The sequence below is a fragment of the Dryobates pubescens genome, chromosome 3, assembly GCF_014839835.1.
Source record: "Dryobates pubescens isolate bDryPub1 chromosome 3, bDryPub1.pri, whole genome shotgun sequence".
NCBI classification, from domain to species: domain Eukaryota; kingdom Metazoa; phylum Chordata; class Aves; order Piciformes; family Picidae; genus Dryobates; species Dryobates pubescens.
The window spans coordinates 18720673-18792220 of record NC_071614.1 but is presented as its reverse complement, the minus strand read 5'-3'; the positions used below and the strand labels follow the sequence as shown (position 1 = coordinate 18792220).

Genomic DNA, 71548 nt, shown 5'->3' with positions numbered 1-71548 from the left:
GGAAATGAAAAACTGCCCTAACCTTCCCTCCTGCTCATAAAGTCCTGGAAGAGGTGGATAAGACCACAGAATCTCTTGACTTAGGGTACAATTTCTTCTCCATTTGCATAAATCCCCCAGGCAGGCAGGAAGAGACAATATTTCAAACCCAATCCCAAATATTTCATTTGGAGCGGTTATCTCATAATTACAGAGCTGCTGCCAATTAGCAAAAAGAGAAACCTGTAGCATAATTTTGTGCTGTTAGACATGGAGGGAGGGATGGGGCTGATGGGTTTTAAAGTGTATTGTATGTAGATGTACAGTCCTGACCTAAAACAGGCAGTCCCACAGAACGAGTGACCAGTGATTTCTTTGCCTGGAGGGTGCACATACCCTGTATGCATCACTTGAAACATCTTTTCCTTGTGAAGATGTTTGCTGTTGTGGGACAGCCATTGCTGCCACAGTGATTTATTAGAACAATGCAATATTGTAGGCAATCTGAGGCAGAGATTCACCCACCGAAAATGAACAGAGAATTTAGAGGGAATATAATTGTCTTTGGCAGGGGATTAGTGCTCACATGCAGAGCTTCTCTGGAAGCCTGAAGATTGGGGGGGGGGAGGAAAGCTTTTCCTTTAATATCACCTGAAACAATGTCATATGGGTTCAGAATACAATTAGATGAATCACAGAATGTTAGGGGTTGGAAGGGACCTCAAAGGGTCATCTAGTCCATTATCTCTGCCAGAGCAGGACCTCCCAGAGCAGGTCATGCAGGAATGCATCCAGGCAGGTTTTCAAAGTCTCCGGTGAAGGAGACTTCACAACCCCTCTGGGCAGCCTGTTCCAGGGCTCTGTCACCCTCACAGTGAATAAGTTTTTCCTTATGTTCACATGGAACCTCCTATGCTCCAGCTTGCACCTGTTGCTCTTTGTCCTGTCACTGGACATCACTAAGAAGAGCCTGGACTCCATCAGGGTCATCTGTACCTCTCATGGAGAAACTTCCTCTTAAAACCCCTCAGACTCCCCATTTCCTCAGCAGCAGCCCAAATTTCATGATTTATCATCACTGCTACTTCCTGTTTTATTCTTGAAGGTTCCTAAAGCACAAGTTTGCTTGTCTGCACATATGCAACTTAGGTTTGTAGAAGTGATACAAACACACTCTGCTCAAGTCTTTTACAGATGAATGTGAAATTAAGAAGAGGATGGGACAGAAGAACACTTCTGCCTTCATAATGTATTTGCCACTTATGAACCAGACAGTCTCAGAATCATAGAATTGTTAGGGTTGGAAGAGACCTTAAGGATCATCTAGTTCCAACCCCCCTGCCATGGCCAGGGACACCTCACACTACAGCAGGTTCCTCACAGCCACATCCAGCCTGGCATAAAAAAACCTCCAGGGATGAAGCTTCTACCACCTCCCTGGGCAACCTGTGCCAGTGTCTCACCACCCTCATGGGGAAGAACTTCTTCCTAACATCCAATCTGAATCTACCCATTTCTAGTTTTGTTCCATTCCCCCTAGTCCTGTCACTACCTGACATCCTAAAAAGTCTATCCCCAGCTTTCTTGTAGGCTCCCTTCAGATACTGGAAGGCCAAAATGAGGTCTCTTTGGAGCCTTCTCTTCTCAGTCCTATGAATGCTCTCAAAATCAAGAACCTCTATAACACCTTTTACAAGTGAAAAATGGAGTATGTTTTTCTTCACTCAGATCCTGTCCATGAATATGAAGTCAGAGTTCCTTTGAAAAGAATGATTAATGACCTCTTGGCCAAGCAAAGGTGTAAAGGTTTATCTCACCCAGTATAAAAGTTCCACTCATCACTTCTCAGGCTCAGGGATGAGGAAAACACCTCTCAAAGCATGGCTATGTCTACAGCAGGTCACAGATGGAACTGCCATAAGCACAAGATGCCTCCTGTCCTCTGTGCCTCACTAATGGCGCCATTGCAGACTCCTTACAGACCACTTACATGTTCCCATGTTTACATTAAGCATTTGGGATCTAGATTTTCATGGAGATTCAGTCTCAGAAGGATGAGCAAATGTAACCCTTAGTGTCACCCCAACGTCAGGCCAAATGAGCAATATAAATTATCAACTGTTCCCGCAGAAGGCCCCTGGTGTAGAAGAACTATCAGGTCACCACTGCTTGACAGTCAAACCAGTTGTGTTCCAGTCCCAGAGTGCTTGAAATGAGCTGCATCTCTGGATGTAGTTGGATAAGACATGGGGAAAATCTGTAGTTTCCTGGCTCCTGCACAGGGTATAAATAAGTAAGTAGGATCATCCCTGCAATGAGTTGAGGATGTTGAAGATCACATCCAGTACAAACCTGATGTCTGCAATTACGTCAAAGCAGGTAGGATAAGACTCCTGCCTGCTAGCCTTCCCTCACTGAAGAAAGCACACACAGGTTTTCCTGCCCCTGCCTACAGTGATGGGGTTTCTACCTACTAATTTACTGGCCATAAGTGTTTATAATCATAATTTGACCTGGTTAATTCTTTCCCCATATATATTCTACATGGAAAATTGTTTACACATGACAGCAATAAAATCATATCCTGGCTAGAGATCCTATGGGACACTGATTCTCCTACATCCCAAATGGAGTTCTCCAGACACTTTGTCCCCAGCCTGTATAACCCCACATAGTGCTACAGGCTGAGGTCAGAGTGGCTGGAGAGCAGCCAGGCAGAAAGGGACATGGGGATGCTCATTGATAGTAGGCTGAACATGAGCCAGTAGTGTGCCCAGGTGGCCAAGAAGGCAAATGCCATCCTGGCTTGGATCAGGAACAGTGTGGCCAGCAGGAGCAGGGAAGTTATTCTGCCCCTGTACTCTGCACTGGTTAGACCACACCTTGAGTCCTGTGTCCAGTTCTGGGACCCTCAGTTTAGGAAAATGTTGACTTCCTGGAATGTGTCCAGAGAAGGGCAACAAAGCTGGGGAGGGGTTTGGAGCACAGCCCTGTGAGGAGAGGCTGAGGGAGCTGGGGTTGCTTAGCCTGGAGTAGAGGAGGCTCAGGGGAGACCTTATTCCTGTCTACAACTACAGGGAGGGAGGGAGGCTGTAGCCAGGTGGGGGTTAGTCTCTTCTCCCAGGCAACCAGCACCAGAACAAGAGGACACAGTCTCAAGCTGTGCCAGGGGAAGTTTAGGCTGGATGTTAGGAAGAAGTTCTTCCCATAAAGAGAGATTGGCCATTGGAATGTGCTGCTTGGGGAGGTGGTGGAGTCACCATCAATGGAGGTGTTTAGGAAGAGACTGGATGAGGCACTTGGTGCCATGGTTTAGTTGATTAGATGGCGTTGGATGATAGATTGGACTTGATGATCTTGAAGGTCTTTTCCAACCTGGTTAATTCTATTCTATTCTGTTCTGTTCTATTCTATTCTATTCTATTCTATTCTATTCTATTCTATTCTATTCGAATGACAAGGATGGATCCTCCATGATGAAAATTTAAGGAGCATACTGTGTTGCTTTAAGAGGGCAGCACTGGAAATCAATTACTTAACAGTGGACAGCACTGAAGAAATTAAGGCCATGGCCTGCTCCTACTGAAATCAATTAGAATTTTGCTACTGATTGAAATGAAAGCTGAATCAGACCTCATAGCTACTTCTCTGAGTACTTTAATAGCCAACCCTGTGTTTTTATAATGTCTGTATTTAAGTGTTTTGTTCATTTAACAACATCCTTTCTCCTCCGTTTATGTCACACATAAACAGAAATTGTTGAGGTGATGCCTAAAAAGGAACAAACAAACAAAAAATAAAAAGTAAATATTTGCTACAGTAACAACTGAAAAATAGGATTCACCTCTGGCCCTGTGTTTGTTAAGGATAAATTGGGGCCAATAATTTTTATTGCACTCACTATAAAACAGACCACACACTAGTTTCTCTTAGAAATGTTTAATCAGGGCTTTAAAGACATTTCCATGGCTCCTAGGACCTGTAGCACCTTAAGATGTGTAGAGGTTGTCTTCTGAAGAGGCTTGTCCATTTCCCTTCTGGTACAAGCACGGAGAGTTTGGTACCAGAGACTTTTGTCTGCTGCTGGCCTGACACCAGAAGGTGTGATATTGTCTGCTCTTGCATCAAAGTCACCCAAATGAAGAATAATCTGCCCCATATGGATGCCGATATGACTGGATTGTGCCATTCGGGCCTGGTGCCAAGTAAGTGGGGCCTGATAGCTCCAAGCTGTCTGCTGTGGAGGATGGACTTATAACTCCTTATGTCAGAAATATCATTGGAGTTTCTTACTGTTTGGTTCATTTTTAGGTTTTTGTTTCGTTTTGTTTTGTTTTGTTTTGTTTTTCATGTCCAGCAAGTTTCACCAGAATGGACACAACCTGGCATATTTTTTAACTTTCTTGTGGAGAGTTATTCCAATGCCTTTTCCACATCTCCAGGTAAAAAGATGGTTGGCTAAATGCCATCCTGCTTTTTTTTTTTTTTTTTTTAAGCAGAATGTGAATGGAAAGATAAAAATTAAGTGGGGAAGGGGTGGGAGAGGAAAGACAGCAGAGCAATGAAAATTATAACATTAAAATACAGACAAATAAATTAAGCAAACAAGGAGAAGATTAGGAAATTATTAGTATGACCTGATGGATGAAAAGCTGCATATGAGCTGGTAATGGGTGCTAGCAGCACCGGTCTACCATACCCTGGGCTGCATGGCAGTGCAGCCAGAAGATTGAAGGAGGGGACTGGAATGGAATGGAATGGAATGGAATGGAATGGAATGGAATGGAATGGAATGGAATGGAATGGAATGGAATGGAATGGAATGGAATAAACCAGGTTGGAAGAGACCTTCAAGATCATCGCAAGATTCTGCCCCTCTGCTCTATTCTGGTGAGACCCCACCTGGAGTACTTAGCACATGGACCTGTTGAAGGAAGCCTAGAAAAGGGCCACAAAGATTATCAGAGTGCTTGAGCACCTCTACTATGAGGAAAGGTTGAAAGAGTGGAAGTTGTCCAGCCTGGGTAAAAAAGGCTTCAGGGAGACCTTAGTGAGGTCTTTCAGTACTTAAAGGGAGCCTATCAGAAAGATAGGGACAGCCCTTTTAGCAGGGTCTGGTGTGACAGGACAAGAGGTGATCATTTTAAAATAAAAGAGGAGAGATATAGACTAGGTATAAGGAAGATTTTTATCTGTTTTTACAGTGAGAGTGGTGAGGCACTGGCACAGGTTTCCCAGAGAGATGGTGGATGCCTCATCCCCAGAAACATTCCAGGCTGGACAAGGCTCTGAGCAACCTGATTTAGAATCATAGACTCATAGAATCAATAAGGTTGGAAAAGACCTCAGAAATCAAGTCCAACCTGTCACCCAACACCTCATGACTAGCTAAACCATGGCTTCAAGTGCCACATCCAATCCTTTTTGGAACGCCTCCAGGGATGGTGACTCTACCACCTCCCTGGGCAGCACATTCCAATGGCCAATTACTCTTTCTGGGAAGAACTTTCTCCTCACCTCAAGCCTAAACTTCCCCTGGCACAGCTTGAGACATTTAGTTGCAGATGTCCCCATTCACTGCAGGAGAGTTGGACTACATAACCTTTAAAGGTCTCTTCCAACCCAAACCATTCTATGATCCTGGATTTTATGTCCTGTAAGTTTTTTTAACATTTATTTCAAGAAGGAATGGAAGAACCAAGATGGAAAAGCCAAGACATTCTCACAGATGACCTTGCTACTACTTTTTGCTCAGATCCAGGCCACACTTCACCTCTTCCTTGCACAATGATTCATACAGTTCTGCCACTTGACAGAGCAATGAGTTAGTTAATGTCAAAAAGCAAGCCAAGTACCTCTTATTCCGTACAAACGCTAAATGCTGTTGTTGCCATGTGAAAACTGGTGCTTTTATAAGATCAAAAGACAGCCAGGCACGGCTCTGACTGGGGACATAGCCTGAGTGGTCAGGCTGCAGTCACACGCATGCTTTTGGGTACAAGCTTAAGGACTCCACCCAAGCAGGGTCTATAAATGTAACATATGGTTTCCAATCATGGGTCATGACTGTTTTGCAGAAAACTTCTGTTTCAGCCTGCAGGTTAACCAGGGAGATTTGAGGGAAGAAAGGAATCCTGTCCCTGTTTCTAGCACAGCTGCCAAAGCTTCTGCTACAGTTTACACCTTCAAGTAACTGTGGGGGGAAAAAAACACCTCACAAATTTTCAGCTGGTGAGTGCATCAGGAAGGCCTCTCCCTGTCTCGCTGCCACCATTCACACCCAGAGTTATGGTGCCTAATAACCTTTCACATGGCCTGAGAAGGGCCTGGCCGGCTCCTCTCTTTTCCCCATAACGAGAAAGAGCAGAAGAAACTTTGCGGTTTATGGACACAATAATCTCATTAAAGCTCCACCGTGGCTTCCAGAAGTTTTAATAAACCAGCTGGTTAATCACAATAATATCCCTCCCCCTTTCACTTTATGGAAAGATCCTGCGGTCAGGAAACATAAAACTCTCAACACGTTGACCACAGCGAGGATTACAGCCTCATGCAGTGACACTTTTCCAACTGTAGATCTTGTGTGCTGCACAAACCTCAAACAACCTCATAAACAAGTTTGAAGCAGACCTAACGCCAGGCTTGCCAAGGAGAACATCAAGAGTAATTCTGTTAATGAGGTCTGGCTGGAGCTGAAACACCTCTCCTAAGTGTGTTATTTTTAATCAAGTCATTTCCAGCAGGAACCTTTATGGAAGTGTGCAGTGATTCATTCCTTAAAGTTTACACCTGAAGGTTCCAGTCTTGGGCCACTGATGTCACTGGAAGCTTTAGTGTGGATGGATAGGTGTTGAATCAGACACCATGGCCTTGGCCCTTGATGACTTAATATCCACAGATCCATGTCCTCAAAGAGAAGCATGACCCAAGAACTCTCTTCTATAAGGGGTAAAGAATTTGATAACAAACCAGAGCCCTATTTCTGCATAGCACCACCACTGTCCTGAGCTGAGAAAACGTGCCACTTGCCTGAGGTTCACATGAGGGTGCTCCTGGGCACCCCAAGGGGCCCAGCTTAGCAAGGTGGATGAATAACAAGTGGTGTCACTCCTAGTTCATAACCATTTTTATTCAAAGTGCAGATGAAGTGAGAGCTGTTTTTGCCCAGGAAAAAGGAGGCTCTAGGCTGGTGTTCTGCTCCTCATGGAAGATTTTAGTTGCTTGTCTCCCAGTAAAGTCCCTTAAACCACTGGGCTACTTTAGGGGGGAAAAAAAAAGAGTCTCACTCATTCATGCTGTGATTAAGGTACTGTGAAACCAGGAATAAGGAAAGAGGAGAGTATTCTTTCTGTTCAGATCTCTGGTTTGCATCCCAAACCTGCCTCTGCATTACAAACTATGGCAAGTAGAGGCTGGTTTCAAAGATTCTCTGCTATTAGTAGACATTATCTGTTCCTCTTACCTAAGTCTGCAAATAAGCAATGCTAAACAGCTGAAAAGACATCAGAGCAAAGTGGATGTGGTGAGTGCATCTGTGACTCTAAATATACTCTGAAAGTTGAACTTGTGTCTTATCCACTACATCACAAATTCTTTATCCTCCTAAACCAAAGGGGCCTCCCCTACCTTTTGCAAGTTCAGAGAAGCGTAGCACAAAGGAGGAGAAAAGTGTAAAATAGCAATGAGACTGCTGAGAAAATGTAGTTCTTTATATCTGACAAACACAAAGGGCTTCTTAGCATAAGATGAGCAGCAATGGTCATCTTTATACCACTTGCCTGTGTTTTTCTGCAACAACTGTTTCAGATGTGGCCTCTTAGTTCATTAAGTATATCATAACGCCTAAAAGGCAACTTGTAACATCGCCTTTGAGTCCTCTGGGTCTCTGTCTAGTTTCATTGAGAAACAAAGATGTATAGATAATGTTCATCAAGTGTATCTACATATTCATGCCAGATGGCCCAACCCAGCCACTGGAAGAAACTCTCCCTGCCCTGATAGACACATAAAACCTAGTGAGATTAACTTCAGTCCCTTAATAAATAGAATATGTCTCTCTCTCTATATATATATATATATGTGTGTGTGTGCATTTATGTACACATATATATATAAATCCAGGGATAAAACAGCTGTTTCAGCAGAGCTGAGAAAAGACTGCTTTTTCTTGCTCTCATGACATATATCTGCTCACTGAGCCACGGTGTTTCTCTGAAGGTTTTCTGCTCCTAGAAATCTACTATTTCTGGATAATGGTTCCCAAGTAGTTGTTTAATTAAAGCCCCCATGTAGTCAGTTTTATTCCAGAATTCTGGAATAGCTTTTCTGTAAATTTTGAAGTGTCAAGACACCCTGGGGCATGTGAAGAGAAGTGTGTGCCTGTGTCAATGAGTAGCTGTTAAGAGGAAGGTGAAAATAATGGGAAACTTGCTTATATTGGTAAATGGCAATAAGAGTGTTGCTGGTAGCATCATTTTAAATCATTCTGGCATGCAAACAACTAGAGCTGCACAACTAGTTTGGAGAGGAAAAGAAATACTAGAGTAATTCAACTACTTTTTAGTTCCACACAGAACCACCAAGGTTGGAAGAGACCTCAAAGATCATCAAGTCCAACCACACATAGTCTTCAGGGTTACAATTTAGACATTCAGATTCACCTTCCAAATAATTTCTTTGAGGCATCTTTGTCTCAAGTCTGTCAGCTGTTCGTTGTATATGTTTGATATATGAAAATCAAGCTGGGCTAATTACTTTTGATTAGATGCATAGTTTATGATATGTTAGCTCTTTGCCTTGATTAGGTTAATTTAATTCTTAGAAACACATATTGTATGTGAAAATGGTATTTTCAAACACCTCTACCATAAATACCTTCTAACAGTCATTGGAAATCCCTTCTTTGTACAAAATTTCCTGCAGCAAACTTACAGGCCAAACTATATGTAAAAAAAGATTTATTCACTGGGAGCATGAACACAACAAGGAAAAAAAAAATATGTATAGCATTTTATTTGAGCAAGTAGTCAATATTTTGTGGACTAGTCCAGTACTGTTCATTACCGGGTTCATTAATTGCATCCACTCGTTTTGTAGTCCTTGTTCCTGGTAGTGAGTATTTATTCATGCATGTTCAGCTAAAGCCAAGTCAATTAAATTGCTTGTGACTTTGAGCACACCAGCAGAAGGGCTGTCCCAGCTAACACTGCAGTTTAGAAAACCCATGCAACCTTTTGATTACGAGCCCTGCGCTCGCTTCTTCCACCCCTCACTCCAGTAAAAACGGACTTTCAGCTGATCTCTTGCAGCCCTCCCGCTGTCACCCTAGTTTCTGAGAGTCCTCTGATCACCCACTGGCTCCAACGCAAGACACACTCAGCCACACTCACCTTCAGCTTCAATCATGCCCTCTTCCCTCCGCTAACATGTAGTCACTCAGACACTTTCACATTTGGTTACATACCCAACTCCTGGCACTCACATTCGGTTATTTTCAGAGTGTTACACCCACACTTAATTACAATCACACCCTCACACTCCCCATTCAGTTACACCACCAGTGCTGCCCACCTCCCCCCCACACTCAATTATAATCACATGTGATTAAACCTGCAATTCTGCACCTAGGGTATAATCCTTCACTGGCATTCGCATCCACTTATGCTCAACAGCCTCCACTGGGCTGCACGTCTGCTCATCACATTCATGCATGCATGGCAACACCAGATTTCTTCTTTCATCCTGACAGCAGAGTGGTTTTGAGTTTGCTTTGCAGATACACAAAGAGCACCCGCTTTCTACCAAGGAGGAGAAAGATTTGCTGTTCCCATGGAATGTTGCCTTCCCAGAAAAATCACCTTAAATCCTTATTTCATACCTCTTGAAGAATACATGCTCTGCCTGCTTTTATTTTAGCAGCTAGTGGGAATGAAAATCAAGGTGCTGCTTCACAAAATGCTGAGCACTTGAAGCAAAAGGCAATCCCTTCCCTAAAGAGACTAAGGGTGTATCTGTCCTCCAGATGGAGAAAGTGTTGGGGTTTCTTATGGAGGAATATGAAGGTCATCTACTCAATCTTCTATTGCATCTGTGAAAATGCTATGAAAGCACATTACTGATGTCCCTTAACACACATCCATCCATTCACCACTGTAATGGCTCACTGTCCAAGCAGTCTGCAGTCTCCTCTGCATGACTGTGTGACCATCTTTTGCAGTTTGGTAATAGTGATATAAAGTATCACAGAATTGTTTTAGTTGGAAAAGACCTCTAAGATCATCCAATCTAACCAAAGGTCTCTCTTTGCTGGAGAGCACCAGAACAAGAGGACACGGTCTCAAGCTGCACCAGGGGAAGTTTAGGTTGGAGGTGAGGAGAAAGTTCTTCCCAGAAAAAGTAATTGGCCATTGGAATGTGCTGCCCAGGGAGGTGGTGGAGTCACCATCCCTGGAGGTGCTCAAGAGGGGACTGGATGTGGCACTTGAAGCCGTGGTTTAGTTAGTCATGAGGTGTTGGGTGATAGGTTGGACTTGATCTCTGAGGTCTTTTCCAACCTTATTGATTCTATGATTCTGTATTAATACAGGCTGTGGGGTGTTGGGGTTGAGAGCAGCCCTGTAGCAAAAGACTTGGGGTCAAAAAGCTGGGTGTGAGCCAGCACTGTGTGCTCACAGTCTAAAAGGTCAAACATATCCTTGCTGCATCCAAAGCAGTGTGACCAAAAGATCAAGGGATGTGATTCTGCCGCTCTTGTCCACCTAGGTGAGAATCCACCTGCAGTGCTGTGTCCGGCTCTGGAGACCTCAACACAGGAAAAACATGGAATTTTTGGAAGGCCACAAAAATTATCAGAGGATTGAGCACCTCTGCTATGAAGAAAGATGGGACAGTTGGGGTTGTTCAGCCTGGAGAAGGATCCAAGAAGACTTTATTGTAGCCTTTCAATACTTAAAAGTGGGCCTATCTGGGCCTGCTGTGACAGGACAAGAGGTGGAGGTTTTAAACCAAAAGAGGAGAGATTTAGACTAGATGGAAGGAAAAAAATGTCGACACTGAGGGTGGTGAAACATTGTCACAGGTTACCCAGAAAAGTGGTGGATGCCTCATCCCTGGAAATATTCCAGGTCAGGCTGGACAAGGTTCTGAGCAACCCGATCTAGCAGAAAATGTTTCTGCCCATTACAGGGAAGTTGGACTCGATGACCTTTAAAAGTCCCTTCCTTTCCAAACTATTCTACAATTGTATGAGTCTATGGTTCTATGTGCCAATGAAATCCTTCTTCTCCTGAAGTCAGAAAAACGTCTTTCTGGTGACCATGGACCTATGGTCTTCCTGATGAAAAGACGACAAGACCCACATCAGAGGTATGTAAAACCCACGCACATGCTAACAAGAAATGTGGGCTGCTGTGGGACTGTTTCAATCAGATGCATCCAATTCCAATAACACTAACCATAGGTATGAATATTAATAGAGGGTCAAAAGTAAAGAGGATAAAAAAGATGGTGTTTAGACACCATTAAAGGCATAAACAGAGCAAGCATCATCTATATCAACTCATGTGCACCCACATGCCCAGAGAGCTTAATATTTTTTCCAGTATTTAAAATCCACAGTCAGACTTAAGAGGAAGCTCTCATAATCTGAAGTGATTTCTAAAGCAAGTTTTGATTTAGAAAGACAAGATAAAGCTCTGTCTAAGGAAGCCACATTTCCAATCGCATGTTCTTGACAGAGACTTGGACTCAGCTTTTATTAATCAAGACATAAAATCCCAATGAAATTCACACCAGTTCTGGAAGTAATGGCAGGGGTGAGAGAGGAGTGGGAGGAGAGAGAAAGAAGGAAAAAGGGGGGGAGCAGAATAAAACTAAAAGCAAAACAACTCAAGCCTAAAAAGAGCCCTGGAAGATGAGACAGGGCCATGGATAAGTGCCTGCTGCCGCAATAGGATACACATGGCCTGTTCAAAGATGCCTTTGCAGGGAGCCAGACCACAAATAAAACAAGACATGTGGTATGGGGTTGAATTGGCTACTTTTTTTATTAAATAAACAATTGATCCAAATCAACTAACTCTAAATCATTTAGGAGGTCTTTGTTGATTCTTACCAGAACTAATATGTGCAGATAACTTGCACTCGGTCTTATAATTATTGTTCCCTGCATGGCTACCAGCCATCAGAAATCCCACTTCTGTGTATCTTGAGGAAGCAGGAGGAAGGATGAGAGAGAAAACAGGAAAGGACACAAAAAGGAAGAACAATCTCTTTTCATCATCCAAGCATCTTAAGCAGTGTCTGAGTCTGAACAGATACAGATGATAAATGGGAAAGAGTAGTCTCAATGCTATGGGGATGGCACCCCCCATTCTGTTCCTACCACCATGCATTGTGCCAGTGTTGCATGCAGGGAGGACTAAAATATCATGGCTGCTACTACCATAACTTTTGGCAAAGTCAACAGAAGAGGCTTAGAGAAGTAAGAAGGGCAAAACTCATCCTGCCATTTCCCTTCGGAAAGATTAAAAACCAGACCTTCGCTGCAAAGAAAATTGGAAGGTATTCCACCACAGCAGTTGTCATACCAGCAAAGATCAAAAGGGCAACAGAGAAAAAATATTTTTCCCAAAAGTCTTGAGAAACTCAGCTTGAAACCCAAGCATCCTGCAAATTCAGCTTGAAGAAGGTGAGATTAGAGCCAGGCTACTGTGAATACTCCAGGATCACTAATGTGGTTTTTGTGGCCAGAGGTGAGTTATTTTCCTCCACTACTCTTGGATGACTTTTGCAAGTCAAAGAGCTTTTGGTCAAAATTTTTCAAGGCTGCTGCATACTGCTTGCTCCTCATTATTTTTCTGGACCACATATTTTAGCCACCTCAGAGAAGAAAGCCTTCTTTTAAAGGACCTGTTAAATGTCATCACAACACAGGACAGCCTTATGCATCCCAATAAATGGGAGCATTTTGGAAAATGCAGTCTGATCCTGATGTAAATGAGATAACACCTGTAAGTTAATGCCATACATAAGAGGGCCAAAAAAGCAAAGATCTGGGTTTGGAGGAGTGAAAAACATAATAATGACAATAAGGATTACTATTAGATCCTTTGCTACTAACATGGGGGGGTGGGTAATTTTTTTTTAATGGTGTCACTGTCTAGGAGAGGTATTCATAGAATCATAGAATTGTTAGGGTTGGAAGGGACCTCAAGGCTCACCTAGTTCCAACACCCCAGCCATGGCCAGGGACACCTCACACTACAGCAGGTTGCTCACAGCCACATCCAGCCTGGCCTTCAAAATCTCCAGGGATGAGGCTTCTATCACCTCCCAGGGCAACCTGTGCCAGTCTCTCACCACCATCATGGGGAAGAACTTCTTCCTAACATCCAATCTGAATCTACCCATTTCTACTTTTGTTCCATTCCTCCTAGTCCTATCACTACTTGACACCCTAAAAAGTCCCTTCCCAGTTTTCTTGTATGCCCCCTTCAGATACTGGAAGGCCACAATAAGGTCTCCTTGCAGCCTATTCTTTTCAGCTGTGGATTGGGCAGCGCCTGGAGAGGAAGATGGTGTACAAATATGAAAAAACTGCCTTCAGAGTAGTCATCCTGATGAACTACTCCTAGCCATGAAGCTCTTTCAGGATCTCAGCAGAGTTTCTGTGTCACTGTTGGTGCCCCAGCACTCACTCAACTTTCTCTTGTGAGTGTTTTTATGATTTACATCCAAAGTGACCCAGATCTTATGATCTTATGACTGCCCCTTTCCTATGGAGTACAGGAAGGGGGGGAAATCAAGCAGCACACCCTGTGCCATTATGGAAACCAGAATTATAATCAAGATAGAGCAGAGAGAAACTTTGCAATAAAAAAGAAGAAGCCATTTAAGATTTTGGAGTCACATCTCTCAGATGGCTTGTGGGAAAATGGTAATAACAGCTGCAATAAACACAGGAGCAACAAAAAAATGTGGGATCCCAATGCCTGTGCCCACAGTGAGAATAAAAAATGCAAAGCCTGGGCCACCTCGCCTTTAATTTCCTAACTGCTGTTTTGTAAGGCTGTGTCATGCTTCTCAGTTCAAACACGCTTTGGCTCTTTATTATTCATGGGCCTTTTTCTCAGTCAGTGGTGTTGAATAATAAAACAGCCCAGGATCAAATGGGCCAATTCTCCACGCCTGACACCAACTGCTACTGTTCGCTGGGCTCTGCCAAGCGTTGCCTCTGATAATGAGTGGGATTTGGTTAAACAGTAAATTAATGAATAATGAAATATCCAGGTTGATCAGTTAGAGAGCACGCTTGCTTTGCCCCCGGCCAAACGCTCGGGGCAGAAATTACTCTCAAACGGCACTTGCCTGCGTGCTGGGCTGGATAACTATTTTACAGCCTATTGCTTGACAGGATGTTAGGAAGGGCGCAAGGGGAAAGGGGGGGAGGTCGGGAAAGCAAAGCAGGCGGGGCAGTCTCCTTATCATCCCTCACCGAGGAAAGAAGGGGCCGGTTTGGGGCCTTGCAGACCCCATGATGAAGGAGAGGGCTGCAGAGCTCGAAGGAGATGGGTGTAAGGTTGCAGGAAGAACGAACTCTTCCAAAGAGGTCTTCGTCTTTGCTCTCCCAACTTTAGCAGTGTATTACCTTGACCTTAGCTATCATTGTGGTTAACCCAACTTTTCTTTCCCCTCCCCCGCATCAGCTGTCAATTCTCGCTTTGCATTAGCTTTGTCCGAGCGTGTTTCTAAGCAGGGGACATCCCTCCTGGTAGGGCTTATAGCCCACACTGCAGAAAGAGCCTCTCGAAGCCGTGTGTCAGGTGTTTTTGGCAAATAAAAGAGCCTGTGAAAGGCTGCTCGCACGGGCTGGGGTAGCCACACACAAACTGATAGACGGAGAAAGCAATGCAGCAAAGAGAAAACAATCCTGTAGCCTTCTTTTTCTGCACCGGGAGAGATAAGTAGCTGTAAAATATTTCCCGCAGGTCAGTAACACAAGTACATAGATGTACACAAACACAGACGCGTTTCTACAGCTGGAGGAGGGGGAAAATCCCTTCTTGACTTCTCACACCCATCCTCCAGAGCTGCACAACGCCCCAGCCCAGGGTATGTATTTTGGATGGGGGTGGGGATATTGGCGAGAAAGCCGCTATAATTACCACCTCTTATCCAGAAAGGGAAACACTCTGCAACCAGATCACCCACTTTGGGTTTTTTATTCTTTCCGAACTTTCCAAACGAGCCCAACTTTCCAAGACGGAGCAAAGGGAGAAAGGGGGTGGGAGGGGAGAAATGAGGTGAGGAGGAAATCCCTCTGTTTCCAAAACGCGAGTTTAAAGGTCTGAGCTGAATTACTCTTGCTCCTCTCATGTCACTCCTAAGTTAAAGTTTAAAGAAACCTTTGAAGCGTACGAGAGAAGAAGGTTCCTGCTACTTCTCGGCCATCGTTTCCGTCCTCCTCCGGCAGCTGCCGTGCGCGGTGGAAAAGCTCCAGGCTCCGACGGCCATGGCAAAGCCCCAGGAAAGCAAGACTGGAAAGGTTTTAACTATAGTGTCTTTTACTTTTGCAGTCTTCTTCAATCGTCTGCTTTGCACAGTGTGTTGTGAGTGTGAGGAAGAGCAGCAGATGACCAGGCAGCTCTGTGGGGCAGGTTAAAGGCGATATTTATTTTACCCCTCAGACAAAGCCATCTCCCACGTTCGCCGCCAAATGATCATATTAAAATCCAGAACTTTTCGTTTTGACATCTCACCTCATTCCTTCGTGCTCGCTTTGTACCTGTTTGAAACCGATTTTAAAATTCAGCCTATCTCCGTGAAAACTCTTGGTGCAAAAATGCTTCCTAGCCCCATTTTCACTTCTCCCACCACTCTCTTTCCCATTGTTAGCAGTTATTGTAGTGTGACTTTCTGTACGGAGCTGGAAACAGGCTCGCCAAAACAGGAACCACCCTGCACTGAAATAAAACAGTGTAAGAGAGATCGGGGTTTACTCTCGTCCCGGTCGTTGCTCACAGCATTTGAGAAGAACTCCTCGTGGAGATTTGGGGAGTTTATTTTTTGCTTTGAAGGCAAAAGCAGCTTTCGATTAACTTACTGGGATATTTTTTTAGGAGCGAAGACTGTCAGGTGATGCTCTGTGCACCAAGGGCGAGATTAACTATTGTTAGTGCTGGTTTCTTAACGCAAAAGACCCCTCCTTGGTACTTTGATGGATTTTTACAAGGTAGGGAAATGTCCACCACGCGTTTCACTCACCTTGTCGTTTTAAGTGAGTAAAACTATGGATATAATTGCAACTGTACCAAATGCACTTTGTAAATCTTAACATGCACTGATTTCGTTTTGGTTTTTTTCACCTGGAAATAGACCCAAAGGTTTCTGGTTTGAAGGAAATATTCCTGTGGATTTAAGGAAAGCATCCTCCTCGCGTGTTGTTAGAAGGTGAAGGCTATTCCGCGCACGCCTCTGTTTATTTAAGAGCACTAATAATCACTGGCACAGCACCTCCCCATGCTGGGGAACTGACTAGGGCACACTGCACCTGGAAGAACTCAGCATGATCCTTTGCCTTCGCTTTAAAAACAAATACAACCCAAACACCTTGTCAAGTGTTTAACTTACTTCTTTTTCTGGTTTTGTGTGGGTTTTTTTTCGGGTTGGGGTGGGAGGCGGTTTCTTTTTTCTTTTGCTTTGGGATTTTGTTGTCGTTATAGGGATCCCTGGAGGTGTTTAAGACCAGGCTGGATGAGGCTCTGGCCAGCCTGATCTAGTGTGAGGTGTCTCTGCCCATGGCAGTGGGGTTGGAACTAGATGATCCTTGTGGTCCCTTCCAACCCTGACTAATTCTATGATTCTATTCATCTGCCCCATCCAGGGCTGATCCACGGCAGGGGGAGGGTAAAAGTATTGTCTGTGGATATTCAGGTGAGAAACACACAGGCAAATCAACACGTATTCCTTTAATTTTAGTGTTGTTTCGAGGAAGCTCCAAAGTAATTGAGGTGGTTTCGTAACTGTGTGAGACTCTGTTGTTTGGAGGCTTGGGTTTTTCTTTTTGGTTTGGGTTTTTTTGGTTGTTTGTTTTTTGGTTTTGGTTGGTTGGTTAGGTTTGGTTGGGTTCGGGTTTTTTGGTTGATTGGGTTGGGCGCTGGTTTGTTTGTTTTTCTTTTGTCTTCGTATAAGCAGAGAATATAGAATATAGAATATAGAAACCTGATCTAGTGTGAGGGGTACCTGCCCACGGCATGGGGGTTGGAACTAGATGATCCTTGAAGTCCCTTCCAGCCCACACAATTCTGTGATTCTAATATAGAATATAGAACTCGTAAATCCCCATAGGTTTGCTCCACCACCCTCCCCCCACACCCCACCCGCCCCCACGCTGCCACCTAAGAAAGCATTCCCAGCCAGAAGGAAGTCTTGCTGGAAGGCAAACCAGGGGAGCCCTTCCTCCGCTGCCCCGGGGAGCCGGATCAGGCCCCGAGCTTGAAGCTTCGGGGTCGGCGGGATGTGGAGATAGAGAGCTGGGGCTGGGGCGGAGCGAGATGCATCAGGAAGGACTGGCGCTTTGCACCGGCTGGATTCTGTTGCAAGGGCGGAACTCCGAAGGCAAAATGAGAAGCTCTTTTAATAAATAAATAAATAAATAATTTCTCCTAACTCCTAAAAGTCAGCAGTGATGTGCGAGTGGGACCGACCCTGCACAACGCAGGGGAGCTGCTCACAGTTGTGACACTGCTTGTAACGCAGTGTCCTGGCGCAGCTGTGCACGCACACAGACACACGGCCAGCTAGGGGGGACAAAATGTGTGTGGATGCCTGTTTACGCGAGGCACAGAGAAAACAAAGGAATTCAGTGAATATATTGGTACTGGGGATTATTTAAGATATTTGACTAGTTCCATCATGGAGACACCAGATGTTATTTATGAGGTCTTTTACAAATGTGGGCTATACCACGCAGGTAGGGAGGGAAAAGGAGGGGAGGAAGCAAAAGGAAGAAAGAAAAGGAAGGAGTTCACCCCAAAGGGATGAAAGACAAAAATTATGTTTATGACTATATAAATCAAGGTGAAGTTTTGTAATGGAAACTTAGAACTACCTGGAGTTTAAAAAAGAGACCGGGGCAAGGCAAAGGGAAGGTCCCCGCAGGTCATCAGTGGGAAAGCAGATTGTAACACCAGAGTCCTGTGGAGAGGGGAAGTTTTGATGAGCTGGCTGGGTTACTGCTGCTATTCATTTATTTTTAACCTTAGCTGGTGGAGAAACTAGAAAACGAGAAAGACCAGGAGATTAGATGAGAGAGAGAAGGAGAGAGATGAAAGACAAGAAAGAAAGAAAGGACAGAAAGAAAGGGAGGGAGGGAGGGAGGCAAAGGAAGAGAAAGAAAGAAAAGAGAGGAAAGAGACAAAAGGTGATCTTGGTTTGTTGAAGACCTTTGGGGAAATGCAATGGAGCAGAGATCAACAGGAATATTTCTCCCTGACACTGCGTTTCCAGAGCCGCTGTGTACAAGCCCACCCCAAAAGTACTGGTCACAAGCCGGGGGGAGCAGGCGGAGCCCCTAGCCCCGGAGGAGGCAGGGCACACCGGCAACCCCCCAGAGCAGCCAAGTGTGTATTTTACTATAAATATATACATATAGATGTGCTTTGAATTTGCAACCTTGGCACTGTCGCTGGGAGCCTGGGAAACTCGGAGTGACCCTTACTCATCTCGCCGGGCCACACTTCAAGGCAGCCCTTCTGTTTCCACATGTGGGTGCTTCTGCTGAGTTATGAAAGAGCTTTTTCCTGATGCCTTTTTTTTTTCCCTTTATATATATGTATATATATATAACTGTTGGATGGTGGTTGGACAGCAGAGAAACTTCCTAATTGCCCCCTCGTCCCCGACACAACCCTCTCAGACTCCGCTGGGAACTACGAGAGCTGTTTTGCAAGGTTTCATGCAAAACATGTGCTCTACTAAAAATAATATCATCGGTGCAATTGAAACAAAAGAAAACAAAACAAACTAAAAAGCACGGCAAGCAGCCTGGCTTTTGGAAATGAGCTCCAGGGTCGCTGCTCTTCCCATCACTCCTTGCCCGCAGGCAGCCTTCACCCCATACCTGGGTCAAAAGGGCTGGAAGTGGGGGTCTAGACGGGTCCCCACTCCTCTCTCTGCAAAGCCCCGGTAAAAATGAGGGAAAGGGGTGTGGGTGGGATTCCTTGCTCTCTTTTGCCCGTAGCTCTACTGCACTCTCCACTTCATTTTCCCTCTACTCGAACCCTGAGCACTGCTGCTCCTGTCCCCGTCGTCCCCTCCCCCGCCCTCCACCCACCCTTTCTTTCCATCCCGGGCCCCCCAAACTTGCTCCGGGCGTTTTTGCCATCACACCGCGGAGAGAAAGTAGGTCACGGCTGAGTCCAAGCCTGGCTGAAGCCGAGGCGGCCGAGCCTCGAAAGCTTCCCCACAACACAGACATCGGGGTCTTCGTTTGCGAGTTTGGGTGGGGGTTTTTCGGTTGGGTTGGGGTTTTGTTGTTTGTTGCTGTTGTTTGTTAGGGTTTTGTTTGGTTGGCTAGTTGGTTGGTTTTTTGGTTTTTTTATGATGATGATTTATTCTGGACACCTTGGGTGATCAGCTGAGTCAGCTCCTGTAGTCCAAGCTGGAAGGAGAGGCAAAAGGGAGGTTGTTTGGGAGACGGAGGTGGGGATGAATTTATTTTTTTGCTATTCTCCAAACCCTCTTCGAGAGAAATACTAAATTAAAAAGAAAAGAAACAAATTAAAAAAGAAGACAAAAAGAAAAAAAGAAAGGAAAAAAGATACACCTCCTCTTACAGCTCCTGCTTGTCTCCGTCCGCCCTTTAAAATCCAACAGATAAAACCCAATCCAGACAAGTCTTCAGAGCGGGTGTTTAACCATAATAGTCCACCGCAGTAAAAGCGATGCTTTAAACCGGTTTCTCCCCTCAGGGCTCCCTGTTACAGAACACGTGTGTGTTTGTTTTCAGGGTGACTGTGCAGAGGGTTAAATTGACAGTCCTTCCCAGCCTCTGATTTACAGGCAAAATATGATGATTGTCTATATTAACAATGACAAAATAAGAACAATAACAGCAATCCTGAGGCCCTATTCTGTCCCCTCTCCCTTCTTCTCCTAACCGCAGGGTAAACCCCGAGTCACTCCCGAACAGCTCCGGGTTAACCACCGAGGCGCCCGATCTCCCCTGAGCATCGATTCCAAACCGAAATAAAATCTATTTGGGAACGTATGGGGAGGGGGAGAAGAAAGCTGATTTAGTTTGAACAGTTCCCTTTGTTGATTACTACTTCTGCAATTGTAGGCATAAAGGTAGAAGAGAGTCCTGCGTTGTGAATATGCACACCACTCTTCATCTGAATATAAGAGTACACGTATATATACACTCACACACTCTCACATCCACGTATACAGAAGTGAAAAGTATAATAAAAAGTTTCCTGCTCTTACATAGGCTTACATAACATTTCCTTTTAATAGCTAACACTTGGAAAAGAAAAAGAAGACTTACTCCTAATTCAGCTGGTAAAAGCAAAATGAAACAAAAGCTCACATTGACATGACATGAGGTTTATTATAGGTCTGCTTAGAATGAAGAGGTAAGAGTGGTAAAAATATGGACACTTTTGAGTCAGACAGAAATAAAATACCAACATTTCTGAGAAGCAATATTTATTGTCCTTTTTTTGCCTTTCTTTTTTTCCTTTTTTTTTTCTTTTTTTTTTTTTTTCCTTAAATGTAGAGACACGTCCTGAATTTTCCCAAAGCCTGGCTTGGGAAAAATAAAAGACTTCTTGGCTTTTAATAAGTAAATCCGTCTGCAGAACCGAAGCAGCACCAACATTCAAAAAAAAAAAAAAAAAGAAAAGAAAACAAAAAAAAAACCAAACCCAGAACCAAACCAAAAACCCCAAAACTGAAGAGGAAAATACAACAAAACACAACAATCTCTTTTTTTTTTATTCTTATTATTTATGTAAATCAGGTCAGCACTGGACAAGAAACCAATTTCTACCCATTACCATAACAGCTTGTCTATAAAGAACAGAAAAAATTCAGGTACTATCTAGTCAAGCGGGAATTTTTATGTCAGTTTTGTGGGGGGGGGGGTTATCTTTTTTTTTTCTTTTTTCCTTTTTTTTTTAACTTTTTTTTTTCTCTCTGTGTGGTTTTGTGTTTTGTTTTCGTTGTTTTTTTTTTTTTCCTTTTAACTTTTTTTTTTTCCTTTAAAATTCCCCCACCCGTTCACAGAGGTATAGATTCACAGATAAATAACCCAAAAACTACTTGCTCGCCGTATTTACACATTCCCGTTAAATTAAGCATAAATAAATATATACAAACTCAATACTGAATGCCTCTCCGCATTACCTTCTCAGGAAGAGTTGATAAAGTGATATTTCTCACTGCATGGACAGATTTTTTTTTTCAAGAAGAGGAGGTGAAAGGTATCGTTTGGGGCATAAAAGGAGAATTTTCTTCTTCTTTATTTTTTTTTTTTTCCCCTGTAACCTTTCCAGTTTCTCATTTGCTTTTTCAGAGCTTTCCACTTGTTTATGTTTGGGGTTGGGGCTTTTCTTTCTGGCACACAATGTTTCGTCTCTCTCAGCGCGTTCAAACGTTTGCCAGGTATTTGGGGGATGCTTGCTTTTCTTTTTTCCCCTTTGTATAGGAAAATATACTATTTGTAAAAAGCCTACGGTCTCTCTCCCACGGGGAAGCCGGAGGGGAGGGGGGAGTTTGGCCGGATCGATCTGGCAATGCTTACGGCAGCTGAAACGAGCACCAAATTTTCTGAGAAACGTATAAAGACAGAGCCGAACAGGTCTGCGTGATAAACCGTTAAGAAAGAGATGAGCAGGGGAAGGGAATAAGCCCTCTGGGCACAGCTAAAGGTCTTAAAACCATCCTCTACCCCTCCCTCCCGGCCCCAAATGCAAATCTGGGGATTTTGGAGGAGGCTGGTCTGGGATGCAAAGGGACTTGAAACAGCTTCTCACAGAGAATTTCTATTAGGTGGGACAAGACACGACCCGATTTTAAAGAAATCATTGGGTTGTAAATGAATTCCCATAAAATTGGCTTCTTGTTTCCTTCACACCTTGTGTGAATAACAACCAGGAACAACAACAACAACAACAACAAAAGAAAAACCGAGACAAAAACGATACCGGGGAGCATATGAAAACAAACATCTTTCCAACAGAATACAGAAAATTGGTGTTTAAAAATTAAAAAAAAAAAAAAAAAACAGAGAGAGAGAAAAAAAAGAGAGAGAGAGAGACTAAGAATGAAAGAAAATTTACAGCAACCCACCTGTTTGATTTGAAAACAAACTTTTCACGGTCTCTCGTCAAAATTTTCCCTTGAGTTAAAAAGGAAAGCTGCCGTGTTAATCCTCCTGTTTATTGATTTATGATCCCGAGGAAACCAAATCTTTTAATAACTCAATTATCAGATAAACATCTGAGGTGCCCCGCCAGCACAAGTAGTCAGGCTGGGAAAGTGCAGGAAAGCAGGAAAATGCCTTCCAGCGGGAGGCTGAGTTTAATTTTTTGGGGGGGATCTCAGTCATCAGAGCTGATAGAAGCCACCAAGCAATGGATATTTCCCTCTGGAACCAGCACTAAGCTAAGGGGAAGAACAGAGATAGATATATTCCTGTGCCATGTTTTCTCCCTGTTTGCTTTTAAATCAGAAACCATGGATTTTGTTTCCCTATTTTGGGGAGCAAATGGGGAGGTCCCACTGAAATCAATGGGAATTTTACATTTGGCTTTATTTCTCCTGAGCGAAGCACAGCCTGGCATTTGCAGTCTGTCTCTTCCAGGTAGAAGGCACGAGGGGCAGATCCAAAGTTGCCAGGAGTCAACTGAAACTCTTTCCTCAACCTTCTCAAGGTTTAGGTCCCGGTCCAGGTGACCAAACCTGTGCCTAGGGGAGATTTCAGCAGCAGGATCAGGCCCTCACACATGCATAAATATAAGCACATGTGTGTGCAGGTCTTTCCCCAGGAAGTTGAAAGTGGTTCCCTCACCTCATTAACTAATAGTGGTGGTGGGATACTGTCTTCTACAGTTAGAAGAAGCATCCTCAAAATCCCCCACAAAACACAAGGAAGGACCATCACCAACATCCCCCCAAAGCTTTCAGATGGAAGCTCTAGGGTGCAGAGAGTAGGCACCCCACAACCCTAACTGTGCAGCTGGGAAGATGAAAAACTGAGTGCTAACTTGGGGTCCCTCAACACCCAGAAGCCCTGCTAGGCTGGGTGATGCTGGAAACCTGAGCCCATAGGCTCCTCACCAAGGCTTTTTGCAGAGGGCTGGCAAAGCAATATCTGACACCTTGTGCTCTGCTTCAATAAACAGAATATTCTTTTGATGCCAATCACTCCTCACCAGATACACACACATGTAGCCATTTCCTTTCCTGCACATCACTGCTGGGGCATGCCCTGCACTGGAGTCAGGGCTGTCCACCCTCAGGGACCTGCTAATATCTGGGTGATTTGCAACAGGTAGGATTTGGAGGATCAGGAGCTCCCTGAGGGCTGCTTTTTAGTCTGAGGATCCCCAACCTACAGATGGGAGATCCATGAGATCTTCATCACTGAGAGATCCACACCTCCTCTGATGACATCTGCAGGGTCCTGCCAATTACCAAAATCCCCGACAGGAACCTTCCAGGGTTGAAGGCTACCTCCAACTCATTCCAGCAGCCCATGGAAAAGGTTATCTGTCTCAGTTTCCCCCTTTTCTCACATGAGGTTCCCACAGCACTCTGCCCCAGAAGAACCAAAGACACACGACTGAGGAGCAGCTCCAGAGGAGTCAGTGGTCCTTGGGCCTGCATCGTTCCCACGTTTCTGTTGCCACACATGTCCAGCTCACAGGTAGAGGACAAAAGTTGAGACTTTTACTTGCTATGTAAAGATATGAAAAACAGAGCAGATGCTCAGCTGTGACCATGTCTTAGACAGCTAAGGACACCGAGGTGACAATCAAGAGGCTGACTTGTGGGCTTTTGTTTAATGAAAATTTTGTGGGAGGATGTGGATCCTATTGCTGAGTTTTTTCTCTCCCACCACCCACTTTGGAAGGTATCTAGAAACTAGAACAAGACAAAGGCTCCTCTATTGTCTCTCTTTCTCCCTTGTTTTGAGTTCAGGCGTGCCCACTTGGATAGGTGGGCTTGAGTCCTACATCTTTAACAGGGATCCTGGGGGAGGCACAACCCCACTGGTGCTTTGCTATTCACCCACCCCCAGTAACTGTTCCGACACAAGCAGAAAAGACGTGTTAGTGCAGGAGCCCTGCCCCACTGAGAAACACATGCAAGTACCCCATACAGCAGAATCCAAACAGAAATTCATACCCTTACAATTCAGCATTAGTTTTTTTACAACAGAAGACAAAGAAATTTATGTTTAAAAAAAAAAATAGGGGGGGGGGTGAGGTAAGGGGAGGGGGGGGAAGAAATCAGCCTTCCCTTCCACCCCGCCCTCCAAATCATATGCATAAGACATCCTGTCACACACCAAACCACTGAGGAAAACATTGGACTTGAGAAGGTTATTATCCTTACTATGACTTGTTCTAAAAGCAAGAGTCACAAGACTTTTGGGGTTTTTTTTTCTAAGAGGAACAGATTTCCTCAGTCTGAGCTCAGAAATCAGGATATTCCCTGGCAAGCCCTCCCCACTCCCACCACGAGGAGCCAGCTCACGTGGCAACCCTTTCCTCCCTGGGTACGAAACCCTAGCACCAAGCCTGTGGGATAACATTCAACACAGCTCTTATTTTCTTCGCAACATTACACCTCGATTTCGACTTATGGGGTGGGGTTGTTTGGTTTTTATCTCATTCAAATCATTCCCTTTGAGCTTCTTTAAAGAAGTGCACCTACAGAATTCGGAAACAACTGGCTTTGATTTGAAAAAGAAGAAAAAAAAATTTAAAAAAAAAAAAAAAAGAAGAGAAAAAAAAAAAGGAAAAACTATAGAAAAGTATCAGAATATCAGAATTGTGGATTTTTTTTCTCTGTACCTGATATATTGTGTAGGGATCTCTAGTCCTCTTTGAAGAAGCTCATAAGCCAAGCGGGCAAAGCTTTAGGAAACAGAAGAAAATAAAATAGTGCATACTCCTGAGAAAGAATTACATACTCATATCACTCATTTTTTGTTGTTGTTGTTGTTGTTGTTAACAGTTCTCTTAAAATGGGGGGGGGGGGAGGGGGGCGGGAGGTCTCTCTCACACACATGACTCAAAGAAATTAAGAACGGCAACATTGGCATAGTTAGGAATATAAAACTCCCTAGAGAAAAAGAAAAGAGGAGATTCCCCCCCCCCCAAAAAAAAAAAAAAAAATCAGAAATCAGACAGTGCTGACATTTTACCAGACCTCTACTTCCCAGTTTTGCAACCCAGTGTGGACAAGGTGTTTCACCGTCAAAGGCAAGTACTAGATAATAAAGGTATGCTTGCATGCATGAATATGTGTGGCTATACACACATATTTTATATGCATATGGATATATCCACAGCCATATAAACACATGTAGGGGACTCACACACCCTCAGCAGGTGGACACACAAAGGCACACGTGCCCATACACACCTGTAAATGCTGGCAATCTAAACAGGGACTCTGTCTAGACCAGGAAAAATGACAAAATTATTCAAAAATAGAGGTGGCTAATTCAGCTGAGCTCTGATGACTTGAAACTTTCCACAGCATCATTGAGCATTGAATCGTTAGTGTTGGAAGAGACCTCAAGGATCATCTAGTTCCAACCCCCCTGCCATGGGCAGGGACACCTCACACTACAGCAGGTTGCTCACAGCTGCATCCAGCCTGGCCTTAAAAGCCTCCCAGGATGAGGCTTCTACCAGCTCCCTGGGCAACCTGTTCCAGGGCCTCACCACCCTCATGGCACTGAATATTAAAACACTGCCATGAACGCAGCTCAGTCTGGCTGGTGTTGATGAGTTTGTGAGAGGTCTGTTCTCTCACCTCCTCTCCTTTCCTAGTCTAGACAGAGGCAGGGTGGTGAGATGAGATGGGAAGAGCTGCGGGATGGGGCAGGGAATGAGGCGGTGGGGCTGCTCAGAAGGGACTCTCTGGAAGATCATTTTGGCTAGGGTGGATACAGGACATCATTTAGAAAGGAAACAAAAAAATAAATAAAACTAAAAACCAAAACCACAAACCAAACCAAAACAACAACAAACCAACAATTGAAAGAAAAATCACAGCAAGCCAGACCGTGCAGCTCGAGAAATTAAAGCACTGACACCAAAAACGTTTCTCCGATTTCTTCCAATAAGTTATTCATTTCTTTCTTTTATTATTATTATTAATTATTATTATTATTATATTCCCCCTCCCCCCCTCCCCGACCCCTCAATCATTATTTTAAAAACATGAAAGAACAGAAGTGGAAAAAAAAAACCAAAAAACAAAAACAAAACAAAAAACAAAAGCAAAAACAAAAACAAAACACCAACAAACAAAAAGAAATCCTGGTGGTTGTCTTCACATGTTCCTGGCAAAGAGACTCTGGACCACTGGTCTTGCGCCATTGTGCTCCTCTGATCTTAAATTATTGTCTTTCTGTTATCATTATCATCATTATTATTTTACCATTGTTATTATTTTGTCCTACCTAATAGAATTCATCCAAAGCCCAATCCAACATTTTTAAAGCTAAAATTGAAAGGGTTTTGCTTTCAAAGGTTATCTCTCTCTCTTTCTTTCCTCCTTTTATTTTTTATTTCCTTTTGCTTTCTTTTTTGTTTGTTTGTTTATTTGTTTTCCTCTCTCTCTCTCTCTCTCTCTCTTTCTCTCTCATTTTCTGTGTTTCTCTTCCTTGTCTCCAGTTTTACTACCTGGTCCTTCGCCAGATGTGTGCCTGTTAGCAGTGTTGTTGTTCAAGAACATCTTGTCCATGCCTTTGAGAGCTTCAGTCAGGTAGTTTTGAAGGGCTGTGAGGGCAGCGCAGATAGCGGGGGCCCCAAAGCCGTGAGTGATGAGGCTGAAGTGAGTCAAGCAGCTCTGAATGCCCGGTTCCAAAATAGGGGTGGGCCGGCTGTTTCCAATGGGCGTCCTGTCCTGGGCCAAGAGATCCGTAAATTCTTTACAAAGTTGCCTGCACCAAACAAATAAAAGCAAAGAGAGGAAGAGAGAGAAAGAAAAGTGTGGTTAGGCTCATCTCACACTTCTTCAAGACAGTCAAGGCAGAAGGAAGGGGAAGGTTTAAGCCAAAGCTGATCCCTAGGCTACAGAATGGGACCTTATTCCACCTTTCTTTCTCCTATAGTGCTTAAGAGCTGGTGGTGATGAGCTCCTTTCTCAGGATGATGTTCTTCAGGAAAGAGGTTTCTGCAGCTGCAGGATAACACCATGTCTGGAGACAGAAACCTCTCCCACAGCCTGAAGGGTGCTTCTGGGGGTGTGTAGACTGGATATCATGGAAAAATTCTTCCCTGAAAGGGTTCTCAAACATTGGAACAAGCTTCCCAGGGAAATGGTTGAGTCACCATCCCTGGAGATACTTAAACGTCATGTAGATGTGGCACTTAGGGACATGGTTTAGTGGTGGACTTGGCAGTCCTAATTTATAGTTGGACTTGATGATCTTAAATGCTTTTTCCAACCTAAATGATTTTGTGATTCTGAAGCAGTGTGAAAACCCAGCTACAGTTGGTGGCTTTAGAAATAACCAGTCTGATAGTGAGGTGCACCATTGACCTGCCAAACACCCATCTTCCTGTAGGTCTAACCCCAGCTCAAAGCAGCTCCCACCAGCGCTCTTCATGGAGGAAAGCACAGCCATGCCCTGAGAGTTACAGGGTGGCACAGAATGTGGTGCAGGGAAGGACCTTCTCTGAGACTGCTTAGACTGGGCCACGTTGTTAAGAAAGATCAGGACTTTGGAACTCTGTGTCACCTTAGTCGTTGCACAAAGAGCAAAGGCTATTTTATCTTAGGGCACAGCATCCCAATTAACGCATCAGAGCAGACATCTGGCTCTTGTTTTTTTGCCCACACCTTTGAAAAATTAATTCTGATCTTTCTACTGAATTCACACACATTGCTCTAGTCCAAGAGGCCTACGAGCCAACAGGTGCTCAGGCAACCTAGAAATCCTGAGGGCTGGTGAGATCCCCAAAGAAATGGCTTCTTTGAGACAGATGTCTACCCAGGGACTGGAGAAGAAAAGGACAGAATAAAGAAAAAGAAAAATAAAGAAAAAGGGAAAAAAAAAAAAAAAAAGAAAGAAAGTGAAAAATAAACCCTTACAAAAGACATTCAGTTCTCATCCTCTGAAACTCTCTGAAATTCCCGGTGGGTTAAAGGTTTCAGAGGGTGGGGAAAGATAAAGGTCTGCTTATATGTGTATTATCCATTAAGAAAGTGCAAGAGAGGAAACTTTGAATTTGGAGAACAAACAGTAATGAGTCCAACATTTTACATCTTCAAAGACCAAAGCAGGGTCTGTGAGCAATTACAGTTCTGGGACATTAATATCTTCTGACCCTGCGGAAAAGGGCAATCAAATTCCAATCACGTCTAAAAAACATCTGGACAAATTTGAGCAAATGATTTTTCAACCCTCCATATATTTCTTTAAATTACACTGTCATCGGAGGCAAGCCACGTCCCAGAACATGAAATAAATGAGAGCTGTTTGGCCTGGTGGAGGTTTTTTCCTTTTTCTTCCCTTTTTTTTTCCTTTACTGGTGGGGTTGTGGGGGTTTTTTTCCCCCCTCTTTCCCCCCCTTCTTTTTTCCTTATATTTTTTTCTTTTTTTTTCCCCTTTTTCTTTTAAATCTAAACAGTGGAGATGGGTAGAGCCACACAGCACCCACCACTAAGGATTCAAGCAAACTATGAAGCATCTAGTCCGTAGCCTAGGAGGCATATAGCCAAGTGTAAATCATCACACCTAACACATCCACTGAGAAAGTCCTAAGGGAGAGATACAAGTTGGGGGGGGACCAAATGGAGGTTCATTAGCAGTACATGATAGTGGAGGTGGTCTTTTTCTGTTTTGGGGCTGTTTACTGACTTTTTCCCCCTTTCTTTTCTTTTCCCCCCTTTCTTTTCCTTTTCCCTTTCTTTTCTTTTCCCCCTTTCTTTTCTTTTCTTCTCTTTTTTTTCTTTTCTTTGTTCCCCTTTCTTTTCTTTTCTCCCCTTTCTTTTCCTTTTCCCTTTCTTTTCTTTTTTCCTTTTCTTTTCTTTTCTCTTTTCTTTTCTTCTCTTTCTTTTTTTCTTTTCTTTGTTCCCCTTTCTTTTCTCCACTTTCTTTTCCTTTTCCCTTTCTTTTCTTTTTTTTTTTTTTTCCTTTTTTTTTGGGGGGGGAAGAGGGGGTGGGGGAGGGATTAGAGGTTTTTCTTCTTCTTTCTTTTTTTGTTTGGTGCTTTGTTTGTTTGTTTTTTTCTTCCTGGTTTTAACTAAGCTATACGGGGGGGCGGGGGGGGGGCAGGGGAAGGAAGGGGAGGAAGTTGCAATTCTGTAGCAGACAAACAGGTGTGTGTGAGCAGCAGGAGGGACAGACAGACATGCCGTGGAAGCAAAATAAAGACCTTTTTTAAACTGGGGGTGGCTTGGAAACAGCGTAGAGGGGACAGTGTCTTACATTCTCTATAGGAACACAGTGTCTTGACAAATACCCCGCTGCTGAAGAGGGATGCAGGGCCTCCGCCCTGCTCAGAGGGCGTTACAAGCATCTTTCCGCCCTGTGAGACTGTTGTAATTTAGGGACTTTCAAACGAACCCAGAAAAAGGGTTTAGAGAGAGGGAGGATTTGGGGAAGACAGAAGCGGGACGTTAGTCAACTTCGCACTCACTTTGTAGCAAGCAGCATGTTTTTCCTGGAGTGGAGGTCGCTGGGGTCCGTGTGCTGTCTGTTCAGATACTCAGAAACAGCTTTGGCTGGGAACTCCGTTTCGCAGATGTACCCAAAATCCCGAGCTAAATGAACGGCCTCACCTGAAGGGATGAGAAGGGCATTAACACCTCCGGGCACCGGCGGCCGCGGGTTGTGATGGTCCGAATCGTCGGGAGGCCCCAGGCTACTGCCCACCTCCGGAAGAGACCAACCCATCTGGGCCGTCTTTAGGAACATTAGAACACCTCTTGTACCTTAAAGACAGGCTTCGGGTATGAGTTTACCATCCACACGCCCTATTTTTTTTTTGGGGGGGGGGAGGGGGTGAGGGCAGAAGGAAGTTGTTGGGGGCTGACTTTTAGCTGACGAGCTGATGAGATTTTAAAACTATGAGATTTGTCTTTGCAACAGGACACTTGCAACGGTCCGTGCTGATTGTGCAGAACTGTGAGAAAAGTACACACATATGCGTGGACACACGCACCACACACACACACAGACTTTCAAATTACCCCGCCCCCCCCCCCCCCCCGCCCCCCCCCGCCTCCAAAAAAAAAAAAGAAGGAAGGGAAATAAATAGAAGGGGAATTAGTTAAAACCCGAAAGGCAGAGGACTCAAACTTCTCCTCTAAGCAGGCAATCCATTCTTATTTCAGCACACCAGATCACTGCCCAAAACTGTCCAAACGTGGCCATCGTGTCAACATTATTGTCACCTCTTTGTGGGACATTATATATTATAGTGCTTATAGAGCACTCCCGTCGTTATCTCAATTATCGCCACATCTGTAAAACGATGGACGCGGCCGCATTTCGTCCGATGAAAATTATTCATCCACCTCTAACTGACCATCATACGACAGGATTTCCTCTCTGCCCGGTAGAAAGACATCAGCCAATGGCAACTTTTGTGTTGTTGCTCTTTTGGTTTTGTTTTTTTTTGTTTTTTCCCTGCGAAAACCAATAATTATTCTAACTCTAATTCTAATTGCCACTTCTCCTGCCTGCCTGGTTTCAGGTTTCTTGCCTGCAGAGGTTCGTGTCATCCAACTCCTACTGATGTACTTCACGCCAGAAGACGACAGTAGCTACACAAAGGAGGAAAAGAGGAGAGAAGGGGGAAAAAACCCTCAGACTCTAGGGGGATTCCACCAGATTATAGCTCAGCCCTTCCAGAATAGAGCATTAAACCCTTTAAAGCACCGCCGGAGGGACCAGGAGGAAGATTTCCAGCACGCAAAACAGATAAGTCTAATAACTCCAGGACCACATTATTTTTAACTATCAGGAGTTGCTTTCCAACGTCATCTTCTGCTTTCCAAGGCTTCTCGCTAATCACCAAGCCGTTAATGAAAGCGAAAGGCACCCGACACAGCCCGGGGAGTCCCCGCCGCTGTCAACCCCGCCCTGGGCACAGCTCCGGTAAGGCCGGCTAGGGCTGGGCGTAGCGTTTCTGTTGCCGACGACACCGTGAACGCTGAAGCCTGGCTGGTGGCAGAAGAGACGTTCAGCCTCCAGCAGGTGCAGCTTGGCCCAAAAGGAGGGAGATTTCCCAAGGAAAAACTGTTGATTTGTGCGGAGCTCAGGGGAGAGGAGGCTGATGTCCGCCTGGGATGTCCACACACTTAACACAGATCACAGCCTCACAGTCTTGTGAGTCTCAACCCAGATTCGAGCAGGAGCTGGTTTGGCTGGGAATAGTGCGCGCTCCTTCTCACACCTGCAGAGAGGGTGAAGCTGCCCTAATCCCGGTATTAGAGGGCAGTTGTCATCCCCAAAACGCTTCAAGTCTCTTATAGCTCAGCCCTATAGGCATAACCTGCGCTGTGCTTTCCACACTCGGCATATGCAGGTACCAGGAGGAGCTCCCTTCCATCAGCCTCCGTCTTTTTGGGAGTCTGCCTTCAGCTCTGTATGCGGTAAAGTCTTATCACTCCCATAACCCAATCAAAAGAGTTGAAAAGTTAGTATCTGGCACAAATATTTATGCATACTTATATGGAGATGAGATAAGTGGATTATTTATATGCCTCTCGGTGTGTATGTATAATACAGATACATTTAATTCATAATTGCATCCATACTATTCAGTTATGGTTTTTGGAGTAGGGCCAACTTCTCTTAGCACAAACACTCACACACGTATCCTAAACATATTAGTGACTCTAAATTGTACTTTTCAATACGGTAACAGTAAATCAAAGAAACCTGCCGAGCACCAAAATGACATTAGCTGACTTGAAATTATGTGAAATTTCAGTCCCCCTCTCCTTCCTGAGGAAAAACTTGTCTCTTTGTTCAGTTCTAGGCTCCTTAAGGTAAACCGCCCTCTGCTACTCTTAAGTTACTCTGATTTCTTTAAAGTAATAAAACATATATATGTGCATATATATAAATGTACGACTTTTCCTCATTGGGCATCCTATACTTGCCATAAATAAACTCAGAAGGAGGGGATTATCGGGAGGATGTAGCAGACGCGGAGTCGAATAGCACAGGCTGGAAATGAGGACAAGGACTGCCCTGCAGAGTCGCACCTAGACTCACAAACACATACACAAACCAGCATGAGGTATCCTCTAGTCAGTGACTTCACTTTTGGGACAGGATCCTTAACCGTGACGAAGTTCATCCTAACCCGCCCTAAAATTCACCTTTGCAAGCTTTTCCCACCTGATCCCGAAAGATGGGGAGGGGTGGGGAGGGTGTTTGCGGAGGTGAGGCTGGTAAAATGCAAGACAGGAGTTCAGAGCAGGCAGGGGTGTGAAGAGAGCTGCAATCCTCAGCTTACCTTCCACCAGGGACGTGAGTAAAGTGACATTTGCGGCCTTACGCCTGCCGGCTGGTAAATTCAAACCGATTTTTTCTAGCCTTTCTCGCAAGGATCTCCCCCCGTTTTTCGATTTGGCTCTAGAATTGCAAAGAAATTAACATCGTGATTAACCTCACAGTGTTCCTGGAAGAAACGTTCAGTCTTGTGGAGTTAGTGGTGCCTGGGAGAATTTTTCACTCGACGTTAAGGACTTTGGGGGTGTTGGCTTCTGCTCGGGTTTGCTGAGATTTGCTTAATTTCTCCCAGGGGTGGGAGTGGAGATGAACCCACTTTTCTATCTGTTTTATCCAAGGAAATCAAATTATGCCAAATTGCAATAATTAATGGAAAATGTTCTGATGCAGAGAGCAAATGGGGTCCTACTTTATGACGCTAACTTGTATTAAGATGGACTGAAGAGATGGGCAGAAAGGTAGAGGAGGAGAATTAAATCTTCATGTTATTCCAGGAAGGAGACAGAACGAGAAGAAGAAGGAGGGGGGTGGGGGAGGGGGAAGTCTAAAAGGCTCGAAGGGAGACTATGTGTGCCTGTGGATAAAGGGAAAGAGAGGAAAATATTTATTAAACTACATCGTGCGTGTGTGTGAGTGTGCTCTTGTGCGGAAAGGCTATGCTGAGAGGAAGAGTTCACCTAAAGGCAGGGCGCGTTATACAGAGGAAATTGAGTGCCTGAAGGGAGATTTGAATATCTGTCGGAGGTTACTGATAAGGACAATAAAAGGATGAGTGAGCTATAGGTGGGAAATACAGAGGTATTGTTCGAACGCTTATACATATGTAAAGCCCCAGGGATGAATCTTGCCACCTGCGAAATCAGGGAGAGTTTTGGCACCTAAGATCAGAGTTTGTCCCAACTATATCTTACTTATTACTCACTTTTTTTTTTCCCTTTCTTTTTTCTTTTTTTTTTTTAAGAATCAGCAGTCGTACTTAGCAAAGGGAAATCAGAAATAACAGAGAAGCCAGGCTAGCGCCCCACTATTTTATATCAAAGTAAGTGGGGCTAGATGGCAGAATCACAGTTTTCTGTACTTCATCTGCCCTTATCTAAAATTTAGACTCAAGGTAGAAATTGAAGTCAGCAGCCAGTGATCATGGCTTGGGCCAGAAATTCGCTGAAGTTCAATGATGATGTTTCTTTACCTTGATAATTATATTTTCTCCCTGCTCCATTTGTAGTTGTACAAACCGAGCAGGCAAGTTAGCATCTGTAAGCAAAAAGTCTCTGATGCTCTCCCTGGCAAGAATCACAACTGAACAAAGATTACAGACATTCACGTGAAACAGCATCTATTTTAGGAGCCCTTCATTCTCACGTGTATTTTTGGGTGACTGACTTCATGTAGCAGGACTTTCCTCCTCCACTCGAGACACAGAGCTGAAGTCCCTGACGTTGTCACAGATTTTTTTTTTCCTTTCATAAAAGAACCCCAACAAACCAACACACCCCATCCCCTAAAACCTCCCGCCCCACTCCCACCCTCCCAGACTCCCCAACAACTTATTCTTAAAACACCTCAGAGTTAACGTTGCCCAATTACTATTTTCTCCTCTAAGGACAGCAACTTTTAAATATGATCTGAATCTTTTTCAGGGTGAATTTATAAACATTTGTTCTTGCCTTGAAGTTATGCTTTATTTTCCATTCTGGTGTACACCTCACATGTGTAAAATGAGGTCTTATTATCTCTCAGCTTTCCATTGGTTTGAGGGAACTACTTCCATCATATCATATCATATCATATCATATCATATCATATCATATCATATCATATCATATCATATCATATCATATCATATCATATCATGACTTCTTCCCTGTTCTGACCAGAGATAGAGCCTTAGCTTACCTTTCTTAGAGACAAATCATGCTGACAATTCACAGTTCTTCAGTCACTGTCACTGAGATAAAAGTCTTTCTCCCTGACAGTCGTTCCATTTGATGACCTCGGAACTTAAATCCTTGTTGCTGGTATCTGAATTCACCATCTCTCTGTGGATATGATCACGGCAACCAGGCCTCTCCAAGTTATCCCTTGCTCCTTGTTTTCCTCTGCACCAATTATGCTAACTATTTTAAGGTCATTAGTGGGTGATTTACACAAGCGTTAAACAACAAAGGATCAGGATCAGCCATGAGTAATTCCTCTATTAACCTGTTCTAGATGAAGCACTAAGTTTCTGACTTTCAAAGCTGTCTGTTGATGGCTATCCCTAGTCAAGTACTTACTACCTTACAGGTTGCCTATTAATCCCTTGCTAATTTCAGTGTCTCGTGTGACAGCATGTTAATTGCCTTACTGCTATTGCCATATAGAGGAGGGACATCTAAGAAATCCTTGGAAATACATTGGGACCTGAAACGTTCAGTTTCTCCTGCGACATCTAACCACAACATGCCCCAAATAACACTGAATTTTGCCATTTTCTAAGAGAGAACTGTGAGGAGAAGGAGCATGTACAAAAGAGACATAGTTCTTGTCTCAGGTCCTTCACTGGAGATTCTTTGATAGAAACTGCACAAGGCCACATCTTCCTCTAGTCTCCATTCTTTCATCTCAATGTCCGAATACATCATATTTTTTACCTTATCCTGAACATTACACACATATGAAAATAAGATCAATGTATACTGACAATCATTCTTACCGTCGACTAAATAGTTCTGGCGCATGCACAGATGCCCACAGTTGGGCATGCCTCTTACCTTCTAAGTACTCCTCCTAGGAGAGATGCGTTCAGACACTCGGGAGGAGAAAGGCGCCTTTGAACTTCTCCCACAGTTACTTTATACTTTGAAGTTGAACTAAGCAAAGACAAGCGGCCGGGTACAGAGCAAAAAACCTCTCCGGTATTGACTGAAATTCCACCCAGGAAGCCATCTTTATTCATCATCAAAGAAGTAACAGATTTTGGAGGAACCGGAACTGGAGAAAGAAAAGGGGAAGAGGTGAGAGAGAAACCATCATGCCGTGAAGTAGCAGTGGATAACCACAGTCTCCCTGACATGCACGGAACAGCAAAATGAAAGGGAATTTTGAATCCCTGGCTACCTCCAGCAACCTAAAGGATGCTGCTCCCCCAACATCCAGACACCTGCTCCACGAATGATGGATGGAGAGAAGGGTGGTGCAGTACAGCCTCTATGCAGGGTTTGATTGGGAAATAAAATACATATTGGCAAGCACCTGGCAGCTTTCGGGGCTGAGCCTGTGTCAGAGCCCCCCGATGCCTTTTGTACAACGGACAGCGCCTTTCTGGAGGGGAAAAAAAAAAAAGAAAAAAAAAAAGAGGAACATTTACTTTTTTTTGGCTAATGTCTCCATTACTGCTAAGCTGAGCCAGGAATAAATTCACTACACGGAGGGAGTTGCTGTCTTAAATAAGTATCAAGGCTGGAGGATACAGCAACCAGAAGACAGCTCTGTTATTGCTTTGTGTTTTTATTAAGTCTGGTTTATGAAATAAAATGAGTCTTTTCCTTCAGAAAAAAAAAAAAAAGAAATGAACACCAGGAGAAAAAAAAATAATAAAAAAGTCTGGTCTAACCATGGCTTTCACCACCCTAATCATATTGTGCTGTCCGTGAAGTAGTAGGAACTCTCCTGCCCCTGAATAAAACTGATCTAGTTACTGTAACATATATTTAAAGGTATTTATTGGGGGGGGGGGGGGGAGGTTGGGGAGGGGGAAGAGGGAATTCAGAACAGGACAATAAAGAGAAACACGAGCAAAATAAAAACATGTTATTCTGTCCACCATTAAACGAAATATTTTCTTTCTCTCTCTCCCTTTTTTTTTTCCTCTGGGAAACTAGTGAGGTTATTTTAAGAGTAACCAAGGGCATTATAACGAGCATATTCCTATAATAGCAACCAGACACACTCAGAAATAAACAACCAAAACTGGTTAAGCTAAAAATGAGAGCAATTCCCCCGTGACATGAATTTTGTTTACAAATGAACTTAAATGGCCCCCTCATAATTGCGTGGAACTGTTATGATTTACAGCAGGTGCTCTAATCAATCAGCCAATCGCTTTAATTTATAGGGAGCCTCACTGCATTCTCCCAGTTGTTTCATTTCTGCAAGTAATTGATAACAAACCATACTTAAGGTATGTTTTATGCAGGAGTTAATACGAGCTGACAGCTGCTACTGCTGCTTCCTCTCGGAATCGCGGCAACACGCGTTTCCTTATAGAAAATATACACTGAAACTGGGGGTGGGGGGAGGAGGTTTGCTGGTGGTGAAGTCCTGACAGAGCAGCGGGCATGTTTTGGAAGAGCAGACTAATTGATTACACACCCTCGACGGGCAGATACTACTTCACAGTCTCCCGTTTCCACTCAATCAATTGCAAAACCAATTCGGCAAATAATAGGGTTCTATTATGCACATATGCCAGCTATTTAAGTAGTTATAATACATGTCAGTTAAGTCATAAAAACCCTGTTTATTTGCAACATATCTGCAGAATCAAGCCATTAGGGTTGAGGGGATATTTAAGTCGTCTGGAGCTGCTAAACAATAAGATCGGGTATCCTAATATATTACCAAGTGCTAACTACTGGGCAATTGCCAATTTTATAACCTCAGTGTATGGAATAGACACAACCGTGTTTCACTGTTTTTATTACAGATCATTTCCTACTGCCAGACCAGACCCCCACAATAAAAGCCCTGTAACAGCTAAAAACCAAAAGGCATGTCGATTTTAGATATACATATTGCTTCATATGCCTTGTATATAGTCTCCAGTATAAACAAATTATTTTGAGTGGCTTTACTTCAGGGAATCGGCGAGTGAAATGGATTCCTATTTCTCTATTATTTTTAGTTGAGCACTTTATGCAGCTCATAAAGGCAGTTTCAAATAGTTTGACAACAGCACAGAAACAGTTATAAAAGAGTTAGAGGCCGGCTTCTGCTTTTCTTGCTATTAATAGGATTTTTTTTCCCCCCTCCCATTGATTTTACAGGAAAAGAATCGTTTGAGTTATCAGAGGTAGTACTGGAAGCCAAAGAGAAAAGACTTTCTTCCCTCCATTATACATAGATAAATCACTTATTTCATGCACTAAGTTCTGCAACATCATTCAACTGCATCAAGAGAGAAAAAAAATAATTAAACATAGTTAGATTAAAGCTACCAGACAGATTTTCATGACTGGCAATTTCTGGCTTCAGATAAACACAGGGATCAGTGGTTGGAGCACACCTTTATAGTGGCTATATTTAGTGACCAGTTTATCAGGTCACTGTCCAGTGAACTGAGAAATTAAACAAGAGGCAGCAATTCCACGACCATCTGATCTTAGTCCAAACTCACTAAAGAGAGAGGGACCCGTGCGATGCTTAAATGTACCTCACCCCACTCGCTTTGGCCTTTTGGAGCACTCGTTACATTAGTTAACCTTTGAAATATGGATTTTCACGTGCTCAGTGGCTTTTTGTTTTGGTTTGGTTTTTCCCCTCTTCCCTTGCAATTTGCTTTTGGGAAGCAGACTGGCTCCCTTCCCTGTTATGTTGGGAGCTCCTCAGCTTTACTTCCTACCAATGCTTCTCTGAAAAGGACCATATGAACACACCCAGCAGTTGAAGCCTGGTAACTCTAAACCCATTTTAGAAGCTTACCAGGCGGTGTAAGCATATCTATTGCAATTTCATAGCTTCAGAGAGATGTATTCTATCTAGACTCTGTATCTCCTGTAAATTACCTAATGCTGCCTCAAAAAAGTGTTTGCCATGGAATGAATTATCTCTATCTATATCATATCTATATGTTTATCATGGCTATAGCTTTCCAGATAGAGCTCAGACATTACTAGAGGTAATATAACATGAAGGTTTTAGTGGGTGAAGAGATATACACGTCCCTGTGTGCAGCTGCACATGTCAAATCCCTGCATATATGTAAACAAACTGCAATGCAAAGAATGCTTTTAGCCAATGTCAACTTTCCCAGTCAGTTAGGGATTGCCATAACTGCTGAAATAATACAGAATAGCACACAAGCAGCCTCCCTACCACTTCAGCTTTAACTTTATCCCATTTAGCTCTTGTTATACCCAACAGAGACTATTCGATTTTCTTTCACTTCCAAGCTCTGTTTGCTGTGTATACAGCACTCACAAATACATAATTCCCCCTTCCAAAATCTATACTTCCCTTTCTTTCTCTTCTCTCTTTTCCTTTTCCTCTCTCTTTTTGTCTTTCTGTCTGTCTCTCTTTTTCTCTTCCTCTCTCTTTCTCTTCCTTTATCTTTTTTTTTTTCCCTTTCTCTCTCTCTTTTTGTCTATCTTCCTATTTCTCCCCCTGTGGTTACTTCTAGCCTCTTTGTCATTTCTCCCCCTTCCATTTCTCTTCAGCTTATCAATAAACTGGGAGAGCAACAGTAGCCGCTTGATTTGTTAGTAATTATAAGCATACTGTTCCTGCAAACGGGATCTCTAGATGAGTGAGATCGCTTTAAAACGACAGCAGGAAATGGTGGGGAAATGGAGCATGGCGAAACTCAGCGTGAAGCTTTCAGTTCTTTACATGTTTACAATTTTCTGTGCATACATTAAGTCTTAGGGTTTGGTGGTGGGTTTTTCTCGGGGGGAGGGGGTTGGGAGTTTTTGGGTGGTGGGGTTTTTTGGGGGGTGGTGGTAGTTCTCTGTGGGGGTGCTCTCCAAAAACGCATGAAAATGTTTACAAATGCAGAGGCACAAGAGGTAATGAAAATCAAGAGGTATTTAAGTAACGCTAGAGGTGTGCAAATAAATAAACCTATGTTCTGAAAAGAGCTGAACAACAAGGCTTTAAGCTATGGATATCACTGCAATAAGCCTGGTAAATAATATGATGCTGATAAATCAATCGAACATTCATCAAAATAAATATTTGCTATATTTCTTACTAACAAACGTCATGGAGCAATATATTACTAATCAGCCATTAAACTGTCTTCAGATGTCTCCTAATTTTTTCTTCTTCTTCTTCTTTTCTTTTTTTTTTTTAATCTGCCTACTGAGTCTGAAAGTTCTTTGTCCATTTCAGCAGCAAGACTTTGTTGTAACTGACGTCTCGGTTTGACTGGATAGCCAAACCCAGAAAGTTCGCGGGCGCTGCCTTACCCATGGACACCAAAAGACCTGGTTCCTAGTTTCATTTTAATGAATTAATACAGAAAGTGTATATTCCTGTCCCTCTCGTCTCCTCCTCTTCCGTCCTCCCTTTCCTCTACCGCAATCTCTTTCCCTTGAAAGCCGAGACTAAATTTCAAAGTGAAATGTATTCCCTCGAAATTGTTTTGCATTCAATTAAAGGGAATCGTAAGGTTCAATGGGTAATCCAGGGAAAAGCACGAAACTGAGTGGCAGCGATGCAACATCTGCGATTCCCAGATCTATCACCTGAAAAGCTGAGGCCAGGGTGGTTTTCAGTTAATCATTTATCCGGATATTTCAGGAAGGGGCGAGAAGGAATCTCACGCTGTACTATCGAGAGTTAAGATATCTCCTTTCATGTGTTTCTTTAAAAATATATGAATAATAGAGCGTGTTTGCAAGGGAACAATGAATTAAGGTGTTAGGATTAAAACGGCCTTTCGGGCTAAATCAGATGGGAGGGTGCTGGCAACCGTCAGAAACAGCTGAAAGTAAATAAATACATCAGGATAATTTTAAGGTCACTGACTGTGCCCCAGAGTCACAAAAAATTAACTCGGGACTCGGGCCGCGCAAGATTTTACAGGAGAACAACTTTTGCCAGAGACGGTGCCAAGGAAATTTCAGATGAGCAGTTGACAAAAGGGACCCGATGTTTCATTCCTGACAGACAGAAAACCTTCCCTTCATTTTAGCAGAAAGAGAGGGAAAGGCCCCAAAACGTGCAGCCGGTAAGCTCTTAAAGCCGAATTGAATCTGGTGTTAATGCTCTCGTTGATTATTATCATCTTGATGATTTATCTAACTCCCTCCCTCCCACTTCCACCACCCAAATCTTAATGGAGCTAGGAGTTAACGATGATTTTTTAATGTCTCGTTGGATTTTTAGGCTGTTAATGTACCGCATCCTTCTCATTATTAGTTTATTGATTGTTCATTGACCAGCCCCCTTCAAATCGTATTAACCACCCTCTGCCAGTTTAGATTAGGAAAGTTTAAAAAGCACCTTTCATTATTTCACCACCTTCACCACCACAGTAGAGTTCAGGCTTGGTAGCTTAATGCTCGCTCTAATGGGGCAGCTAAGAGACGAGGGGCCACGGTCCCTGCCTATTGCATTAATAGCTCAAAGGGGGCTAATACAGAAAATTAGCCTTAAACGAGCTCTGGAGATCTCCAAATGAAAGAGCCATTTATCACGCTGGCTACCTTCACTCCACTCGTTTGCTCTCTCTACTGGGAACAACTCATTTCCTCTTAACTAAATTACTTCAGAAATGTCAAGTAAGCTCAGATAGCAAACATAACAAGAGACTGAGTATATGTAATCTATTGTGCGGGATCGATACGTGAGATAAATCGATAGCCGTGTATTAATCCCTATATAATTTCCTTAATATTTTTTTTTGCAGTCCTTTTTGCATAGATAGACAATTCCCTCAGCAGGCCTCACAGACTGTAAAGAAACAGACACTCACAGTCTGGATGATATAATTAAGTTTAGACTTCAAGCCCGCATCACAGTTGACTTTTTCTTTCTTTTTTCCCCCCTCCTACAATGTAATTAAAGCATTTTAGGCGCTAAAGTAGGTTTCAGTGAAACAGACTCCCCCCCCAGCTGTCATCTAACGAATATATACTACACAAAAATCAGTCAATGCCTATCTGCCTATGACATCAAGGGCTTGCAGAGTTTAAATAACTTATTCTGAGCTCAAAGCACATCCTCACAGCTACAAACTGCAGGGAGCAAAGTGAAATTGATACTGAACCCTCTCTGTCTTGCTCATTCTCTCGTCAGGATTAAATATTGTCTGGCACAAGTGTGCCTTACTGTTTATTACCCATTTCTCTTCCTCCTTACCCAGGAAAATGGCTGTGCAAAAAAGCATCCGAGCTCACAACATTCCTTTATGCTGAAAAAGTTTCCTAGAGCTCAGCATTACTTCTAAGCAGGAAAATACTCCTCCAATGACTTTAAAACAGCTGCAGAGGAATCTCGGGATCTTTTTCAGTCACTTAATTTCCAAAGTGCCCAATATCCTCTTCATCATGGATAAACCCAGAGTATCTATTGCTATGGCTGCAAATAGGCACGTGTAATTCTACCTGCATGGAACTGTGTCTCTTTAGGCAGCAGCTGCAATGCCCACGTACAAGAAACACACCTAAATCTATACCAAACATAGTTTAACTTTCTTGGTTTAGCGCTGGTCGCTATAGAACTGTACCCCACAACACGCACATTGAACATCTCTGCTGTCCTTGTCATCTAAGGAGAAAAAGACACAGAGGAATGGGGGGAGGGGTGGAAAAAAAGAAAAGGAAAAGATAAAAGGGGAGTATTTGGGGCTAGATGATTAACAGAAGAGTATTAGGGGGGTGGGGAATAAAATAAACATATTTTTAAAAGAACAGGAAAGGAAAATGCGATCATGGAGCAATGTTAGAAAGAAGCCTCTCGACCACAAATCAAGCACCAATTAATCAAATACACCCAAGAGGAAACATCCTCTATGAGGTGTCAAGTGGGGGCGGGGACGGGAGAAGGGGGGGGGGCGGGAAGGGGGGGGGAAAGGGAAATAAAACTAGAAGCCATCAGGTTACAGACCCTGGGCACAAAACCTACTAACCATTCAATCCGAGTTAAAAAAAGGACGAAGATTTTAAATCCCCGGGTTTAATTTATTTATTTTTAATGGCAATCAGTTTTCTGTTTCTTAAAACCACCTTCGACTTTTCAGCCGATGGACATAAATGGTGCTGTTAAATGATCTTCAAGCTTTCATCTGTCCTCCCTCAAATAACTAGAACTTGATCGTGTGTGTGTGAGAGAGAGACTGTACAAGAGGATTTAAATGGAAAAAAAATAAATACACGGGAGGACCTCATGCTGCCTTGAACACGTTTTAAATAAACACCCGCCCTGTTACTTTGCTTTATTATTCTCCATTAAAGTATTTGTGCGCCTTTGACAAACAATAGGGTACTGGAGATAAATGCTGTCGATAGCAAGCATAAGGGACAGCGTTTCTACGCCTCATCTCTGGTACTTAAAATTGAATCTAGAAATAGAAACTCCTTAGATAATTAAAGATAGCTTTCCCTACATTTGCAGCGCGGGATCTGTTTAATGTCTATCAGCATAACACAACACTAATCGCCTAGCATCTTCCAGTGACTGTCAGAGAAATGTAAAAAAATTAAGCAGCTGCAATACGCCCGAAATGAGTTATTGTAATTACATTTAATTAGTTTAATTAGTTAATTATTTTGCTTACAGCTGTACAAGAGACTGCAAACATTTGTTAATATCACATTCCCTTTAACAGTATGGGGTGATCCCGCAGTTACACTAAATCATGTGCGCATATGCAGAAAGGTTTAAAAAATGGGCATGGGGAAGGGGGGATCCTTGGCAGAAGGGGGGGAAAAGTCGCGGCCGCCTTTCCGTAGACATTTTTTCCCCCCTCTCCTCTTCGCGTTTTATTCGCCTGGGAAATGCATTTAGGCCTCAAAGGGAATCAACCCCCTACCTCCATTAAAAGTCAAGGGGTCCCCATCAAGGACCATCGAGGGTAAAAGAGGACCCGTGAAAACTGCGTTTGAACCGGGAGGCTCCATTAGAAAGCATTTGAGTAATTAAATCTTCTGAAGAACGGGGGAGGGAAAGGATACAAACTTTTCCTTTCACACACCCTTCTTTTTTTCCCCCCTCCACTCTGTCTGCCGATCCAATCAATTGTTCACCTCGCTGCCAGGTGCTCTTGCTTCCCGGAGAAATTAATTGCCCCAAAGTAAAAACACATCGTGAAGATATTGCTACGCAGTAAAAACTTCGTCTAGCTAGTTGGAATAATCCATACCTTTTTTAATGACGGACTGGTCCAATAAGTTCATACCGCTGTTATTGGCATCTTCAACTGACTGTGGATATAAAAACATCACTATTCAAATTGACTGGATATTAAAGAATCGCGTACATAAATCATGTCATTCCAAACTGGAGTTACTGTTATTTCCATCTATATTAATTCACATGGGGATGAGATATTTTTTTCTTTTTCTTTTTTTTTCTTTTACATTATTATTATTATTGCTATTATTTCCCCCAAATGGACAAGAAAATGAAATTCTTACAAATTACATAGCCTTCTAATAAAATTTTTGTTAAAAAAAAAAAAGACATTAAAAATAAATAAATAAAAAAAACCAAACGAAGTGTGAAGCATATGGGATGCAACGCTGGTTTTGTTGTCTTATAAAACAGAAATATCACACAGATCCCTTTGTATTCGATAAAGCTTTACATATTTCTTCCTTGGGAAAAATCTGGCAGTTTGGCAACATCTGCAAGATCTATCGCATGACAAATGAACACGATTAAGGGCAACTTAAATTCTCCCTCTCCTTTCCTGCCCCCTCCCTCTTTTTGTTTGGTTTTGTTTTGTTTGTGTAACCCTGCTACATCTTAATAATTCAAGGACCATTTACTTTTTATATAGAAGAGTTTGCATTATGGACTTTTAATTAAAGCCTGAGCATTGCGGAGCGCAGTGCAACGCCCACATCATATAGGGCACAAGCAGAAAGAGATTTACAGCCCTCGAGGTTGCTTCCATGTCCTATATTGGTGGGGACGGGAAGGAGGGAGTACGAATATACATTATCAAAGCTATGAACTATTAAATTGATTGCTTCGAAACAGTCTCCCAAGATTCCCCCTCCCCCCACCTTCCTCCTCCCTCTTCCCCCACTTTTTCCCCCCCTTTCTTTTCAGCCCGGTTTGGAGCACACCTGTTATTCTGTCATTAACTTTTTTAGCAGGGATGAGAACAAAGACAAGCACAGAAGACAGAGGGGTTTCATGTCTCAACACCGTAAGTGGGATATACAGAACACAAACAAACAAAAACTACCACTGAATCCGCGGTAGACACAGCAAATATCATCTTCCAGAGAGAAGAGGTGTCACAAGAGCAATTTTTTTGTGGAATTATTGCAGGTTCCGTTTGAGGGTAAATTCTGGGCTTCAGAGGAAAGGAGGACCTGTGGGTTTGTTTGCTTTATTATCTTATTTTATTACCATACAGGGTTTTGAGTTTGTCCGGGTCATTGCATATTTGGGGAATTGTTACTTTACTTCCCCCCCCTCCCCCTTCTTTCCTGATAAGGAAAATGTCTTTACAGTAAAGCAATGATTTTTCTTCCCTATTATTTGAACTTTATCTTTGCTACACCGAGAGGCTGAGCTTCTCCGTAGTCAGCTCTTATCTCCATCTCTCTCTCTCTCTCTTTGCTCAGCAGGGACGTTCAAGATGGAATATGATTTAGGAGAAAATTACATCTCTCCAAAAATGTGACGGAACAATGTTTTCAGTGAGATCCTTCCTTTCATTTTCCTTGAATCCCAACTCAAAGGAGAGCTCACACAGAGTGGCTCCTGATGCTGTGTGTTTGTGCATGGCTGTGCGCCTCTCTCTCTCTCATAATCAATAGGCTACATACCTAAAGGGCACGAAATAAAATTACAAAGTCTTCCCTCCTTTCCCTGAGCAGCTCCCAGAGAGAGGTGATGAACAAATCCTGCAGCCTGCTGGAGTGCAGCGTGTGTGCTCCTCGATGGCACAGGATTGGAGGTAAATATGAAACGCCATCTTTCCTTCTCTCCCCCCTCCCGCCCCTTATCTCACCTTATCTCTGGAGTCGAGGCTTGTGCGCACGCTTTATGTGTGTGCGTGCACTCCGCTCGCTCCATCAGCAACGTGGGTTAGTTGTTGTAGTTAATGAGAAGACTCCTGTCTGATTTTCTATCTAATTACGCCCTCCTGCTGGGTTTTTGTACAGGATATTCGCTCAGCATGCTGGCAGTTAATAGTCACAGAGAGGATCGTAAAGATTTAATTAGGACTGCATGCGGAAACGTGGAAAAACAACTCAGACTTTTAATTACTAGACTTCTTTAGTTAAAAGTGATACCAGGGGTTACTTTATAAGAGACTTGGGTGTTTTGGTGCAACTTAACTTGCCGTGTCTCTAGCTAGCAGAGAGGAGCAGGGACAGTGGTGAGAATGAGGAGGAGTGGAGGTGTGTGTGCAGGGAGGGGAAAGGTGCTGAGTTTCCAGATATACTTAGAAAATCTAAAGAGGAACACTCCCTTCCCTCCTCCAATAATTTGGTAGCACGGAGCTTCCTGCATACCGTGTATATGCAACTTACTGAGATGGGGATATAGCAGAAGGGAAAAAATACGAAGACTCATCTTTTTGTTTTCCTTTAAAGATTCTAATGAATCTGTGGGGTTTTTCCCCCGTTTATTTTCTTTACCCTATCTTTTACTCTACTTCTGTCTAGCCTGGGGAAAAAAAAAAACCAAACAAAAAAAACCCAAGGACAAAACAACCCAAACCACAACAACAAACAACAACAAAGCAAAAACAACTGGGATTGCAGTGGTGTTTGGTGGTTGTTGTTCTTTTTTTTTTTTTTTTCCCAGATTCCCTATTAGGTGATGCAAATTTGTTTTCAATAAGTAGGTCTTGGCTTCTCTGTTCCCTGTCTGAGGGTTGTAAATCGCAGATTGAAAATTCCTCTCGAGAAGGGCAAGCTATGGCAATACAATACGTCCTGTTTACAATAACAGAGAGCTATCGTGTTACAATCACTTAATTCTACCCCCGGACAATGGCTCACACATGGCCTGGATTTGGTGTTTATAAAATAACCACTGTGTCTTGCTGCCACGCACTCTCTTTCTCTGCTCATTTTGGCTTGTCAGCCCAAGCCATTCCTATGGCACATATTTGATCAGACATGCATAAGTTAAAGCAAAGAGACACATCTTTAGCCAACTATTTATCTAGATACTACTTCAACCGTTTTGGACTAATTAAAAAAAAAAAAAAAAAAGAAACAAAATAAACAAACTGTTTGAAACCCTTTCTGGAAATTCTCGATCGTGTTTGTGGAGAGTAAGTAGCACCTGAATAGGAACCTCTGTGGCTAGAAGGGATCCCTAGAATCTAAAATAAATCCCTATTAAAAATTAGGGTGGAAAAATGCTCAGCCTCCCCTCTCACTAGTGGGGAGGACAAGAACAGAAAATGATGAAGGTAGGAGTGAGTACTCGGCTGTTTTCCCTCCTGCCTCTACTAACTTGCAGTTGGTCACTTCTTCCTTCACGTGTTTCTCCTTGGGATACCCTCCTTTCCCTCTTCCCCTCCTCCCTCAGACCGAGCCCCAAACTTTTAGAAATAAAAGGCCTGTTTCATTTTCTGCAGCCTCAGCACCCCGAAACAAGAACCCCAGCCCCGCTGACGCACAGTCCTGTCTGCCCCGGCCCATAGCCATCCCATCCCTGGCCCCAGGCGAGCGGGCGGCAAGTGGCCGCAGGGCTCAGAGCCGTAGTGGGGAGGCACCTTTCACGAGTGCTGAAGGGATGTTTTATTGGGAAAGGGAGGGAGAGCTGCTTTATTTGAGCTGAGCTGGTCCTTTTTTTCTTCATTTCCTTTCTCTCTTCCTCACTCTTTCTCTTCTCCTCTTTTCCTCTTTCCTTCTTTCTCCCTTATTTTTTCCCTCCTTTATCTCTCTTCCTTCATTCTTTCTCTTTTTAAATCCCCTTCTTTCCTTTCTTTAGTCTTTTTATTATCTCTTCATTTCATTCCTACTCTTTCCTTCCCTCTTCTCTTTCTTACAAGAGCACAACAATCACCGGCTTTTCTTTGGGGAAAGTGTAAACGTTAAAGCACAAACAGTGCTTAAAGACTATCGGCTGTCGAGAGAAGGAAGAACGATTCCCTTTCTGAGATTACAGAGATAAAACTCGCCTTGACCTGCACGCCAGTTTGTCTAAGCCAGGAACAGGAGATGAGTCCTGCGCATCGCGCCTGTGGGGGCCAGGGGCTTCCCCCCAAGTCTCAATACAAGCTTGGAAACCCACAGAAACCAGCTACCCGACGGCCACTAAGCTCGGAGGCAGGAGCAAATACAGGCAGAAGAAACCCTTTCTATTTCTAAAAGCACCCAGCCCATCGCAGCTCGGAGGTTCTCCCGTGAAGCCCTAGAGAAGCCTCAAACCAATGCAATACGGCCCCCACTGCTTCTCTGCCACTAATTCCTGTAATGCTCATTAGGACCCTTTTCAAGGCTATTTTTTTTTCCACTTTCAGCCTCCCTGTAACTTTGAATTCTGTATCTCATCCAGTGATCATTATTTTTATTTATCCCGAGTCTCTCCCTCTCAGTGTATATATATATATATATATATATATATATATAAACGATGTATAAGATCTAGAAATTTCGGGAGAAAAAATAAAAAAGGAATGGAGGGGAATCCTCAAATCCCGACTAGTGAAGCCTAATGCAGGAGCTGGTCCCTGAAGTCTTCAGCCTTGGGGGTCCCCACTGGTTGGCCATGCAACCAGCAAGGTGCAACACAACCCCAGCACCGAAGCTGTTAAAGGTCCTTCTGGTTTTGGGTAATAACACGTGATGATGAGTTTTGCGTGGGATGGGAGAAGGCTGGGAAATATTAAGTTTTGAACCTGGTTACCAAAAAAGAGGGGCCAAAACTATTTAAAATCAAAAGCAGTAGTGAACTATGCTTAAAAAGAAAAAGGAGAGGGGATGGGGGGAGCTTGTTCCCGATCACCGGTTATTGCTTTTAGTTTGGGTTTTGTTTATATTTTCCCTCCCTTCCGGATGAAAAATGCAGCAATTTGACAGTTTCATCAAAATCCCTGAAATGCAGGAAATTGGCTGGTGGGGGGAGGGCTAAGACTGCATGGGAAATCGCTGGAATTTGAAAAGCCAGCCTTAAACTTTACCAGCTTTTGAAACACGTGGAATATTTAGAGCAGCGTTGTCTGCCTTCCCCCTGCACTCTGTTGGCATGCCGTACAGGGAAGGGTTTACAAAGCAGGACCTGTGCATGACAGCAATGAAATAAAATGTCTTCAAAATAAGAAGAAGGGAAAAAAAAGGCGAGGGAGTTGAAGTATCACAATTATAACCTCAGACACATAAAGGATGTTAACTCACACCAACATTCCTTTAAAACCCTCACTGATGATTTCTAGCCGAGGGATGGGGGCTTTAGCCTGGAAGGCATTTGCTTTGCCCGGGAGAAAGAAACGAGGTGCCTTACCTGGACCTCCTCCATCCCTGGGTGTCCGATGCCATGCAGAGAAAGGCTGTCCCCCATGCCGGAGTCAAGGCCATGGTGAGCTGAGTGTAGAAGGACATCTGGCCTCCTTACTGAGTGGTAGTCCCGCCTGGGGTCCAGTCCCGAGAGCTGGGGCAGGGCGGCCCGAGGCTGTGGCAGCAGTGACCCGGTTTCTGATCCCACTTCTTGCCTCTGCCTCTGTCCCCAGGGGTGCTGCTGGGGTTGATGCAATGGGTTTAGGGAGTAGGGGTCATTGACATGGGAGTAAGGGTCCTGGCTTTGGTGGTAAGGAAGAGGCTGGTAGGGGGGTGGGAAATAAGGCGGCTGGAAATCCGAGGATGGGGTGTGAGAGAGCGGAGGAGCGCTGGAGTAGGGTCCCTGGGAGACGGATCCCAGCTGGGACAGCCTGGAACTGTGGCTGGGCACTCCATCATGCCGGTCCTACAAATAGAATGAAATAAAAACAACAAAAAAAAAGAGGACCTTTATGAAAAAAAAAAAAAGAAAAAGAAAAAAAGAAAAAGAAAAGAAAAGAAAGAAACCGGAGCACAAACCCACCCCCAGAAAAAGTGAAATTAAAGTGTAAATAGTTGTAAACCAGGGTTCAGGTGTGTCCCCTTCCCCTTCTACGGGTTGAAAATGCTCCAGCGTTTCCCCCCCCCCCCCCCGCCCAGATCGTATCTATTCCCAGTAAGTATCAAGAAGGGGGAAGGGAGGATGTGACGGGGAAATGCTAAATGTCATAATTAAAAATGTAAGACCAGTGCACCACATGCATGCACGATCTGTGACTGATCCAGTAATACGATTACCCTTCCAACAGACCCCCCCCCCCCCCAAATAACACTAAAGGTAAAAAAAAACAACAACCCATCTCCAAACCCCAGAACTTAAGAACCCTCAAACTACCCACCCTTCAAACAATCCACCCCTTGTCTCGCCTACAGTTTCCAAACATGATTCCCTCCGCTAAAGTCCTGAAAGCACAAAATCACCGGCCCATCTTCACGTGAAAAAGATCAAAAGAAGGAAAAGAAGAAAAAAAGTTGCACTTCTCGGAGGACTCTGAGTTAAAAGTTGTGTGAAAAAGGACTTAAAAATCCCCAACACCACCCCCCCCGGCAAAAAAAAACAAACAACAACAACAAAAACAACTAAAAATCACAGGGGCTCTTTGTAGGGAGTCCACCCCTCAAAAAAATAGGGAAAGAAAAAAAAAAAAAGGAAAAAAATATAAAGTAAAGATTAAACATCGGTATTGAACAAATCCAGTTGGTATGATTTCTGAAGCAACTTCCAGTGTCTTTTGTCTCCTTTTCTAATATTATATTCCGGAGAATGGCGTGGGGGTTAATTGCAACGAAAAGTCTTTGGGGTGTGGGGGGGATGTGGTGGGGAAGGGGGGGAGGGGAGGAAGTTTGTGGAGGCTTCAGAGAGAAGGTGGGAGAGGAGTTTTGTGCAACTCCATCGCGCTGAAGCTGCAAGGCTAAAGCAGACAAGAAAAATATCTGTTCCGTAAAGCGTATCTCGAACCCCCACAAGCAATGGCACACATGGTTTAGGGGGGAAAAAAAAAAAAAAAAGAGGAAGGGAAGGGAAAAAAAAGTTGTGTTTTTTTTTTCCCCCCCCGAACTCCCCTAAGCTCGAATGGAGAACACACAATGCAAAAAGGGAGAAGCAGCTGCAAGCCTCCTCCAATTATTGTGCTAAATTACCAAGCCAAAGGCGTTTAAAAAGAGAGAGAGAGGGAGAGAGAGAGAGAGACAACAGATCGAGAGAGAGAGAGAGAACATGCAATTCTAGTACAACGTGGATCCAAACTCACCATGGCGGAATAGGTGTGGACTAACATCTGGAAATAAAAAAAGTCTTGTAATAGCTAAAAAGAAAATAATGGCGATAATACTAATAATTGGAGGGAGGGGGAAAAAAAAAATATCAAGGAGATCTGCAAAGGGACGTGTTGGACACAGGAGAACAGCTTGAGAGGTTTCGAAGTCTATCCATCAAAAAAAAAAAAAGACCAAAAAAAAAAAAAAAAAAAAAAAAAAAAAAAAAAAAGACCAATGCCCCCAAAACCGAGCCTGGAAACCTCTATCTACATATAGGATTTACCCCTCCCTCTCCGGGTTTGGTTGTTGTTTTGGTTATTTTTGTTTCTCTCCTTTTTTTTTTCCCCTCCTTTTTTCTTTTTTTTTCTTTTTTTTTTTTTTTCCCTCCCCCGTTTGAGCTCCCAAATACAATCCTCTTCAACCCAAGGCTAGGCTCAGACTGCTCCGCTACCCCTTCCTCCCTTTCCTTCCCTACGCCGCCTCATAATAATTGATATTCATGACTATTAATATTACACGACTACTTTAAAGGGAGAATGCAGGACCAAATGGAGCGTGAAGCTGGCAGCCAGCTCGAGAGCTCCCCTACTATTGTAAATGACGTTCATTCAGTGGAGAATTACTAGATGTAATCAGACGAGGGGGGCTGGCAAGAGGCAGAGTTTGGGGAGAGGGAGAGGAAGGAGGGGGGGGAAAGTTTAGCGAGGAAGAGGTATAACTTCAATTAACTCAAGCGGAGGAAAGACGAGGAAAGTAGGCACTGCTGAGCTGGAGCAAGGAAGTGAGATGAAACAATGCTAGAGGCAAAGAATAAGGGGAAAACCCCCCATATTTCCTTCCCCCCCCCCCCCCCCCCCCATTTAATTATACATTCCTGATACGAGGAATTGATTGCCTTTGGTGCTTTTGTTCTTGTAGATTTTGGTGGGGGGAGAGGGGACTTGTGTTTTTGTTTTGTTTTTAAATAATGAGGGGGAAAGAGGCGTTTCTAATCCTTTCTCTTTTTCTAAAGAAATGGAAGAAGAAACACGCAGTTCCTATAATCTATATGTGCAGTGGATATTCAGCCCTTCTGGTGCGTGTTACAGACTGTCTTTATCCGCAATAGCCAAACAAATGCCTGAATTTGCGTTAAGTTAGGCTCCACATTCCGCACCCCCCCTGCCCCCTCCCCCGAATCCTGTTCCTCCCGCTCAATATGAAGAAAAATAAAAAATAAAAATGCGCATATATCTCCCGATTTTCACCCAAATGTGAAATGTATGCAGTGAATTTTAAAGGATAGTAAATTTATAGTTTTGAGGCAAAGCCAGGGGCGATATAAAACCTTTTTGATGTTGCAGGAACCCGTTCAACTGGACTGTCTGCCATTTCTGTTAAAGTTCAACTTACGTTCCTTCCTAAATAGACTCACACTTCCCAGAGCAGCCTCCCCACCCCACCCCCCCCCGCACACACGCACACACACTTTTGTTTTGAGACCAGATCCAGTTCAAGTGGCTGAGACGCCCATCTACTACCGTGTTCTTAATTCGAAATAGGAAAGAAGAGAAATACTTCCCCCCCCCCCCTTTCCACCTCCCCCCTTACTTTTAAAAGAGATAAATCTAGAGGGCTTCAGCTCTTAAAAAAGAAATCTGCTTTTTCTCTCTCTCTCTCTCTCTCTTTTTTTTTTTTTCAAGGCTTCACGTTACAAAATGTCTTGGAGCACACTCCCAAGTTAGGGAATACCCTGCCCGCAGCCAATTCCCACCCAACCGCTCCCCCAGCTCCTCTTCTCTCTCACAGTAATCTGGAAGCACGAGTGTCTGTAAAATGCATAGCGGCTTAAAAATCCCTTTCAAAAGGAGGGTGGAAAAAGCTACCCCAAACCCCCGACATTCCCCGACCTCGTTGTCCAGGGACGGGAGATATTTTGTCGCCTGCTGTTGCGGGCAGAGACAATGGCAGGGCTGTGCCTGGGGATGGGGAGGGAAAAGCAGCGAGGGCTCAGCGGGTTGGGGATCGCCGGCGGGACATACAGACAGAGGCACACAGGCACACACACGCTCATTCTGTGTGTGCTGGGGTTTGCCGGTTGATAATTAGCCTGACGGCAGCTTTAGGGAGCGGAGACATTTCTCCCGTGCGGCTGGCGGATGCCCTCCCATCCTTTCTCCGGCCGTGGAAAACCAGAGCTGTGCCCTCCCTTTGCCTCTTCCTCCGCTTTTTCAAATCGGGAGTTTCCCCGCTGTAAGTGCTATCGCGCTCCCGGAGGGGAGGGCTACGGGCAGCGCGACAGGGCTGGGAACGACGCGGCCCGGACGGCACTTCCTCGGGGTGTGCTCCCGACAGCCCCTGCCCGGTACCCGTCCCGTGTCCGGCACCCAACCCGCTACTCAGCACCTATCTGGCCCCTGCCCGCTAACTTGCTCAGTAACCGTCCCTTCGCCCAGTACTCAGTCTCTCCCTAGTTCCTGCTCGATGTTCAGCCCCTGGCCGGTACCCAGTTCCTGCCTGGTGTCCAGCCGGATACCATGCACTTGCCCAGCCCCTGTCCAGTACCCAGTCCCTGTTCAGACCTTACCCAGTACCCAGTCCCTACTGAGCCCTTACCCGGTACCCAGCCCCTGTCCGCCCCTTGCCTGGTTCTCAGCCCGGTCCTCGGTCTCTACCCATTCCCCATGCCGATCACCGTCCCCTGGTCGGTCCCCAGCCCTCGCCCGGCAGCCTTCCCACGGCTCAGCCCCCACGCTGGAACCGGAGGATTGCGCTCTTCTGATAATCTCTCCTCCCCACGATCGCCGTGCAAATGTCTTCCCCAAATTAAAAAAAACAAAGTAACAAACAAAAATTGAACCAAAATTTCTCAGAGCGTCTTTCCTTGCACACCTTTTCCCCTTTTCGGAGCAAATCCAGCGCGTCACTTAACTTACAAGAAATGCATTCACGGAGCCCGTTTGTGAGAGATCCGGCACAGGAAACCGAGAAGAATTTAAGAAAGGTTTCACGGTTTTTGCACTGTGTTTTAATTTATTATTTCCCACCCCCTCCACCCCCCCCTCACCTTGGTCTGCTTTTTGACCTTGGAAATACCGAGGAGGTCTGAATAAAGCACAAAACTTTTTGTGCCTGCGGACTATGCGGAGCTGCCTTTGAATGTCTCAGTTTGGGTGTGTGGGATCCCATCCGCGCGAGAATGTATGTGCCGCTTAATTGATGCGAGTACACATGCACATCTTAATCTATTGGTATATAGGTATAGAACGTCGTTAAAAATACATCCGATAGTGAAAACAAGGGGGGGAAAAAAGCAAAAGAAAATATATCCGAATTCAGGTTGCGCTTAGCTTGGAATCGTAAAATTTAAAAAAAGGGGGAAAAAAAGAAAAAAGAGAGAGAAAGGAAGAAAAGAAAGAACTGTATTCAGTCCCTGAATGCCAAGCTCTGTTTCTTTTCTATTTTCAGTTCGGTTTGGTTTCTCTTTTTTTTTTTGTCCTCTCGATATTTGTCCGTATTTAATCGAATTACACTTAATTCGAGGTCTAAACAATCAAACTCTTGCGTTTTTAAGTTGCCTCATTCCAACCCCCAGATAATTTCTTTGATGTTTTAAATCGCATCAAACAGCTTTTCCGTGGAAAGAAAAAAAAAAGAAAAGAAAAAGAAAAGAAAAAAAAGAGTGGGAAAAAAAAAAGTTTAGGACTTGGCATGCTGAATACAAATATGCAAATAAATAAGCATTTAAGCATTTACTTTTGGTTTCCCGTCTCTGTACTTGTGTGTGTTGATGTATGCGTCTCTCTATCTGCCTATATGTTGAGCTATATATGTATTATATAGTCGCGCCCGCATCTATATACTAGATATATATTTAAATATACATATACACTCTTACTCGTATGCATAGTATATACTCACCTCGTAGATATCTTCATACTTGACATTTTCAACCAGTTTCCAGAGCATGATGGCAGGCTGTTCTCTAGGAGGTGAGTGCATTCATGTGAAGAGCAGATGTCTGGATTCTCAGTACTTCTCTGTCTGTAATGATCCATCTATAATTGGAAATGGGGGACAGACACCAAATCCGACGTTCCTCTTCCATCGCAACTTATATCTGTTGTCTGAAACAATAGGCTGCAGAAGCCTACCTCAATCGGATAGTAAAAAACATTATCTGTTACATAGTTACATAGATCTACAGACATATATATGACTATATGTATACATAAATGCACATATATAGACTTAGACTTATATGCAGGCATATAAAGATATATACCTCTACGCAGCTGCACATACACGGACGTGCATATCCATGCATTTATACACATATATCTCTCAACATACAACTTTTCCCGGGTGCAGGCATATAGAAATTGGCACATTTATGCATGTAAATGATATATATTCTTGGGTATATAGGCACATGTATGCTGCATGTTACATATGAAGGCTTACATATAAGCCTGGCCAGTTTATATAGGAGTGCATGTAAGTGTTTATTTGTGTATTATATTTACATGTCGATGCATACATATGAAGAGATACATTGATCAAATAGATGTATTATATAGTACACATATCTGCTGTTTCAGTAGTTGGCTGGATGGATAGATAGATGGATGGAGAGATAGGTAGATAGATAGATAGATAGATAGATAGATAGATAGATAGATAGATAGATAGATAGATAGATAAAAAGAGAGATAGATGATAGAATGAAGAAAGTAATGAGTATTTTCGATCATATTTGTATTAAGATAAAGAATAAGTTGCCTCTGCACGAGGTGATTCATCCTTTGCAACAAGATATTTTGCATTTCCCTGCATGCAGTATGATTTTATTTACATGTCTAGAAATTATCCTCTCATAGGCACTAAACCACCGAACCAGCCTCTCATCAAGCCCATTCGGGCAAAGGAGGAAATTTTGATCAATGATTTTAATTCGAAAGCCTTGACACTTCAGACTTGGGCTGTGCATTTTATAACTTGGAAACACTCTTTCTTTGGGGAAAAAAAATATTAAAGAAAGAAAGAGAAAAAAGAGGGGGTAAAAAAGGAGTTTGGCGAGCCCTTCTCTACAAACGTTTGACTAGCCATTACTTTCTGAGAACTATTAGAAACAGAGCTGGATTTGTGCGCGTCCCCGGTAGTCCTCTCGGTTTGGAACGGGAGAGGAGGAGTTGGACCATTTTTAACCTTTTTCCCCTACACCTCGCCCCTGCCCCCGCCCCCCCTCGGCAAACCTTCCTTCGCATTGTCCTTTTTTTTAAAGACACGTTCTACTGCAAAGAGTCGACCAGTTCTGCAGGCGAGCAGAGACCATCTCTGCGTTTGAAAGGGAACAATTGAGCTTTGCAGTGGGCTGGTGCACCAGGAGGGGGTGGGAGGGAAAGGGAAAAAAGAGAGACACAGAGGCAGAGAGACAGCGAGACAGAAGGTGTTTCTAAATTCGAGGTCCCGTCTCTGGAAATTTCAAGCTCTGCCTATAAGGTTCCTACAAATCTTTGTTATTCTGCGTGGGATCCTATGGGAAAGTGCATAGTGTCCTTTGTACTTTCAAAGGTCCTACAGGTAGAGACACTTATATACATACAATTTCGACAATGGAGAGAATTTCACCAGGAGACTCTTCTGGTGGTGTTTGGTTGGCTTGTAGGAAGGGCGAGCTTTCCTCTTTTTTTTTTTTTTTTTTTTTTTTCTCTGTTTGCTTTGGCCTCAAATTAAAGCAGAAAGCGTAAATTCATCCCCTTTCTCCTCAGCCTCTACACGAAGCCTCCCTTCCCCACTTCAAAGTGTCCATCTTCTTCCGAAATCTCAGCCCTCAAAAGGCAAGAGACAAATAACAGACAAATAATGAAAGAGGACCTGGACAATGATATTGTGGAAGTTTTTAGAGCAGATATGAGTGTTTTTCTCAGCACAGCCACCTCTGCATGGAGGAGGAGGAGAAAAGGGTACATCTTCCAGTGGGTTGGACAGATCATTTTAACCCAAGCAGTAGTGTAAAACAATGCTGAAAAAGGGGACAGGGTGTGTGCTGTTTGCATGTGGATGTGCAGAGAGAGCCACGCAGCCACAGCACACGTGCCCTGGTGCACCTATAGATCCGAATTGCACTCTTAGAAAAATACCAGACTCATAAAGAGATGGTTTGCTATCACTTCTGTTAAAGTCTTTGAGTCATGTCCTGTAAGGCTGGCACAGGGCAGAGTGAATGTGCTTCGTGACAGCTAATTCTCTGGCACCCTGAATTAAACATGCACTGCGTGATGGGGGAGGGAAGAGGAGAAGCTAAAACCGACCTGACAACCACTGTCTCTTTGCTAACAGAATGGTGCAGAGAGTAAATTCTTATTTTCAAGTCCCACTGTCATTACACTTCACTTGCCCTCACAAAACATAACCACCACGTGTCAGGTGATCGTTTAGAAAATTAAATTATTTTTCAGTGCTTATTTTACTCCCCCCCTCCCCTCCCATCCTCACGGCTTCCTTAAGCCTAATTTAACAGTTTCTAAAGAGAAGACTTGCACCAATTCAAGCCCAAAATGCGGCATATAATGCAAGACACGTACTCAGAACTGACCATTAGAAGCTGTAGCCTCAAATCTTAAAAAAAAAAAAGAAAGAAAAAAAAAAAAGGGGTGGGGGGTGGGGGGATGGGAACATGAAGAGGGAGCAGCCGTTTCCCAGCAGTTTTGGGGCACGTTTTTACAACCTCTTTAAACGCAATCCCCTGCTTTTTCAGCTGTGAGCTGGGCAGGGGCACTGCAGCTTGGCAGCCGCAAGTGCAAAGGAATGATTTATACTTTTTGGAGCGATTTTTAGTTTAAAAAAAAAAAAAAAAAAAAAGAGAGAGAGAGAGAGAGAGAATACCTTTCCATGCAGCCCCACTTATGCGGGAGGAAGCCCTCCCCGCTGTTAAGCGGCAATGGTGCCGGGCAGTGCCCCGCAGCTGCGGGGAGCCGGACGCGCTGGAGCCGCGTTGAGCGGGGCAGCGGCGCCCTCTGATGGGGGTTCCTTTCCCAAAGCTGTGGCTGCCTTCCCAAAGCTGCTCCTTCCCAGTGCCGCTGCCTTCCTGCCCTCCCCTTTTCTCCCCCTCTTCCCAGCCCCCTCGGCCTTGTTGATACTCATAGCTGGAAGCTACAAGCTGCCAAACGTTTCCTCTGCTGGGACCGATGCTGATAGCAGTCTGTCCTCCCTTAAGATAAAGCTGCAGGTTCTTATTTACACTCTTTTTTCTTACTATCCCAGAATCATATAATATTTTGGGTTGGAAGGAACCTTTAAAGATCACCTAGTCCAACCCCTCCTGTAGTGATCAGGGACATCTTCAGCTAGATCAGGTTGCTCTGAGCACTGTCCAACCTGATCTGGAATATTTCCAGGGATGGGGCACCTACCATCACTCTGAGCAATCTGTGCCAGTGTTTCAGCACTCTCAGGATAAACAAGTTCTCTCTTATGTCTAATCTAAATCTCTCCTTGTTTGGTTTAAAACCACCACCTTGTGTGCTGCCACAACGGTTCCTGTTAAAAAAGATTTCCCCTCATCTTTCTTACAGGCCCTCTTTAAGTACTGAATGACCAGAATAAAGTCTCCCCAGAGCCTTCTCTTCTCCAGGCTGAACAATCCCAACTTACTCAGCCTTTCCTCACAGCAGAGGTGTTCCACCTCTCTGATCACTTCTTTTTTGGGTCCTCCTCTGGACCCACTCCAAAAGGTTTTTCCTATGCCGGGGACCCCAGAGGTAGACACAACACTGCAGGTGGGAGCTCACCAGAGCAAAATAGAGGGGCAGAATCCTCTCTCAACCTGCTGGCAACATCAGGTCTGCTCAGAGAAATGCTCTGTGTATTTTAGGTCAAACGTCCAAACTATCTGAATGAGATATCTTTCAAAAGCCTTGACACAGGTGGGAAAGGACCTGCAACAGAGCAGGGGACACTTTGGTGAGAACTCAGGGAAATAAAATCACCTCAATTCAACAAGTTGTGATCCTCCCTTCTATGTATTCTATTCTATTCTCCCATTTTATATGACGGTTGGGGATCTGCATCTAGTTAAAATCCTGTTTCCGAAGCAAACTTTCAGCCCTATCCTGTCTTTTAAATAGAGCGTGGGTCTCTGTAGTATAGTATATGCTCCTCTCTAAGCAACTCCCAGCATATCCCTGCTGTTGACTGGAGCACAGAGTAAATCCATTTTTCTCAGCGCCCTCTGCTGCTGGCTGCAGGCTCTCAGGTAAAGGCAGGTTTCTGTCACTTCCAAACGAAAATCCAGGCTTTTCTGACCGTGTGTGGTATCTATCCTTGCAAACTACCTCTGGTTTTGTTTTGTTTTTAACTGACACTGTATTTTCCATATTTTTTCACATTTTTTAAAGCTTCATTTTAATTTAATTCACAGGGAAAAGCCAAGCATCACTTAACATTTATCAAAATGTAGCTTAATGTAGTTATCAAAATGCAGCTTAAAAAAGCTGCCTGCTTATCCATGGATTTACAAAAAAGCACATATAATTGCTGTGGTGTGCAGTCTATGTGCCTTTTCTGTATGAATAATGCCAAGACTAATGTCTTAAAATAAATCTAACTTCCTATGTTGTATGCTGGTAAATCTAACTTCCCTGTTACACCTGCAGACATAACCAGGTTTTCTTCATAGAATGATAGAATCACAGAATTGTAGAATCATAGAGCATCATTTGGGTTAGAAGGCACCTTTAAAGGTCATCTAGTCAGATCTCCTTGCAGCAAGCAGGGAAATCATCAACTAGATCAGGTTGCTCAGAGCTCAACATGATCTGGAATGTTTCCAAGCAGGGGGCGTCTATCAACTCTCTGGGCAGCCCATGACAGTGTTTCACAACCCTCATTCTAAAAAGTTTCTTCCTTTTATCTAGTCTGAATCTACCTTATTTCAGTTTAAAACCATTACTCCTTGTTCTATCACTATCCCCTCAGTTTAGGAAAGATGTTGACTTGCTGGAATGTGTCCAGAGAAGGGCAACAAAGCTGGTGAGGGGTTTGGAACACAAGCCCTGTGAGGAGAGGCTGAGGGAGCTGGGGTTGCTTAGCCTGGAGAAGAGGAGGCTCAGGGGAGACATTCTTGCTGTCTACAACTCCCTGAAGGGAGGTTGTAGCCAGGTGAGGGTTGGTCTCTTCTCCCAGGCAACCAGCACCAGAACAAGAGGACACAGTCTCAAGCTGCACCGGGGAGGTTTAGACTGGATGTTAGGAAGAAATTCTTCATAGAGAGAGTGGTTGCCCATTGGAATGTGGTGCCCAGGGAGGTGGCGGAGTTGCCATCATTGGAGGTGTTTAGGAGGAGACTTGATGGGGTGCTTGGTTTAGTTGATTAGATGGTGTTGGATGATGGGTTGGACGCGATGATCTTGAAGATCTCTTCCAACCTGTTTTGGTCTATTCTATTCTATTCTATTCTATTCTATTCTATTCTATTCTATTCTATTCTATTCTATCCTATTCTATTCTATTCACCCTGCTAAAAATGTCTATCCCCATCATGTAATAGTTTTCCCAAACCATCAGTGCTCATTCTTTGCAGAGGGACATCACCAAACCCTCTTACTGGACCTTTTCTCTCAGCCTCCAGGAGTAATTTATAGCAAGACAGGAAAGCTCAATGACATGTCCTAAGCCCCTGTGGTGTCAGAGGCCCAAATAGTTTGCTACATTTAATAAGCGTGTAGGGAAGGGTCTCTGGGCTTTCCCAGGAGTGGTGACCTCCCTCAGACACCCTTTGCCACAGCCTGAAAAATCTGTTCTCAAAGTGAGTATCAGGGTGAAGGAGTTAATCGTGGGCACCAGGACCCACCTCCCACTGTCCTGGGGCTGCCAACCTCCCCCTACCGCTGCTTGCATCCAGGGAGGACAAGGCAGAGACAGCAGCTCAGTCTGAAATGTCTTCCCTGAAAAAGGCTCTGAAACATCCTAATAACCATGAATAGGGGGCTGGTTGGAAGGGCCTAGTGTGACTATTTCAACTACCACTGCTACCCACCTGTGAAAAGGAGGGACAGAAATATATTTCTGAAGCCTGGCAGAGTCTTCCCTGTCATTTCTGACCATTTATCCAAGAGGAAGAGAGTGAAAAAGCTCTGCATCAGACAGGCTCAGAAATTAAATGATCAAGCCAAGAGGCAAACCAGAAACCCCACCAGCTGACTTGTCTCTGTCTCTCTCCCATTTATAAGAGCACATTTATAATGTCTGGCAAGCTCAGGGAATGGTTTAGATGACTTTGCCTAGGAAGATGAGTCCTGTTAGTAGTAATTTTGTGGTACTTTTGAAGACATTCAGTAAGTTTACAGAGGATGTTTCTACTTTGAAATGGTGAGGAATTGCAAGGGATGAATGACAGCAGGAAGTTTAGGACAATCAGAGGCAATGTTATGGAAAGCCAAGTCCTTAACACAAGGAGACACTGAAGAGATCCTAGGTAAATATTTCCAGCTGAGAGAGAGGAGACTGCTGTTTATTTTTGGCAGCAAGTGTAAAATCATCAAATGACTGGAAAACTGCAGAAAGGAGGAAACTTAAAAGAAGAGAGTAGGTGGGTAGAAGAGAAAATCTAAAACATCATCTCAGTAGTTCTTTTTTCCTTTTTTAAATGGGGGTGTTCTCAAATATGAAGAATCAGACAGGTGCAAACTGAACAGCAGGATACAAAACAGCAAAGTTTGTTTTGAGCTACTACTAATAAACATCTACTCATAGCCAGGAAAGCCATCCTGATCCAGGCTGAAAGTTTGTCATGTTGAGCAGAACTCTATTCTCTATTTGGAGGAAAAAAAATTAACAACCTCTGGATTTCAAAGCATCACAGAATCATTTAGGTAGAAAAAGACCTTTATGATCATGAAGTCCAATTGTTAATCCAGTACTATTGAGCTGCCACTAAACCATGTCACTGAGCACCACATCTACATGCCTTTTAAATCCCCCCACAGATGGTGACTCTATTTCCCTGGGCAGCCTATTCCAGAGCTCGACAATTCTTTAGGTGAAGCAATTTTTCCTCATGGCCAACCTAAAACTCCCATGACACAGCCTGATCCTGTTTTCTCTTGTCCTGTTGCTTGCTACTTGGGAAAAGAGACTGACTCCCACCTCCCTACAACTTTCTTTCAGATAGTTGTTAAGAATGAGAAGGTCTCCCCTGAACCTTCTTTTTTCCAGACTGAACAAACCCAGTTGTCTCAGCTGCTCCTCATAAGACCTGTGCTCTAGATCCTTCACCAGCTTTGCTGCCCTTCTTCGGAAGTGGTGCAGCACCTCAATGTCTTTCTTAGAGTGAGGGGCCCAAATTCTCTGTCTTGTCTTATCATAATAAAAAATGAGCTCAAATGTCACTCATCTATCTGAGGTACCCACCTGGCCACCAGTCTTTCATAGCAGGAATCCCAATTTATGCAACTCAAGTTATGTCTGTGAACACATGTTGCCTGCTCATGTCCAGTTTCACCTAGACTAGTTCTCCAGTGCCCAAGATTTTCACAGCCTGTGGGCTATTTGGAAAAGGAAGCCCATCCAAGTGTTTTCTGTATTACTGTACCGAGGAAAATTCAAGTTTAATTAGGTCCCTTATTCATGTCTTGGTGTTTTATCCCTCTATATACCTGATTTTCTACAAAAATCTGGGTACATGATGTCAACAAAGACCTGGACCTTGAGGAGTGGTAATGGGATGCCTCATCAAACACCTAGATGCAGCTTTAGCATCCCCTCTTCAGAACTGTTCTACATCCTACAAACTCTTTGGAGCATGAATCAAATCTTCTTGGTTAAAAATATCCCCATCCCTGGAGATATTTCAGGTCAGGCTTGAGAGGGCTCTGGGCAACCTGATCTATTGGAGGATGTCCCTGCTTACTGCAGGGGTTTGGACTAGATGACTTTTGGAAGTCCCTTCCAACCCAAACCATTCTATAATTCTAAGAATTAAGAGCATTTCATGTCTTTTTTATCACATCACTACCTTTTATTCTTTATTTTGATCTCATGCAGATGCTCAACTTAAGACAAAAGTACAGAACTTCAAATAAGTGATTCACTCCCTCAAGCAGAGAGCCCAAAGACTTTCTTGTGTCTTACTGTTCTTTTGCATGAGACATGAGCAGGCAGTATGTGGCTGCAGCCCAGAAGGTAAACCACAGCCTGAGCTGCATCAAAAGATGTGTTGCCAGCAAATCCAGAGGGGTGATTCTGCCACTTTACTCTGCTCTGGTGAGATCTCACCTGGAGTATTGTGTACTGGATCCCTCAATATAGGAAGGACAGGGACCTGATGGAGAGGGTCCAGAGGAGGGCCATGAAAATAATCAGGGGGTTGGAGCATCTCTGCTATGAGGACAGGCTGAGGGAGATGGGATTTTTCAGCCTGGAGAAGAGGAGGCTCTGGGGAGACCTAATAGCAGCCTGCTAGTACCTGAAGTGGGCCTACAAGAAGGATGGAGAGAGACTCTTTACAAAGGCCTGCAGTGACAGGACAAGAGGCAATGACTTTAAACTAGAGAAGGGCAGATTTAGATTGGTATCAGGAAGAAGCTCCTCACTGTGAGGGTGGTGGAATGCTGCAACAGGTTGCCCAGGGTTGGGCAGGTTGAGGTTGGTTGGAAGGGACCAGGTTGAGGTCCCTTCCCTGGAGATATGCAAGGTGAGGCTCAATGAGACCCTGAGCAATTTGATCTAGTTGGGGATGTCCCTGCTGACTGCAGGGAGGTCGGAGTGGATGAGCTTCGGAGGTGCCTTCCATCCTGGACCATTCTATGATTCTATGATTGCTGTTTCTGGCTTGTGTTTCCTTGTCTTAGGACCAAAACCTCCCTTTGCAATTTGAAGAGGAATCCTGAGTGCTAGTTTTATGGCTTTCAACAACTGACAGGAGTTTAGGTGATGCATGTTAAACCAAAAGTCTCTTGCATGGTCTACTACTGCGAGATTTAGCCTTTGTAACACAAAAGGGTGTCTGGGGAGACCCAAGAGCTGCTCTCACAGATGCAGCATTATCTTTCTTCCACCCATCCATCTTTTGAAAGTGAATGAATCCTTTCTAAACCCACTTCCTGCCTCGAGAAGAAGAGGCTCAGGGGAGACATTATTGGTCTCTACAACTACCTCACAGGAGGTTGCAGCCAGCTGGGGGTTGGTCTCTTCTCTCAAGCAACCAACACCAGAACAAGAGGACGAAGTCTCAAGCTGTGCCAGGGGAAGTTTAGGCTGGAGGTGATGAGAAAGTTCTTCACTGAGAGAGTTGTTTGCCATTGGAATGGGCTGCCCAGGGAGGTGGTGGTGTCCCCATCCCTGGAAGCATTCAAGAGGGGATTGGACATGGCACTTGGTGCCATGGTTTAGTCATGGGGTCTGTGGTGACAGGTTGGACTTGATGATCTTTGAGGTCTCTTCCAACTTTGGTGATTCTGTGATTCTGTGATACTTATCTAGAGCCCCATAATCAAGAACAGGCAGCCATTAAATGGATGTCTCTGTTCTGGTGAATGTTTAATATGACAGAAAGTTAGGAGATTCCATTTTCATTAATGTAATTCAGCAATGTTTATGTGGCTACAAGCTGCAGATGTTATGGTTGGAAAAGAAGGTTTAAGTTGTATTTATACAATGGAATACACTCTTTACATTTTAGGACACAGCCTGTAGAGCAAATGCTCAAGGTAGGGCATTTAAATTTTGTGTCAGGAAAGAGGAGTTTTGAAGAAAGGGAATAAAAATTAAAGCCTGGCCTGCTACCTCATTTGAGGATGCTTTTTTTCCTCCTTCTCTTTCTTTTTAATTCCTACACTCTTTTAACTTGCTTTCTGGCAGTAGGCACTCAGATAATACGACCATGGGCAATGCTTTAGGGAGGGAAAAAATTCTGGGTGCATGAAAGGAGACATAGAAAAGTCAGCCAACTATCTGCAAGAGAAAAGTATTTCAGGCTCTCAAAACTGCTCATAATATATTCAGGGTCTCATTATTCCCTGAATGATCCCTTCAGTTTGCTTCTACATTGCACTGTGGCAGTCAGGGACTTTAGCCCAAATAGCAGGGTCTGGAGTTAAAATTCTCATTAACTATGGTTTTAAGCAAATTTAAGTCTTTCCCTTGGCTTGCCTTGCCCTGCCTGCCCTGCCTTCAAATCATATAATGGTTTGGGTTGGAAGGTACTTCAAACATCTAGTTCGAATCATTCTGCCATGCACAGTGACACCTTCCACTAGAACAGGTTGCTCAAAGCCCCATCCGTCCTGGCCTCTCCTCCCAGGGAGGAGAGACTCATGTCTCACCACCCTCATAATAAAGAAATCCTTCCTCACATCTAGTCTAACTCTGCCTCAATTTAAAACCAATACCACACTTCTTATCACTACATGCTCTTGTAAAAAGTCCCTTGGCATCTGCTTTATAACCCCCAGAAATTCTTCATAGAGAGAGTGATTGGCCATTGGAATGTGCTGCCCAGGGAGGTGGTGGAGTTGCCATCATTGGAAGTGTTTAGGAGGAGACTTGATAGAGTACTTGGTGCCATGGTTTAGTTGATTAGATGGTGTTGAGTGATAGGTTGGGCATGATGATCTTGAGGGTCTCTTCCAACCTGTTCTGTTCTGTTCTGTTCTGTTCTATTCTATTCTATTCTATTCTATTCTATTCTATTCTATTCTATTCTATTCTAAAGAAGGTTCCATATTAACATAAAGAAAAACTTTCTCATTGTGAGGGTGACAGAGCCCTGGAACAGGCTGCCAAGAGAGGTTGTGAAGTCTCCTTCTATGGAGACATTCAAAACCCACCTGGATGCTTTCCTGTGTGACCTAGGTGATTGTGCATTGGCAGGGGGGTTAGACAAGATGATCTTTGGAGGTCCCTTCCACTCCTAACATTCTATGATTCTGTGATAGATTCAGATACAGTCTAAAAAAGTAGACACAAATTTATTGTTCGAATTAGGTTAACTACATCCTCATTGCCTTCCATGCAGTATTTATTCCAGTGATAGCATATTATATTAATATAGGGATGCAAACAATCTAAAGTTGTAATCCTAAGGTAACTGTAGATCATTGCTTTCATTATTATAAATGCACAAGCACAATAAAACCCAATATTTCTTGCCTAAGAGGCATTGGAATGAGTAAGTGGAAATGAATCATTTTAACAGCTCTGAAATTAAACATTCTGTTCTCCAATATCCAAATGAGAAAGCTGAAAACTCCAATTGTAGCCTTTCTCCTGCCCCCAGTTTTGAACACTTAATGACTTGATTTGGCTACCAGAGGAGAACTTGCAAAAAAAAAAAAAAAAACCAACCCAAAATGTATAGCACTTTGAAAATATATTTTTTTAAAAAAAATAATTAATGGAGTTTCAGAACATGAGCCAGCAGTGTGCCCAGGTGGCCAAGAAGGTGAATGGCATGCTGGCCTGCAACAGAAATAGTGAGGTCAGCAGGAGCAGGGAAGTCATTCTGCCCCCGTACTCAGCACTGGTTAGGCCACACCTTGACTACTGTGTCCAGTTCTGGGCTCCTCAGTTTAAGAAGGGCATTGAGATACTTGAATGTGTCCAGAGAAGGGCAACGAGGCTGGGGAGAGGTCTCAAGCACAGCCCTGTGAGGAGAAGCTGAGGGAGCTGGGGTTGTTTAGCCTGGAGAAGAGGAGGCTCAGGGGAGACCTTCTTGCTCTCTACAACTCCCTGAAGGGAGGCTGTAGCCAGGTGAGGGCTGGTCTCTTCTCCCAGGCAACCAGCACCAGAACAAGAGGACACAGTCTCAAGCTGCACCAGGGGAGGTTTAGGCTGGATGTTAGGAAGAAGTTCTTCACAGAAAGAGAGATTGGCCATTGGAATGTGCTGCCCAGGGAGGTGGTGGAGTCACCGTCGCTGGAGGTGTTCAAAAAAGTATTGGATGTGGCACTTGGAGCCATGGTTTAGTTGTCCAGGACAACTTGATGATCTCTGAGGTCTTTTCCAACCTGGCTGATTCTATGATTCTATGAATATCTTCCTAAAAATATATGCTAGTGCTTCTTTTAAAAAAAAGGCTCACAGAATCACTGCTCTAGTCTACTAACTCTGGACTTCATTACTGAAGTTACACATGGTCATTTTTTTGTCTCCAATTAGGTAATATAAATTTTCATCCCACTTTTGTTTCTGAGGGCCTTAGACTGTTGGTTTTTTTCAGTGTTGAACTCACAAGAGCAGTTTCACAGCTCCCTGAATGACCAACCTTCTTCCAATCTTTTTTCTTTTCATTTTTAATCTTTGAAAACCTGGACTGTTTCAAAGTTTATGATGAATCTGATAGACTTTGGGGAAAACATAAGCCAGAAATACCCTTCAAAACACATGGGATATAAAAGAAGGAATCTTAATTGGTGTTGTGGAGAGGGGACTGGAATTCAGGAGAATGGTTCTCTCTCCTGCCCCTACTTGTATTGATGCTGGTTGTGTGACCTTGGTCCAGATCTGATTCTTTAGTGAAGCTCCATCCTGGCTTGCCTTGCTACCTTTTAATGATCAGTCCTTATTACACAATTAATTTAAAGGAACCTCATCACATTCTAGAGGAGTGAACATCAGGAATATGCTTGGCTGACAAATTAAGATCAGTGCTGCTGCAGCAACTTTCCCCATGCTGTCAAAACCTCTATGCTGTGTAGGACCTCTGGTGTAAACAGAGAGTCATGTCTGTTTGGTCAGGTTCTCTTGTTAGAATAGAATAGAATATAATTAACCAGGTTGGAAAAGACCTTTGAGATCATCGAGCCCAACCTGTCATCCAACATTATGCAATCAACTAAACCACTGCACCAAGCACCCCATCCAGTCTCTTCCTAAACACCTCCAGTGATGGTGATGCCACCACCTCCCTGGGCAGCACATTCTAACAGCCAGTCTCTCTTTCTGTGAAGAACTTCTTCCTAACATCCAGCCTAAACCTCCCCTGGTGCAGCTTGGGACTGTGTCCTCTTGTTTGGGTGCTGGTTGTCTGGGAGAAGAGACCAACCCCCACCTGGCTACAACCTCCCTTCAGGTAGTTGTAGACAGCAAGAAGGTCTCCCCTGCGCCTCCTCTTCTCCAGGCTAAGCAACCCCAGCTCCCTCAACCTCTCCTCACAGGGCTTGTGCTCCAAGTTGGACTTGATCACAATGGTCTTTTCCAACATGGTTAATTCTAAATTCTGTAGCTTTGTTGTGACTCATGCTCAGGACCTAGCACTTGGCCTTCCTGCACTGCATACCATTGGCCTTGATCTATTGATTCAGCTTGGTTAGATTCCACAGTAGAGCCTCCATACCCTCAAGCAGATCAACAGCCTTGCCCAGCTTCGTGTCATTTGCCCTCCTTTTGTGAACCTAGAGGTCAAACAAAAACAGTGACTTGCCCTGATTTCAAACAGAATATTGAAAGCAAACAGGTGTTAGATGTAAGAAAATAAAAAATCATCTATCATCTATCATTTAAATATCTTGAAGGATGGACACTCCACTCCACACTCTCCGGGCAAGAGTTCAAATAAATTCACAGTAAAAAAAGGTTTTCTTACCTTTTGATGGAGATTCTTCTGTCTCAGTTTGTGCCCATCACCTTTGCTGCAGTCACTGAACACCACTGAGCGGAGTCTGGTTCTGTTTTCTTTCCTCCTCCCACCAGGTAGTTACATACATTGCTAAGATGGATCCACAGGGGAGCCCATTTTATTCTGGAGTGGCAGATGGGCACCAAGCAGAATACCCCTAGGCTGCTGAAATGGCAGCAGATGCTTATGTGTGGGCCACTGAAGCAAAATAGTACCACTGTGTGTGCACACTGCATGTATAGACTGCGCTGCACATGTACACTTGTGAAAGAAAATGTTTAGCTTCCAGGTTTCCTTGAGTACCCAAGGAAACTTGGGTGCAAGAAATCAACAGATGTAGTGAAGCTGTGAGACCATGATCCTTTAGGAGAAGCACTGAGAAGCCAGGCAGGATAGGTCTGTCTGAAATGTGACTCGGTGCTTATGTGATCCCACTCTACTCAGCGCTTGTCAGCCAATACATTTCCAGTGTATCAGCCAGTCCTCCCAGTTTCATATCATGATCCAGCTTGCTGAAGGCACACTCCTTCCCCTCAACCAGGTCCTTCATGAAGGTGTTGAATAGGACTGGAGCCAGCTCTGACTTCTGGGGGACACCACTAGTTGCAGGTCTCCAGATGGACTCTGCACCTTTGATCATGACCCTCTGTGTTCTGTTGTTGAGCCAGTTCTTGATCCATATCACTGTCTGCTCTTTTAACCCACACTTCCTGAGCTTACCTACAAGGATGCTATGAGAGACAGTGTCAAACCCTTGCTAAAGTCAAAGCAGGTAACTCTCCCTGTATCTACCTATTCAGTCACACCATCACAGGAGGCTATCATATTAGCTAAAGATGATTTGCCCTTGGCCAATTCATGATGGCTACTCCTGATAAAATTCTTTTCTCCCATGTGCTTAAAAAAGACCTCCAGAATGAGCTGCTCCATTCCCTTTCCAGGGCTTCTGCCTCATTCAGCACTGGGCCCATGTTTTCCCTATTCTTCCATTTGTCACTGATGTATTTGAAGAAGTTCTTCTTTTCCCCTTATAGCTTCCTTTGCCAGATGTAATTCTAAAAGGACATTGGCCTTCCTTGTTCCATTCCTACAGGTGCTGCCAACATTCCTATAATTCTTCCAAGTGACCAGCTCCTTTTTCCACATATTGTGAACTTCTTTCTTCCACATGACTGTTTCATACAGGTCTCCTTCCCTTTCTGCTCAATTTTTTACTCAAAGGAGAGCACCTATCTTGAGCTTGGAGGAAGTGATGCTTGAATATTAACCAGTTCTTTTGGGACCCCCACATTCCAGATTTTTAGCCCACAGGATGACTCCAAGCCTGTTCTAGAGGAGGACAAAGTTAGCCCTCCTGAAGTCAAGAGCTGCAATTCTATTTATTGCCCTGCTTCTTCCTCATGGAATACTAAACTCAACCATGTCATGATTACTGTCAAAAAGGCTGCTCCCAACCTTCATGATTGTCCTTCTCAATGTCCTTCTTAAATAGAGGGGCCCAGAATTGAGTACTGTGTCCAGTTCTGGGCTCCTCAGTTTAAGAAGGGCATTGAGATATTTGAATGTGTCCAGAGAAGGGCAACGAGGCTGGGGAGAGGTCTCCAGCACAGCCCTGTGAGGAGAAGCTGAGGGAGCTGGGGTTGTTTAGCCTGGAGGAGGCTCAGGGGAGACCTTCTTGCTGTCTACAACTCCCTGAAGGGAGGTTTTAGCCAGGTGGAGGTTGGTCTCTTCTCCCAGGCAACCAGCACCAGAACAAGAGGACACAGTCTCAAGCTGTGTCAGGGGAAGTTTAGGCTGGAGGTGAGGAGAAAGTTCTTCCCAGAAAGAGTAACTGGCTGTTGGAATGTGCTGCCCAGGCTGGTGGTGGAGTCACTGTCCCTGGAGGTGTTCAAAAGAGGACTGGATATGGCACTTGAAGCCATGGTTTAGTTAGTCATGAGGTCTTGGGTGATAGGTTGGACTTGATGATCCTTGAGGTCTTTTCCAAACTTATTGAGTCTATGATTCTATGATTCTATAAGAGGACACATTCTCAAGCTGTGCCAAGGGAAGTTTAGGCTGGAGGTGAGGAGAAAGGTCTTCCCAGAAAGAGTAACTAGCTGTTGGAATGTGCTGCCCAGGCCGGTGGTGGAGTCACTGACCCTGGAGATGTTCAAAAAAGTATTGGATGTGGCACTTGGAGCCATGGTTTAATTGTCCTGAGGTGTTAGGTATTAGGTGATCACAGAATCACCAAGGCTGAAAGAGACTTAAAGATCATCACAGACCTCATAATCTCTGAGGTCTTTTCCAACCTGTTTGATTCTGTGATTCTGTGGTTCTGTGATTCTATGATTTGGCTTTTGCTGCCTACCTAGAAAATAAAATGCATTTTCAAGCAAAACATAAGTGAACACCTAGCCTCTCTAACATAAATGGGAGTTCTCTTGCTGAATGCATGGCCAAAAACATCTTGCAGATTTAGTCCCTTCCTCCCCACCGCCCCCCACTACCTGGTCACTTACTTGAATGCAAATGTGCCCAAGCTCTCTAGATGCAGCTTTCATATAAAATCTGATAGAGATGGATTTTATTATTACTATTATTTTTTAAAAATCCTGTGACTTTTTCCTTTTTGTCTTCTTGTCTGTTGTGGTGTCTACAAATTAGAGGCTACTTGTACACATTGACATGCATTTTGGCACTGCACTTCTGCCGATCTCAGCGGGTTTGCCTTCTTTTTGTTTTAATGGCAGGAGCGGAAAATTTACACACCAAAGTGAAAAGAGGCAGGAGAGGTAACCTCTCATGTGACTGTATTTAAAATACTGATGAATTTGTCACAGTTGTGTTTCCTCTGACTTTGGAGGAGAGCACATACAGAACCGATCAGAGGAATTCACTACAGCACCTGGGAAATTGTATTTCCCAGAAGATTAGAAGAGTAATGTTAATTATTGAGAGTTCATTTGTTAGGGAACAGAGGTGGGGGTCGAATAAACCAAGTTTAAGCACGTGGGAACTGCTTCTCAATCCACTTTGCTTTTCACCCAATATCTTTCTGTAGTTTCTGCC

General features: G+C 43.8%; 1 protein-coding gene across 3 annotated transcripts; it reads right to left on the bottom strand.

The window, feature by feature from the left end:
- Nucleotides 1–23214: 23214 nt before the first annotated feature.
- Nucleotides 23215–55027, bottom strand: TFAP2B (transcription factor AP-2 beta). Of its 3 annotated transcripts, XM_054179723.1 has the most exons (9): nt 54799–55027; nt 49049–49507; nt 43767–43827; nt 35455–35674; nt 32706–32824; nt 29874–30015; nt 26910–27169; nt 25065–25127; nt 23215–23941 (listed from the first exon to the last, which is right to left on the bottom strand). In XM_054179723.1, the coding sequence occupies exons 1-8, from the start codon at nt 54877–54879 to the stop codon at nt 25087–25089; spliced, it is 1383 nt and encodes a 460-aa protein (XP_054035698.1). In that variant the 5' UTR covers nt 54880–55027; the 3' UTR covers nt 23215–23941; nt 25065–25086. The 3 variants fall into 3 exon arrangements, with proteins under 3 accessions (XP_054035698.1, XP_054035699.1, XP_009903530.1); XM_054179724.1 differs by lacking the exons at nt 23215–23941; nt 25065–25127 and adding an exon at nt 50892–50918 and having other exon boundaries at nt 26513–27169; XM_009905228.2 differs by lacking the exons at nt 23215–23941; nt 25065–25127; nt 54799–55027 and adding exons at nt 50892–50918; nt 51182–51199 and having other exon boundaries at nt 26513–27169.
- Nucleotides 55028–71548: the final 16521 nt, after the last annotated feature.

Bases quoted from the DNA above. Each gene is read 5' to 3' on its own strand.
- TFAP2B (XM_054179724.1), bottom strand. From the start codon at position 54,879: ATGCACTCACCTCCTAGAGAACAGCCTGCCATCATGCTCTGGAAACTG. The intron at 49,508-50,891 runs GTGAGTTTGGAT...TTCTATTTGTAG, and splicing joins TCCACACCTATTCCGCCATG to GACCGGCATGATGGAGTGCC. The intron at 35,675-43,766 runs GTATGGATTATT...TTCTTTCTCCAG, and splicing joins CCAGTCCGTCATTAAAAAAG to TTCCGGTTCCTCCAAAATCT.